Below are 60,948 nucleotides of genomic sequence, written 5' to 3'. Positions count from 1 at the left end.
CTATTGACTTACGTTACCAAGTCTGAAATCTTATAGTCCCCGTGTTTAATAAAATGATAGCTATGATTTTTTTTTTTTTTGCACAACTGATGCATTCTGGGAGATTATGCAATCATTTTAAAAATAGCCAAATTTGACAGAAATGATACAACTAACCACTCTCTCTCTCTCTTTACATGAAATAAAATAAATAAATCTAGTTACAGTTTTAAATATAGCATCAAAGAAAAACTTTTTCAGTTGAGACATCATTATAAAACAAAAGGCTGCTTTTATTTGAAATCCATTTTCATACTTCATCTTTCAATCTAAAAATACACTGATCATGCATTTTACAGAAAATAATTCAATAAAGACACCCATACAAAAATTAATGATAACAACACATTTTGATATTCCATTTATTCAAATAGTGCTCTCTTCATAATCATGATTCATACGTCATACTTCATTTAAAACGGTACAAAATTTAGCACATTAATCACTGAGAGCTGTGTAAGGGTTGACTAAAACAAACCAGAATTAATAGTAGCAGACAGCATCTGCAGTATCTACAAATACCTATTTACAATGCTTTACTTCGAGATCAGCTCTCGGGCTACGAGATTCCTTTGGTCATGCATGAAAATTAGCTTCACCAAACACTAGCGTTTTAGTGTACCTAAGGTGAACCCACCAGAACACTGATGTACCATATTGACAGGAACAGAAGAAAAGCACTGTTATTAATAGGGTAACTGAAATCTCAACAGGCCAACCTGGATGTAGAGCTTCACAAAGCAATCTTTCTGACATCACATCTGTTCACACAAGAGGACAAGTCGCTTGTAGTCAAAGCTCAAGAATCTGTAGTGAAGTCTGTTTAATAGCCATAAAAGTGCTTGCGACTGAAAAAAAAAGAGAGACTCAAGATAAAAGCAAAATGCCGCTCGTTCTGGTGACTGTGCAGACATGGAATGAACTGAAACTACACAGCTAAAGATGGCAAATTATGAAGCTTTCAAATGATTGGATGCGACATGAGAAATAAAAACCAGAATTGTTTCTGCCATTTCCAGCCATTATTCACGCAGGCACTGGTATGTGTTTCACATTTGTACAAAATATTGGTTTCGTACGTTTGTCAAATTCAGTCTCTTCTTCCACACCACACACACCCATACCTTGTCCAAGAACAGCTTCGGTCAAGCCAGAGGTTCCTTCAATTACATTTAGGTTTGGTACGAGTCTGTGGCACGTTCAGCAGGTTTCACAGAAGGTTGTGTTTATACAGCATTATCGATCATTGGTCTCTCACTGTCTCTGAGAAAATGTAGCAAGTCAGGAACGGCAGAGACGCACTCGATCTCGAGTTCACGTCAAGAGTCGGGTTCATCGGGTTGAGTGTCTGCCCGGTGAAAAGAGGCTGGTTCAGTCGAACTCCTCAGTGCTGGGTTTATCTGACCACCATCACAGGCCTGAGGACTGAGCCGAGTAATAGGGGCTGTTAACCTGGAAGAGCAGAGAGGATATTCCTGAGCACAGTCGAATTAAGATAAACAGTAGCAAAGGTTACGTTTGGTCAAGGACTAGCTGAGAGGCACTGATGCGCTCCAAAAAGCCAAAAGGCAAATCGGAGAGAGGTTTCTTATTAGCACAGCATAAGCTCAAGACACACCTACATCCTAGAGAGCCTGTTGGCACAAATATGATATTTAAATCTAGCTGCGCTATGAAACCCAAGAGGTTGCATTTATCATAGAAATACAAATATCCAGTGGGCAAATTTTTATGCAAGTATTTGGTAAGGGTTGTGGACATTCTGGAGAAGAGTGTATGTAAGGATTCCAATAGCCAAAAGAGCACATGGAATCACAGGAAAGTGATGTGCTGGGAATGAATAATTCTACTGTATGACTCACAGCACAGCAGATGATTCACAACATGAAGCTGTGAGGCCAATCTAGCAGAAGTGCTTAAGGCCTTTAGGTCAAATGAATGCAAAATGAGATTCTGCAAAGAGCACAGGAAATTAATCATAATTAAAAAAAGTGATTTTAGCTCAATTGAGGAGGTAGTTCTCTCACTTTTGAAATCTGATTTTGTACTTTTGTCAATTCACACAGATAAAATTAAGCAACTTAATGTTTCACATTATACTTTTTTTAGGTGATTAAATCAGATTTTTTTTTATTTATTCAAAATCACACATTTTAATTTGACAAATTGAACATATTCTATGACAAAGAGCCTCAAATTAATTAAAAATTAGAAAAGAATTTCTGAGTTTCATCAGAACATGCAAAAATTATATTCAAGTGCTTTATGTACCAATTTAAGTTGAAATTGCAGCTCCAATGAGTTTATTTGCCAACATTCTGACCAGTCTTCATTTTCACGTGCCTGAAGAAGATCTGACTGGTCGAAACGTTGCGCCTTTTAAACTCTTTGGAGCTGCAATTTCAGTGTGTGGACTGAATTTTCTTTCTTCATCTATTAAATAATATTAACAGACAAAATTTTTGATTTTCACAATGTATTAGTAAATGATGAAATTTGAAGGTATGGTTTGGAGTCATTTCATCCTAAGGTCCTTTGCACCATGACCTCGAGTCAAACACCCCCCCAGAAGCTTTTTTTCCCTTGGTCGAACATTATTGAAGTTAGAGCTTATTTAGAGATATCAGCTGAATGGCTTAGTGCAGACGCTAATGGATCCAAGGTTGTATCTCGTAAATTACCCCACTAAAAATGCCCAGAATGGTACCAAACTTCTACAGTAGTACAAATAGGTTCTGTACTCGTAAAACAAGGCATTGGAAAGTTTATAAGTACATCACTTGCCTGATGGCTTATTGTTGTTTGGCTCGAGGTCATGGTGCAATTACTCCGAACCATCCCTTTAACATGAACAATTTTAACAAGGAAAAATATTTCTAAAGAATTTATTAATCTTAGTTCATGTTAACAAACGGAAACCTACTGTTAAGTGTTACCAAACTATTTTATTGCTGGTGTCTGATTATAATCAATATACAATCATGCTATCCATAAAAATAACTGTGATACAATTATTTCATGCAATTACAAGACTTTTTGCAATTTGATTATGTAATCCAGATTACACAGCCCGCTACTACCCAACACAGTAAAGAGGTGAGAGTCCAAAATAAAAACCCTTCAGGAGCCTTTCAGTGCTTTATGGAAAGTTGCCTGGGTTATTTGAGGTGATTGTGGCTGGACTTTCCATGGCACTGCATCTATTCATATGGGCAGAGAGAGAAAGCGGAGTGAAATTGGCATTAAAAGCTTACTCATTCTGCCATTTCCCCTCCTGCCCATTTACTTCCTGGGTAATCAAAGAACGACAGGAAACACTTAAGCAAGCTAGTCCAGGAGTGAATCCAAGACTAAGGCATGGAGACTAAAAACACACGCTAGACTGGCATAAAATAAGACGCATTAAGAGAAAATGAGTTTATCCATTCTAATGACCCACATATTCATTCATAAAATGGCCATGAATTTTCCCTAAAGAAAATAACCACTAGAAAGTCTCCAAAGTCACAGTTTCCAGAAATAAGAAAAACCCCAGCATCCAAGTGAGTCTACAATTAAAACTGAAGGCTTTAAAGCTTTCCTCTGAAATACAGTTTCTTTCAACAGAAACATTATGTGGAATATTCCCTATTGGGCTACATATCTAAGGGATCCTGTGTTTGAGGATACAGATGATTTCTGTGGAATCATCTGAAGATCTAAACTTTGAATTGACATTCAAAAACCCGACATACTTATTAAAGCCCCCCACCCCCCCTTCGAGTCATCGAGGTTGTATTAACACACTGAAGCACAAGAACAAAATGTCTTTCTGACATGCAAAATGTGAATAATACACACACAGCCTGCAGGAAAACATTTTTTCCTAATCAAGTCTGTGCGCCTGCACTCTTGCTCAGCGAACGGATAAATACAGGGCGACACGCACCTGGCATGAGAAAGACCATCCATTTAACGCATTAGTGGCATGATCGATTCTTCACAGCTGCCTCACCTTTGTGTCTTCCTTCTCGCTTTCATTTACTTTTAATCCACTGCCCTTTAAACCCAGGAACAAAACAAACGGACAAAAAAACAACATCTAAAATATAGAATGGAAAAATCTTGTATGACCATACAGTGATATATAATTTCGTTTGTCAGATGGCATTTCTACTCTTAGGGTCACAGAGTTTTAAATGAGATATCTGTGTGGTAAAATCAAATATAAAAGAAAATGATGTGGAGTAGTTGAAACTGCAAAACTAAGAGCTAAGGAATGACTTGATGAAAAATCAACTAAATAATCCAGTCCAGTCCAGATGGATCGAATCAATGCATGCAAATAATTTTATTACATTAGTGTGAGCAATTTGCTTGGATTCAACTGAGGTAACAAAGGTAATGCAAAATTTAAAACGGACCACAATGTTTTCCACGTCGAGGGAAAAACATACTAAGTGACACGTAATAATAGTAATGAGATTTTGCAATGCCAGATGACTACTGACATAATTTGTCTTCTCAATATTCCAGTTAACTAACAGATTTTTTTGTTTCCACGTTTCCTTAAATATGCCACCCGATCCCACATAAGACGTTGAAGAGTAATCTTAAGAAATGAAATGTGATGTGTTCCTTTGAGTCGGAGCGAGCGGCAGCAAAGCACGCAGACGGCTGAGTTCCTCATGGCTGAGGCCTCTTTCAGTCTGAAGGGAAAGACTTTCCTCCACCCATACTTAGGGACTTATTTTAGCATCTCCTTTCCACAAGCCAAACGCAATCCATTTCAAAACAAAAAGGACCTCATTAAGGCCTTAAAAAAAGTAAATATTTTTATATAGCAGCTTGAGCAAAAATAAAACTGTGCTAAAGGCTGCATTTAAAGAACATGTCATACAGGGAAACTTGTTTAAAGAATTTGCGCAAAATTGCGCCTAAAATGGGTCACAAGTTGTGCATTTCAATTACCATGTTTAAGCTGAATAATTTTCCTAAAGATGTGTTTAAATGCATCAGAACCTTTTTGACTTTGGACTGACTTTTATTAGCTCACTGTATTTAGCAGTATTGGATATTGTATTTGATTTGTATATAGTCTGTGGAAAAGCATTCAAGCAAGAACTTCAATTCATTAATACATAATTCAGACTGGTTTCATGAACCAGATTAAACGATACTTTAAAAGATATGGTTGGTTGGTAAGTGTTTTAGCGCCATGCCAGCTTCATTGGCTATTTTTCCAGACTCTGGCATGAGGAACGTAGTGGTTGTGTGCGATTCTAGAATGTCCTATTTGGCTTAGTGTATGTATGCTGAAAAAAAATAAAAAAAATAACGTTTTTTGTTTTATAAGGGTTTTCATGTTTTTTTTTTTATGATTTCAATTTAAAATCGACAGTCACAATGCAGACTGCGCACAGATACGAAGTGTTTAGATTTGAACACATTAACAATAAATTTATAATTTTAGGGCTTTGGGTAATTTTGACCCGGCTGCAAGGGAAGGATTTGTTACAGTTACGGGAGGAGAGGACCCGGTTGCATGATACCTCTTAAGTATTCTGACTAAAATCCCTGAGGCAAGGGATTTCTTTAATAGCGTTGCAACAAACGTCTTATCCGTCACCCTTACCCAAGTGTTTATACCAAGTAATTTTGAATTTCTGGCAAAATGCGGCAATGGAGAAGGGGTTGATATAGTTATGAAACCTCCCACAATAAACAGAACTTAAATGGACAACTGACTTTAAAACCAGTTTAACATTTACTTAACTATACAGCTGTCCTACATTTCATACTGTCCAAATGCAAATCAATTTCTAACCTTTATATAATGTGTTTTTTCTGGATGTTTTGGCTGATATGTCTCTATCCATTAAAATAAACCTACCATAAAAATTATAGACCCTTCATTTCTTTGTAAGTGGGTGAACTTACAAAATCAGCACTGTAGGTACCATGAAAGTGGCTCGGCTTTTATCGGTGTTCATCACCATTGTAACTTAAAGTCCACGGCTAACCTGCTCCTGGCCAGGTTATGTTTTGGGTAAAAGATCTCAAACTGAAATTGGACAAATTAGCTGTGAACAAAGTTACACATCTCTGATGCAATAAAGTCACCTCTTCTCTTGCTGCGAATTAAAGGTCACTACATAGTTAAAGATTTTTAAATACAAAATTGTCTGACAGCTTTTAGCAATGATTATTTATTATAATTATTTTATTCATATAATTATTATACCCCTTATCCATTACACATTTAATAATTATTATCAAACATTTAGTTTAAATGAACAAAATTATATACAGATAATATGTAATATAAATAAGATTTGGAATCAGTAGATAAAGCTTTAAAAATGACTACACGTGAGCTTACATGTCCGAGTCTCTGCGTACCCAACCTAGGCTGTATATTATCAACTATGTAAACTAACTTCACAACTGCACTGATATAGCAAGATATTTTTTTCTTGCTGTGTAAATTCATTTGTGTACGTCATGTTCTTCAACCTCTTAATCTTCGGCAGAAGAGAGAAAATAATTTTGCAGATTCTCTTGCGAGAAGTGTATTGCAGTTTCTCTGTTTCAAGGCATGTGATTAGCTGTTCGCTACTGATGTCACACTTTCATGTGCATGCGCTCCATGAACTCAGTATCAAAGCTTGAGTTGACAGAGAAAGCTGATGACTTTTTGAGAAGCTGGTTCATACCTATACATGACAACTACTCTCTCTGGATCAGTGGCAGCGTTAACACAGATTTGAATGTTCCGCTGTGATCATACTGGCTTAGGTTTAAGGCTTAATAGAGCCAAATCATTTAGGATTAGGATCGCGTAGGTGTTTGAATTGAGATAACACTCTTAACGATTAATCATGCAGATCTAGTGCTGAGTGATCATTTGTTAGAGATTCAAAAACAGTAAGATGTCATTCTGTTATTGTTAGACTTGATTGACCTTTAGCCAACGCCTTCTGGGGATACCGATAAAAATAACTGATCTAATTACAATACCATGTATATACAACTGTTACCCTAGTATGTGACGCTTAAGGGTTAATCACTCTTGCCCAAGGAGTAGACCTTAGCACTATGGATGGAAGGAGTGTGCCACTGTTCGTTTCATAAGCTACCAACATGCAGATGGGTCTCAAACATAATTAAATTTCAGTCTGTTCCTCACACAAAGCTATTATATAGCTTCAGAAGACTTGGAACATAAACGCAGTTTAACATTGTTGTGAATAAATGTTGACAGAATTGAATACAGATTAAATAGAGAAAGTAAAGATCAGATAGATTATGTACACAAGTCTTTTTCTAAGTAACTGTTCATCCTCAATGGACAATTGTAGTGTGGTAAAGGTTTTTGAGGGTCAGACTGAGGTGTGTGTGAAAGAACTGAATACTCACCCGTGTGTCATACTCCATGACAAAAGGAGGGATGTCAATCTGCTCAGGAAGGATGCAGGTGAAGAGCTGCTGCAGGTTCTCTATGTGATGGACTTTCTCTTTAAGACCTGATACACTAAAAGTCGTGAAGAACCACGTAGAGACCTGATGGGAATCACAAAATAAAAGCCTTAGATGGACAGAGATGGAACTAAAGGGTACAAATAGGACACATTTTTTCCCCTTATTCTTTTGTAACAAATGGGCAATTAAAAGTGTTGCTTAACCTGCAAAAAAGGTTAATTGTTAGTCTCAGGAGGTCAAAATGATATGAACATAGTGTGTATAGAGAAAGTTTTGCTCACCAAGGCTGTAATAAAAAAATAAAAAAACAGTAAGAGTAAAATTGTAAAATAAAAAAATTACAATTTTTAATTCTTTAATTTCTGTATTCTTTGATTCACTGATGAACAGAAAGTTCAAAAGAACAGCATTTATTTGAAATGCAAATCTTTTGTAACAAACCTCATACATTTTTCCTCAAATGTAACTCTACAGGAAAATGACAGACAATACACCATTTTAAAATGGACAATTACAAAATTAGTGAAGTTGTTCAAAAAAAAATTACATTTAATTGCCAAGTGCAAAATCTGCAGCTCCTAAAGCTGTTGCTGTAGTCTGTTTTCAGCATTTATTCCAATGACTCATCCATAAGGCTTGAACACATTTCACACCTGGGATTGTTTCAAGGCTTTAGCATTCTCTGACTGAAATGGATGCATTTTAAATTAAACAATTATTTGACACTTAATTGCCGAGGTTCCTCTACATTTGGAGTGCACAAAGCATAATTGTTGAATAATTTCACAAATGAAAGCAAAGCCTGGCAGAATCAACGTGCATCATAAGCACTTCAATTACCTGAATAGGTTATGTGGAACACTATGGAACACTTAGTGCAGACACATCATGAATCTCAATGTGGTCTCAAAAACGCTTTTCAACAGATTCAGTTACACACAGGCACATACACAGTCTTTCTTAGTCAATGCAAAACATGTGGAGCTGACCGCTGTGAATCAGACCATAGGTCCGTACAAGCTTGGAAAGAAAAGCTCAAAATGAGATGAACATTTAGAGCTGCCTTTAATGGACATACATCCAAGTTGATGAATTGATTACAATTACCTTGGAGCGGAACGTCGGGTGAACGAAGTAGAAAGCCCTTAGGTTTTTCTTAAACCTGAAAACACAAAGGAAACCCTGGTTTTAGAAACATTATCAACACATCCAATCAATTACTTATTACTACACAAATAGTGAATTCCTCTGGCGCACTGGGCTTTGAAAGGATTTTTGCCTTAACAAAAACAATAAACCCATTAGAAAGAGAGCTAAAGTGCATTTTTTAGGAAGGAGCAAAAGTTGGTGAATCAAGTCCAGCGGGGCAGCCACGTCCAAGCCGCACGCCATTGTCCAAAACACACAGATGAATAGAGATATGGACAGCCAAAATCTGAGGGGTGTTCGAAAAGCGCGAGGGACGTGTCCGTCAACCTTTCCCCTTTCCCACGATGGACATGGCCCACCCAGTCTAAAACCCATGAGCAGGGGGTCACAGGGAGTATCACCGACTAGCTCAGCTATAAATATGGCCGTGATTGCTTACAGAACCTCATCACTCTTGCTCATGAATTGTGACTGTAAAACACTTTCTTAGACCAATATCTTGTAAATATAAATAATACAATGATGATCTGCTCTGCTCTGCTGATACCTCATTATAAATGACAAGTCAAACTGGCCTGGCTCTCAGAGTTATGAGTCACGCTGATCTCCACCATGTACGGAAAGTGTGAGGGACTGGAGTTGGAGAGCACTTCTGCTTTTTATTTCAAGACTGTGGTTTCCTCTGCCTGCATGCTGAGAGTGTCCCCCCAAATAAATGACGAATGCCTGACCTACCAATCACCTCCCACAGTTTTGACTTTCAACAAAGAATCAAACTCCTCTGCTAAGCCAGGAAAACCGCAATCATGAGGTCTGTTCGACTAAAAGAACAATCGCCATTCCGTGGTGCTACATCCATGCTCATTCGATGGGTGAGAGGAGAACATTGAGACCTCAGATTTACAAGGTGGTAAAGTCATTGCAATCGCTCTCAGTGTTCTAACCTTGATAACCAGAATCCCCCTCAAAATTTCCCAAAGTGCTCTGAGCAAAAGGAATATTAATTCACTTTCCTTAGTGAAACCAATCAACTTTTGAGCACCCAATTAGAGTGATAATTCAGAGAAACAGCAGATAAAACAGAGAAAACATGACTCAGCATTGTGTGGATTTACTTCGAACTTCTTTCCAAGCTGGTAATAACCAACGGTTGTAAAAAGGGTTGAGCATCTGTGTATAAATCGTCATGACATTCATCGAACAGGAAGCCCAAGATATAGACATTCCCTTATGATTACCACAACATATGTGATGTTTTGGGGTATGAGGAGACAGTACTGTCTGGCATAAAAGATGCTCATAAAAACAAAGTCACCAAGCCAGTGTTTATATGAAGCTGTGATTAGCTTTTCCATGGAAGTCTTTGAGTTATGGTTTGAAAGAATATCTCAGCCAAAAACTAGGTCAAGTCATCTAAAAAACTTTTTAGTTCATAGAGAGCAGGAAACGTGGGTGGTTTGTAGTATTTCAAATGGAACAGAAATAACTCTTACTTGGCATCCACAATGTCATAAAGCTTCTTGAGAAAGTCTGTGTCCAGGTGGTTGTGTTCACCGGTGAGTGTGTGGAAATACACCATCACATACTCCTTCACTGTGATATGGTCCATCACGTGGATGAAATACAGCAAAGCCTAACACAAATACACACGTTAACACCCTATGTAAATGGCGACGTTGCATAGACTTCCATTGTCTTTATATAGTTATAAATATTAAGCTATAACCTAACCCTAATCCACACCCTAATCTTAACCACAACAGAAATCTTTCTGCATTTTTCTTTTTCAAATTATATTCCATCTATTTTTAACACCGTTTTTACAAATGAGTAAATCCTTCAGGAAGTTCTTAGATTTAGCTAATTTCTGGCTTTTTGTCAGATTTAGCTCACTTTTGTCTGCAAAATATGGTTATGTATGAATGTCAAAGCCAAATGTGAAAAAACTGTTACAATAATTATGTCAGATTTGGCAACAAAAATTCCATGTTAACAAGATTTACTTTAAGTAATAGTTCACTCGAAAATGCAGTCAACATTAACTCAACTACATGACATTTCTCATTTTGTGTTCCACAGAAAAAGAAAAATAGAATCATACAGGTCTGATTTAAGTGTGAGTAAAAAAAATGACAGGATTTAAAAAAGATATTTTTGAACTAATCCTTTAAATAAACATTTTAAAATGTGCAGTCTAATTTTTCACATCTGCATTTATAGTGTAGTAAATATTTAATTAGACAATCTTAAAGCGGGAAAAAATAAGTCTTAAATTAAAATCAAAATATGATCATTTTCTCCTTTACCTTCTCCATATCAATAAGTGTAACTGGAATATTCCTGCCGACAATAACCATGACCGTTCTACCACACATATCAATACCTGAAAATGAGAAAAATGCATCATGATTCATGACAGAGCTATATTATAATAGGATGTTTCCTCACAGCCATTGTAAAATGTGTCTGAGTCCCTAACCCTAAATGAGCCTCAAAGGCTGGGCAGATGGTCAGGAGGGACACAGCTTCCTAGTTTGTTCCCTCTGCTGACAGCATTCTCATATGCAGCATATCTGAAGAAATGTGTTAGACATTTCAGCCTCACCCTGTTTAACGAACTCATCCTGCAGAACTGAAAGAGTTATGTATATATTGAAATCAATGTTTTGCATTTTATTATGAGAAACATCAGGATGTGTATAGCCAGATGTTTTATTATAGTCCATCCTCACATGACACAGTGAACATGCATGTTTAGGTGTACAGCTGGAGAAAGTCTGCCCCCCTTTGGGAAAGTAAGTCAGTGTGATTTAGATATTCAGTTCTATAAAAAGTATTGCTCTGCAGTTTAAAAGAAGAAATTTAAGATTTAATTTAACAAGACAAACAGAATGCGTACAGTCTGTGGTAAACTTCACGTGAAGTTCTGAACTCAGAAAGTCAGCTTTGACACTATCTGAGGTAAGCAACAAAAATAGATGATGATGAATATTTATCAACACAGAAACCGTTACTTTGGTGGTTGTTATTTTTTTTATCCTGAAATTGTGAAACGAGAGAAATGGATTACAGAACCCCTGATGTTGAGCTCAATGAGGCAGAACAAAGGTTTCCTGCCCAGAGTGCAAACACAGATGGAGAGAACACAAAGTCCACGTGCATAAAGATATACAGAGATACAGCAACACATAGAGAGCATGTGACCAAACAAAGACCATACTACTACAATAACACCGACATACATGAACTAGGCCTGTAAAACGATTAAATATTTTAATCAAATTAATTGATATGCCATTTAAAGCTGCAGTCCGTAACTTTTTTGGGTAAAAAATTATCCAAAATAAATTGAGCAAGTACATAACCAGCCAGTGTTTGAAACTATCTGTTTGCCTTAGCTCGTTTCAAAACGGTAAGCTTGTAACAGGGTTCCTGCAGGTTTCAGTTAGTCAAATTTAAGACCTTTTTAAGACATTTTAAGACCATAAAGATTGAAATTTAAGACCTACACAACGCATTGCCAAAAAAAATATTCAAATCAAAGGATTCATTTTATTTCAATGAATTCAGTAATTGAAAAAGCATTAACTTAATTTACAGATAAAGCAATCACATTAGTAACCTTCCAGACCCAACAACGCGTGTCAGAGAAAAGAACAGAATCAGATATAATTGTTTTATAGAAAATTGTACTTTGCATATTATAGGCCTACTTTAAAAAAAACACATAATTAGTTGATCATAGTTGATCATAACTAGAGATGAAATGGCATGAACATTTCATTTAATTATTATAGTGCCAAAAATGATCAGTTATCTCAGAATCCTGTTCAAAAAAGTACTAATACTACACAATGAAATCAATTCACCAAGTTTTGTCAAAAAAACAACAACAAATAACAAATAAAATTAGCATCAATACACACTAACATAATAAAATAATACGATTAAAAATGATAGCCAGATTTTAAAAGTGTCTTGCAACATGTTATATACTAACATGTACAAGTTCAAATAAAGTTGTCAAAAAAAGTTTTTTATAAAAAGATAAACCTCACATATTTCAGACTTTATCTTTTTTGACTCATTCTTTTTATAAAAAATGATTTACAGACATTTACAATACACTTTAGCTTATCTTTTATTATTAATAGTAAAATTCGGTCCGATTTTCCCGTGGCGTCTGTTGTTGCTATGCAACCATGCCCTGCGCTCTCCACAATGACAAAAAAGTTTTAGTGGCTAATGGATTTCCACCGGCGAAAAACGCCCGTAGTGTTTGGGTGCACCCGCATCCTTCATGTCTTTTTTCCTGTCGCTGTGCCTGGAAAAAAACGAGCGCGTCGCTTCAATTATAAGAGCGCTTACTGCGCGCCCACATTTGAATGAACTTGAGCGCGAAAAAGACGCGATATGTGAACTGCCTCTTGGCGAGCGACTTCGATACTTTTTTTGCTACTTTGTAATAACTTTCTGCGGCCAGAGTTTCTGGAGGGTAAAATCTTTTTTAAGACCTGACTAAATGAAATTTAAGACCGCGGATAAAAATCTGCCTGTTTTTAAGACATTTTAAGGCCTTAAATTTAAAGTTCAGAATTTAAGACTTTTTAAGACCCCGTGGGAACCTTGTTGTAATAATATTTTTAATTCCAGTGGTACTGGTGGATTTCCGCGGGAAATTCGAGCATGTCTTTGCGTCATTACATCACATCTGTTTACATAAAGAAGTTGTCTCGGCTAGTAGGCTATATTGCGTGTGAGGATGTTGGAGATGGAGATTTATAGCCTTTTCTCACAGCACTTGATATAATTAAACTTAGCAATTTGATGGCTGATCCAGAAACCAGTGACAACTGGAGATTCACCCATTGTAAAATGCAAAAGACTTTGGAGTGGCTACAGAAAAAAAAGAGACTGCAACGGGGCCCGTGCGAAAACAAGGATGAATATCGGAAGGCCATTAAATGTAGTCACGCAATGCTGATGTTGTTAACATTAACAAGCGCGATTTACTGCAATGCTTTTTTTTTCTTATTTGGTCAGAACAAAAGTGGATGTTACTTGGTGGATGTTCAGATGACATTTTCCGGTGAAAATTCTTATGTTGGTCATACTTCTAAAAAGTAGAATCTGTGATTGCGAATGACAGTATCCACACCGGCGCGGTGACTGACAGACTGACATTCTCCTCAAAACATTGGATTCATCAGCGCTGTGCCGTGTCGGGGCACAACCAACGTAAAGTTGATAATTCCGCGAATAACTGCAATTGCAGATTTCGACAGAGATGGCGACAGAGGAAAAACTATGGACTGCAGCTTTAACTAAATGTTTAATTTTAAGAAACTCAAAAATGCACCTTTTAAAACCTTGCATGAATTACAAAATAATAAAAAACATGCTTTGCTTTTGAGAAAATACCTTATTATGAAATGTATGTATGGGTCAGAGGGCATGATTAAATTAGTTGATTTATCAATGTTATTTATTCGTTTAATTGCGTGTACTTAAGTTACTGTGTTAAATTGGCAGCTTTACAATTAAAACACACATTATTAAAACACAAGACACTCAAAGAGAGAAAGACTGACCGGTCTGATATAGTGCCTTTAATGCTGCTATGTCTGAGAGGTCCTCTGCACGAGCTCTGCAAAGCCAGCGGTTATAGCTGTAAACACACCCAAAACTAAGACGTCACATCTAGGTAATTTGCAGTGATGTACAAATAACAAACATACGAGTATATAGTTCTCTAATATAAATATGTCTAATGAAACATAAATGCTTCCTTAGTTTGTATATATAGCTAAACATGGCTGACAGTTTTTAGGATGCTGTTGGTTCTGCCAATCTTTGAGTGTCTCAAACATTTGCCATGATAACCAAAGTTTCACCGTGGGTAGTACAGCAAAACTGTGGTGACTCATTAAAAAAGTAATTAAACATGATGACAGGAAGGCTTTTAAAAGCTTCTTACTAGGGGTGGGTAGTATGACCAATCACATTTTGAATAATTTTATATCAGGGTTATCAAGGTTTTTTGCATTCAAAAAAAAAATTATCTTAAATGTTTAACACGTCATACCACCCACTCCTACTTCTGTAAAAGTACTGTTAATAACTACAGTATTTTCATAGAACCTAATATATTTGTAAGGGGTTTTGTTAAATATGTTGTTGTAAAAGGCAACATTATGATGCGACAACAAGACATCTTACTTCCTTTGGTGCTGTTTCTGCTGAGCTGCTTCTGAAATTTGGCCCTGAAGGATGAGTTTACGCTGCTTATCCACATCCCCTTCCATACGAGCAAATGCATGACTTCCTACCAGCCCCAGGTCGGATTCTAGTGAATCATCCCCGGAGTCATCTGCAGAAATTAGATTAATATCAGTATTATGAACTTATTACCATGTATTCGTGCACAATGCAAATTTCTGGATATTCAAAGAAAAGCAAAACCAATGCGCCATAAAAGTGTGCTGAAGCACAAATGCATTTGCTGTGATACACACACACACACACACACACACACACACACACACACACACACACACACACACACACACACACACACACACACACACACACACACACACACACACACACACACAAAATTTCACACACTTGGAATGAACATTAACAGGTTCAATGAGCACTACAATGTGGAACATTGCAACAGAATGGCCTCCCACCCTCAATTAGAGCTGGGAAGGCCAGTGGTATGTGTGATGCACAGCCAGGCAAAACATAAAAATAATCCTCATCTGTTATTCTTGTTTACATGTGTATGCCAAATCTCCAATACGGGCCAACCTTAGACATATCTGAACAGACTTGAAAAGAAAATCCAGTCTGAACAACAAACTATACTTTTATTTCCTCAGCTCAACCACATGGTCACATGTCAGTCTTTATCTCTTTAGCCAGAAATGAAAGAAATATATTTGACAGAATGGTAGAGACACTAAAAAGTAAATAAGAGGATAACAGCCAAACAGTAAGCTGCTAGCAAACCTACAGTGAGATATTATCAGGACTTATTAGACACAGATGTCTGCTGAAGATTATCTTTGGCCAGAATCATTACAGTATGTTGAAGGAAAGAATAAGATTTTGATTTTGTAATACAGCATATGGTCCTTTTATCATCTGCCTCACTGAACCAGAGAGCACCAATGCTGGCTTCTAGCTGAAATTTATTAGGATTTCAGGAGCATGTCACTGCAATGTGACATTAAATTTTGTGACAGACAACGATCTAATCAAAAAAGGAAATTGTAAACAATTAAATAGAAATATATCCATAGCACAGCAAATGAAGGAAAGGAAGATGAAAGTTTTTTTCTAGAAAATTAGAAAATTGAACTATAGTGTAAACACCATGGTAAATGAAGAAAGCAATGAATATCATGGCATTACCATCTGAAACCATCACTGTTCCGTGGTATACAGCACAGCTTTTCGTTAGGGTAATAAGAACATGAATAACAGAAAGCATAAAGACGGAAAAAATTAAATAGGCATTAAGGGAATTGGGCAGAAAAAGAAAAACTGGAGAAGGCAGATTATGGAAGTGTGTGGTGGTTTGAGGCATGCTTTGAGACCTCTACATGGCTTCATAGACTAATCCATAAGAGCTGGGCTGCATTAGTGAAGGCCAAGTCACCTGCTGTCTTTAATATTACTCTAAGAATGACAAGCAGACCTGCATCACAATGATGAAAGGGCATGTATGAGGACAAGAGTTTGAAGAGATCAGCCAGATCAGTGAAAGGGTGCGGCAAAGCTGGGTTACAAACATTAAAGGGTTAGTTCAGGATTTTAGACATGAATCTCTATAGCTTCCCCATAATCAGTGTGGTGCATTGACCATGACTTACCCTCGACAGCGTCCTGTGAGCCGAGCTCCGGTCCAGTTTTGGTCAAGATGAAATTAGTCCGGCAAGTTTGCTGGGGTCACGGCAATAAAGCTTTTTTCTTCTCAAATCAATATGTGTTCAAAAGAGTGATATATTTGCGTCACTAAAACGTTGTCTATGGAGAGGTCAGACCTCGTAATGGCTTGGCACTATTTTCTCCCCTGTCATAACACTGCGCGCTGCCGCTATCTACAGCCAGTTGCGAGCTGCGCAGGCGCACACACCACTTTTTCAGTTCGTCAGTGTTTACAGCAGTGTTTACGTGCTCAGAACAGCTACACGAACGAGCTAACATAGCTACTCACCAAGAGCGATCAGTTTGTACAAGCTTTGTAGAAAATGGTGCGGACTTGTGACTATCCGGACTGTACAAACAAAGATGTGGCGCTTTCTCCTCACACATTTCAAAGATTTCTTGTGGCAGATGTTGCTCTGAGGCGACTTTGGCTCATTGCTCTGGGCTTCAATGTGAACTCCAAACTGGCCAAGATAAAGAAGCTATCCTTTTGATATCCCAAAAGATATCCTTTTGGCTGTGTGTCGAAGTCAATGTTGTCATCGTCGCTGCTGTAGTCAGACGTACATGTTATCGTTCTCTTTACGTGCTGTAAACAAAGTGACACGTGCGTGCGCGGCTCCCAGCTGGCTGTAGATAGCGGCAGCGCGCAGTGTTATGACAGGGGAGAAAATAGTGCCAAGCCATTACGAGGTCTGACCTCTCCATAGACAACGTTTTAGTGACGCAAATATATCACTCTTTTGAACACATATTGATTTGAGAAGAAAAAAGCTTTATTGCCGTGACCCCAGCAAACTTGCCGGACTAATTTCATCTTGACCAAAACTGGACCGGAGCTCGGCTCACAGGACGCTGTCGAGGGTAAGTCATGGTCAATGCACCACACTGATTATGGGGAAGCTATAGAGATTCATGTCTAAAATCCTGAACTAACCCTTTAAAAATGTGTCCTTTAATGTATTTCAGAAAGACTGTATAAGAACAAACACTTCTTATCCTCGTAAAAAAAAACCTTAGCAGAGTTTTGGCCCAACCCAAGATAGCAATAAGTAACAGGACATTTATAAAATAAATCATGATAAAACAATGTGACAAAGTTTAGTAGCACACTAAACTTTCTGTACTGCACATAATCTACCTTAGAAAGGGCCCAACACCGAACCTTGTGGTATTCCATTCCCAAGTATGTTGAGTAAGGGGCTTAATGTTTGGGTCAGGTTCCTGATCACCATGTGGGATTTATTTGTGCTATAATGACCAGCTAAGTAAGCATTATACCTCTTGTGTTATGTGCGAATAAGAGAAAACGGAGTGATGCAAGAGACATTAAACCAACAGAAGATAAATGAATCAGGTTTTTAAAATATAAAAACACTGTTCTGTTTCTGTTTGTTTGAGCAACCCAACAAGCCTGAAACAGTGGCTCAACCAATGGTGTGAGTTTAGTGTTGGACTTAATGTCTAGCTGAGCAATAGCACTTGTGATGGCACGGTGTCACAGTGGCACAGAAGGTACACAATTCACCCTAAACTTCATATTAACAAGGAAGTTTGGAAGCTGTTGTGCCACTTCAGTATGCAGAGGTAAGTTTGGTTAAGCGATCATGTTTGTTCAGATTAGAACTCGTCGCCATTCTGAGTAGCTCAAGCAAACATATAGTAGTGAGACTGATAAAGCAGAATATTAAATGAACTTAGAAAAAGCTAACAGACCTTGGGCTGCCTTTCCATGTCCTGGTTTAAAGCATTCTAAGACAGGCAGGAAAGTGCAGTGTTTATTGACATGGGACCTGGCTTATGTGGCCTGTTTGAGTTGGATCAACAGCTCTAGTGAGACTTGATCACCTTGACACAGCTGCCTCACAGTCCACATGATATAGGCTTGAAATAATGGCAAGTCAACAAATATACATGTTTAATCTCCCACTAACAAATAAATATACACTTGTGTTCGGAGTGCAATGGCAAGCAAGCCAAACATACACTCATTCTCATATAGGCATGTTAACATTGGTGCCTATACACGCACACACTTGACTGTAGCTGTATCCACACTGGGCCTGTCAGAAAGCAGAAGATTCTGCTATAGTCAGAGCACCTGTTGTGGGACAAAGAGGCTGTTCCAGCTGATCTGAACTCATGAAACACCCACAACAGAACAAGATGAATAGCCAGGAAGGAAAAAATGTCTCATTCAACAGCTTTATCTGCTGCATGCTGCCTATAATCATTAATCTATCACACTATTGGGAGACAATTGTTTTTCCATGCTGTAAATTAAATAAATTACTGCAGAATATATTCTGTGCAACAGCTAAAAAAACTCCTTTACATTACACAGTGTTTCTGAGAAATGCATGTCGTCCACATGAATGTTCTCCAAACTTTTTGGTAAAAATGTATTCCTACTGGTTATTTAGTAATCTGAAGAAACATGCACAACCATTTAAAAGTTTGGGTCAGTAAGATAATTTTTTTTTTTTAATTGGTTTATTTAAGAGGGGACAGTGCAATTTCATAAAACACATGAACAAACATGGTTAAAAAAAGCCAGAATTAGCCAAAAGGCTATATTTCATCTGTAGTCCCCTGGCCAAGATGTAAAAAAAAGCATTAAAGTTATTGCCGATTATATTTATTTATTAATAATAATAAATAATAACAAATAAATATTTTTATTAAGGGTGCAATATAATACTGGAAGTGGCAGTATTATAGATACATTTCCATTACAGACATTTAGAGTAAAGAAATGTATAATATTTCAAAATATTTCTAGTATTTCAAACAAATGCTGTTCTTTTAAACTTTAAAAATACTGAAAACATTTAACACCGTTTCCCCAAAATATTACATGTTAATATTAATGGTTTCAACATTGATAATAAGAAATGTTTCTTGAGCACCAAATCATCATATTAGAAGATCATGTTACACTGAAGACTCGAGTAAAGCCATGATCACATAAATTCAACATAACAAATAATAATAAATCAAAATAATTGAAATATACAATCTACTGTACTTTACTGCAAAAATGTGTTTTTTTTTTTTTTTTTAATTCAGCCGAGATGAGCCTTGGCTTAATCGATCTTTTATTGGTCGATTTCCATTCATGTGTATGTCGATGACCTTCGATTTCAGATCACGTGAAGACGTGATCTGAAATCGAAGGTCATTGACATACACATGAATGGAAGTCAATGGAATAGAAAGTCTAGTGTGACCACCCCTTAATGGCTGCTGAAAATTCTGATTTTCCATCAGAGGAATAAATAACATTTTAAAATATGTTAAAACAGAAAAGTTATTTTAAATTGTTATATTATGCAATATTACTTTTACTTTACTTTTGATCAAATGAATATAGTCTTGGTGAGCAGAAGAGACATCTTTCAAAAATGAAAAAGATTTTATCTGGAAGATATAAAAATATGTTACATCGAACAATTATTTGAGCTCACCCTCTAGATTTCCAGGCTTTTCAGCAATGCGGATCTGTCTCTCTAGGACCACGGGCTCCCCCTCAGAATTGCCAATGTCGGCAGGGAGGAGAGGCAGAACGATTCTCTCCTCTTTCTTTGAGCGTGGGTAATACAACGGCATTAACTTCCTGTACACTGGCTGGAAAACAGAATCAATTACAAACACATCCAGAGTCAATCAATCATACATGCACATACTAAACAAGCAGGAACTTTTTTTCATTTAGCAGCTGTTGAAAAAGGACATGAAACTCTACTGCATTATGCTGTAGTTCACACTCAGCTTACAGCAGTTTCACCCACAAACACAACATAAGGTGGTCTTGAAATAAAAATTTCATAATAATATGAAAGAGCACAGTTGAGAATTAAAGGATGGATTCTGTTGCGTAACAGTGAAAATGAAACGGCACACACCTCCTCAACATCCGAAACAGCAAACACCACTGTCTCAATGTTTTCACCATGGTTCTCTAGAAATCTACGAACAGTCCCTGGAAACAAAAAATGTTGGGAAAACACATTTTGATAAGATCCTTCTGAATTTCTTTAGGAAGGACTCACATGTGATGTACTTACTTTATATAATACAAGACAAGTAAAAGTAAATTACTTAAAGCTATATGTGTGGCGTCCTCCAATGGATAAGCCCTTTTGACTGTGCTGACCACACACAAACCCACAGACACCATGGCATGTTCCCTGCGACAGAAACACAATCAACATACACAAAAATATGTTCTATTGACTTCAATTATGCATGGTTTACATCAATCAGTTAGTTGGTTAAAAAAAAAAAGAAAAGGTTTTCCATATAGCAGCAGACAGCAGTGTCTTTGATGACATGTAGTTTGCATAATCAAGCATTACTGTCATCAACACCTTCTGTTAAACTTGACACACACATTCACTCCCAAACAATAAATGAATGGCGTCTATCTTTAGCTAAGGCCCAAGGGTGAGCTCAAAATCCCCAAATCTTACGTACTCAGAGATGGAATCTAAATCTTAGATCATTTCCTTTCCTTCTACAAGCACAGAAGGTTTATTCTTTTAATCATCAGGTATTGAATTTTCATAAACGCCTTATTGCCATGTGAACTTCTACACCAATCAAGATAAGCTTATCCTAAAATGACTGTATTTGAACTGTTTTAGTGTTTATCTTAGAGAGTGACTGACAGAAAACTAAACATACTTACTTATTATAATCAAGTCAGAATATCCAGTCTGTGTGAGCAGACTGACATTTGACTCAAAAAAGTCATTGTGTTGCAATGATCCAGCTTACTTGGCGAACTGCATGACGTTTCTGTAACAGCTGTATAGAGAACTCTCTGCAGCTGTCCGGTACTTGGCTTTATATTTGGGTCCAACTGTGTGAACGATAAAGCGTGCAGCCAAGTTGAAACCCTCTGTCATTTTTGCCTCACCGGTCCGACATCCTAGACAAATATTAGCACAGCCATATCATTTACACTCCAACAAAATCATTAGATATGATCTGTCCCAAAACTGTTTAACAAACAGCACTTAGTATTAAAAGTTTAAGATCATAGTTAGATTCAATTTAGATGCATGACATGTAACAGTTCTTCATCCGCTAGACAAGTAGCGCCCTCTACCTTTCAGTTTGAGTAGTTCATCTCGTAGTTCAGGTCCGGCATATCTGTGGATACTGTCTGATACAGGGTTCTTGTCCGTTAGGGTCTCATTGCTGGTATTGACGATTGCAGTGCAGTTTAAAAATGCCACATCTCCATTACTGTAAAATGAGGGGATGATATAACCCAACACACCCAATCACCCAATCACATACAGAAGAACATTCACATACAGAAGAAGAACATCCAGAAAATCATTTAAGGTGAGAAAAATCTATGAGTACAAATATAGCGTATATATGTATGTGTGTAATTCACAAAAATCTAACATTTCATTGAAGTAAAAGAATTGAAAGTGGGGGGTAAATCACATTATAAAATAAATGTTTTTCTCCAAAACACGCTGGCCATAATTGTTGGCACCCTGTTATTAAATACTTTTTGCAACCTCCCTTTGAGATAACTGCTCTGAGTTTTCTCCTATAATGCCTGATGAGTTTGGAGAATAACTGACTAGAGATCAGAGGCCATTCCTCCATACAGAATCTCTCTTCAGATTCACAAGTTCATGTTGGTGCTTCTCCTCTTCAGTTCAGCCCACTCATTTTCTATAGGGTTCAGTTTAGGGGACTGGGACGGTCATGGCAGAAGCTTAATTTTGTGCTCAGTTACCCATTTTTGTGTTGATTTTGATGTTTGTTTTGGACCGTTGTCCTGAAGGAAGATCCAACCACGGCCCATTATAAGATTTCTAGCAGAGGCCGTCAGGTTTTGATTTTTAGGGCCCAAGCCCTGAAAGGGCGAAGGCCCTATTGTTTCCGTAAGGATTTTTTTTTTTTTTTTTCTTCATTATTTTTTTTTTTTGCCTTTTTGCCACTTTTGGGGCCCTTAACATGCTCAAAAACTCTTGAAATTTTGCACACACGTCAGAACCTGCGGCCATCAGGGCCGGGCTGAAGCTGGTACTGGGGCGTGGCAGGGGGGCTCGACAGCGCCCCCTGGAATGGGGTCCGAAAACTTGGTCCATAAATCAAACACGCTTGCATGTAATAATATGAAACTCAGTACACATATAGATCTCATCGGGCCGAACAACTTTCGTGCTCTAAGTTTTACAAAAGCCCAACAGGAAGTCGGTTATTATACGTTGTTTGGAAAACGCATACAATGGAATGTGAAATACTCCTCCTAGGGATTTCATCCGATCGCCACCAAACTCGGTGAGAATAAAGTCAAGACATTGAGGATGAATTCTTGCGAACGGATTTTTGATATCTCGAACGGTTTGGCCGTGGCGAGGAAACAAATTTATGGCGAATAATGGGACACAGGAAGTGTGTTATAACTTCTGCATACATTAACTGATCTTGATGAAACTTCAGCAGTGTGTTCGTTGTAAGAGGCCGATCACATGGATGTGACTATTGTGAGTCAAAGTTATAGCGCCACCAACTGGCAGCAGGAAGTTTGTCACTTTCAAAATGCTTTGAAGTCACCCTCTTAATTTTACCCGATTTGCTTCAAACTTTGTGTATAATGTAAACACAGGGCAGATGTAGACCTGTGAAAGGATTATTGATATCTTAGATACTGTTGCCGTGGCAACGCATCAAGTTTTAATATTCTTTTCGGATGCGTTTGAGACTCTTAACATGCTTGAAATTGGATGAAACTCGACAGACACATAACACTTATTAGCCAGTAGACATGTGAAAAGTTTCAGAAACGGGCGTGGCAGGGGGGCTCAACAGCGCCCTCTTGAACAGGGTCTGAAAACTTGGTCCATATATCAAACACGCTTGCATGAATTAATATGAAACTCGGTACACATATAGATCTCGTCGGGCCGAACAACTTTCCCTTTGTCAAGTTTCACGCCAGCCCAACAGGAAGTCAGCTATTATGGGTTGTTTGGAAAACGCTTGCTGTGGAATGTGATGTACTCCTCCTAGAGAATTCATTCAATCACCTCCAAACTCAGTCAGCATGAAGTAAAGACATTGAGGATGCTAAATTGCGGACGGATTTTTGATATCTTGAACGGTTTGGCCGTGGTGAGGAAACGAATTTATGGCGAGAAAAGAGAGACACGAAGTGTTATAACTTCTGCATACATCAACTGATCTTGATGAAACTTCAGCAGTGTGTTCGTGGTAAGAGGCCGATCAGATGGATGTGACTATTGTGAGTCAAAGTTATAGCGCCACCAACTGGCAGCAGGAAGTGTGTCACTTTCAACATGCTTTTGACAAAAGTGGGGGGGTTAGTTTTAAATACAGTAAAAAAAAAAATGTTTTTATATTGTTCTCATCAAGCCGGACAACTTTCTAATTTACATTCATTAGCTCAGAGCAAAAGGAAGTCAGATATTTTGGTCTGAATGTGGATTTTTTTGCAAAATCAGCCTATGAATTTTTAGCCACTCCTCTTAAACTATTTATTTTATTCCCACCAAACTTTTTCAACATGATGAAAATACATTAAATCTCAAACGGTTTTGCTATGGCGAGGGATTAAATTAATGTCCAAAAAGGAAAAACTAAAAGCCTCAAATTTTCTAAAAATGTAATTATATACCATTTATTTCTATATAAAAGTATACAAACATCACAACTAAACATTTTATTCTTTTTTTTTCAATTTAAGAATGAATTTTAAGTTTAAAAACTGCCAGAATGGTTGTTTAGTCTAAACAATACATAAATAAGGTCAAACATAGTGCTATACTGCCCTCTTGTGTTCAAAATCAGGTAGGCCTATTATATCTATATAAAAATATACTAGGTATGTGACGGTGAGAATATTTTACCACCGGTTAACTGACATGTGACACCGCTGGGGGCTTTTTAATCGCTAACTTAAAAACGAAAGTAAAATATGTTCGTCCGCACTGACATTTATATTTGTTGAGCGAGCGTTTCAAATGAACTCCTATGGAAGTAGGAATTAACTGAAAAACGTTCACTCTGTTCTGCTCGTTCCTCGCCGTGGACGCGCACCGTTATGAATGCCGTGCAGCCATGAGCATTTTAGTTTCATTTTAAAATTAGCGCCTTTCGGGGGGTGGATTGCTTGAAATTATTTTACAAAAGCACAATTTTGTGTTTTATTGCAACTGTACACAAATATAAGTTAACACTTTGCAGTTTGAATGTCGTCCTGTATAATGACGGAGTATGTTTTTATGTGTCTACTGTTCAATCGCGCCCACGCCACACACACACACACACACACACACACACGGTTTACTATCTTTGTGGGTACTCTCCATGGACTTAATGGTTTTTATACTGTACAAACTGTATATTCTATCTCCTCACACTAACCCTACCCCTAAACCTACCTATCCCATAAAACTTTCTGCATTTTTTACATTTCCAAAAAAACTCATTCTGTATGATCTTTATAATGATCTTTATAATTTATAATCTTGTTTACCCATGGGGACCTCTATTTAGGTCCCCACTGTGACACGAGTCCCCATGAGTCTGTGTGCATTCAGGTTAAAGTCCCCACCGGGATAGAAAAACATGAACACACACACACACACACACACACACACACTCCAGCATTACAATCTTGACATCGCAGCCTGTTCATTATAGCCTTAATAAAATATAATAATAAAATAGTCAACCTAACGTATAAAAATTACACTGCTCTAAATAGTCAGTAGTACAATTCGTACATTCACAGTAAGCACCGCTCGCTCCACTGTGATGTTTCCAAGCAAATTTTTGCGCATGTGAAGAGGATGATTTTTTCCATCAATATTGGAACACGAGTGAAGAACAAAGCCTATAATAAAGAATAGTTTAGCATCCAAATACATCGCAAATGTTGAAACATTTTGATTCTGATGAGAGGGTTACGTGAGCCCAACACTGCTTACTTTCATTTTTACTTTTACATTAAATTTAAAGGATTTGTTGTGGAATATTTTGAGTGTATCATAAAATCTGAATAAAAAATAAATAAATAAATAAATAATAATAAAAAAAAATGAATGAATGAATGAATAAATAAATAAATATATATATGTATGTATATATATATATATATATATATATATATATATATATATATATATATATATATATATATAGCTGCGAGCAGCGATGAAGGGCCAAAGCCGGCGGCACCGCCACCCTAAAGGCACCGGGGTTGCGGTGCCACCGGCTTGGGCCCGTAATCGCTGCTCGCAGCTATATTTTATGTTTGTATTTGCTAGAATCCATAATACCATGTATCTGAACAAGATGTCCAGGACCTCCAGCAAATAAATAGGCCCACAACATATAAGATTCAGCAGTGTATTTAACCTTAGGCATGGGGTACTTTTTATCCCTGTTTGCACCAAACACATCTGCTAGGTTTGCTGCCAAAAAGCCCTTTCATCTGACCATAGAATCCGGTCCCTTTTGAAGATCCAGTCGTGTCTGACAACTGAATATGCTGGAGTTTGTTTTTGGTGGAGCGAGGAGGATTTTTCTTGAAACCCTCCCAAACAACATGTGGGATGTAGGGGTTGTTTGATCATTTTTTTTAGGCTTTCTGACCCCCAAGACTCAACTAATCTCTGCACTTCTCCATCTGTGATTCTTGGAGAGTCTTTGGCCACTCAAACTATCCTCCTCACCGTCCATTAATACAATATAGACACACGTCCACTTCCTGGCAGATTCGTAACATCTTTAGTTGATTATGACTTCTTAATTATTGCCCTGATGGTCAAAATGGGGATTTTCAATTCTTTAGATATATTCTTACAGCCACTTTCTATTTTGTGAAGCTCAACAATCTTTTGCTGCACATCAGAACTATATTCTTTGGTTTTCCTCATTGTGATGGATGATTAAGGGAATTTGGCCTTTGTGTTTCCTCATATTTAAACTCCTGTGAAACAAGAAGTCATAGCTGGACAATTTCATGTTCCTAGTCACCCTGGTGTGCTTAAAAATGTAAATATTAATGGGAAAATACTTCAGAGATATTTTTCTCATAAAAAATTCTAGGGGTGCCAACAATTATGGCCAGCGTGTTTTGGAGAAAAACATTTATTTTATAATGTGATTTACCCCCCAATTTCAATTCTTTTACTTAAATGAAAGGTTAGATTTTTGCGAATTTTTTGAAGGAAAGATCAAAAGGATAAATAATGCAGATTTATTTTTTACAGCCATTTTTTATCATATTTACCAGGGGTGCCATCAATTTTGACCATGACTGTATATACACATATATACACACACACACACACACACACACACACACACACACACACACACACACACACACACACACACACACACATATATATATACACACATACTTATATTTTATATATATATATATAATATATATATATATATATATATATATATATATATATATATATATATATATATATATATATATATATATATATATATATATATATATATATAAAAAAACAGTTTTGTTATATAATGTAAACTACCCTAAAACCATTACAAATAATTTTTAGTTACTGAAATAGAGCTGAAAATAAAATGAAAAATGTAGAGACTTTTGGAAAAAAATAAAAGAAAAAAAATTTCAATTTAAGGCCCGGTTTCACAAATAGAGCTTAGATTAAGCTGGGATTAGTCAGTTTAATTAGGACATTTAAGTAGCTTTTATAAACGTGCCTTAGGAAAAAAACATTACTGGTGTGCATCTTGAGACAAAAGAATGGTACTGACATATTTTAAGATATGTAGTGCAAGTTGCTTTCAAATAAAACAGCTCAAACATGCATTTTAGTCTGGGACTAGACTTAAGCCTTATCTGTGAAACCGGGGAAAGAAATTAGAAAGTAGAAATGTTACCCTGGAAACTAACTGAAACAAGTACTAAAGTTATTTAAAAAAAACTGAACAACTAAAAATGACAAATTATCATAAAATTACTAATACTTTAAAATTAAAAGTAAAAGCTCAAAAAGGGTATAAATAATACTAACAACACTGATAAATAACATTGTTTTTTATAACGTTACTAAGTGTTATTATTGTACCATTTTGTTTTCAATAGAAAAATGAACAAACAACAACAAAAATAATGCTTTGCAGTTGCATGGATTTCTTTTCCTGCCTGAACTTCCAGAAGGACTGGTTCATAGACTTCATAGAGAAGTTACATGCAAAAAATTTCCTCTTTCTTAAAAAAGAGAAACTTTTTGAATTTGATCCTGCCCTAACACAGCTACATCGGTCAGACAGCACAGCAAGAAGGACTTCTCAGATGGTCGCATGTGACTGAGCTATAAAGGGGATTTGTGCGCACGAGGGAATGACTAAAGCAGTAAAGATCTGGTGCAAATAACAAATGCAAAGAGCACAGTGGGTGGAGAAAAAAAGGGGTAGAAACTAAGATAACAAAAGAAAAGAGTTTGATGCTTTGCCTTTCAGGGCTAAGGCTGAAATTACAGCAAAAAAACAACAACTATTAAGCAATAACTGCAGAGGTTTGTGGAGAATCTGGGAAAAACACAAGGTGTGAGGAATATCAATAGCAGTGTAAAGTACACTCACAATAGTACAATCTTGCTGTTGATGTCTTGTCTGAAGGGGAAAGGGGACGTTAAGGAGTTGACATTATTTGTCAGCTTGTCTTCATCCCCCCTTAAGTGGTTTTCTCCATCCACCTCATCTTGGACTCCCTGAGACTGGTCCCATGTGTAGAGGCTCTGGACCTCCACAAACTGGGAACGAGCTCCCAAGGGATCCATGATGTTGCTTCACTGACAAATTTGGAAACTGAAAGACACAGAGAAGCATTTACACATTAAGAGACTGTAGTGTGACCTGGACCATTTTAATAATAATACATAAATACAGATGTCAGCATCAGTTTAAACATGGAAGTGGGTGGTTGCAATGACTGACTTCATTAAATTTCATGCACAGAAAAGCTGTGAAATCACATGTGGTCTAAAATTTACTTTAGGTTAAGTTAATAGCTCATTAAATGCTATCACATTTCGTTTTAGTTTGGCTATTTTAAAATAACCCATTTAAATAATTTTAAGTCATCTCAGAAGTTTGCTGAGGCCCCCTAGTGGGCCCTGGCCTCCTGAGAACCACTACAGTGAAAGTGTTGTGTTTTTCAAACCTAGATAAACATTCCAGGTTTTAACACTCAATGACTCAGCATTACAAAGAACTTAAGATATTGCAATTTTCTTCCAAATTACAGAGTCACAATGTTTAAAAGAAATGCCCTTTCAATCTTCCAAAATGTGACAAAAGTAGTCAGCAATCATTTCTGTGGCTGGTGTAGCAGCTGCAGTGAGACAAGTGCAGTGTTTATGAACGTTTCAAGCACAAAGAGAGGCTCTATCAGTGAAGACAGACAGGAATCCAGGAACAGATAAGACATTCAACAGAAATGAGCTGCATGTGTTAAGGTCGAGTCCCCAAATTAGATTCCATCGACAACAACAAAGCTAGGTGTTCAAATATATAAAAGTCTCATACAAACCACGCAGCACAATGTTGCTTTAAGGAGGATAAAAAGGGGGAACAAACACCTCATACTAATTCTAACCATATCGACTTGATGAAAATGCAAGAAATTACAACCACCATTATCAATCACAATGACAAGATACCTACCAGATGTCCACTGGTGAAGCTATTCAGTCCTGCCTACTGCAAAAAAAACAACACGTTAGCTCAAATTAATCCGTTAAAGACTGTGCTGGTGACCACTGTCATCCTTATGTGCTTCCGCTTTTAAATAGACCATTGTTAAAATGTGATTTTTGCTGCTTGTGGTTAACACATCGTGTTTGCAACATTCAGCGAGTTTCCTGATCAGCTGATTCACGAGGACAAAATTCATCACTTCCGGGATTGCAGCAGGGACAGTCGTCATGTTGTCGATCCGCCAAAAAAAAATGAAAACGCCAAGACCTGTCCAAGACTGTATCATAGATTTTAATATACTTTTAATCGACGTTCTACTGTCATCGCAAGATTGAAATAAGCATAATAAAGTATTATGAAAAAACTAATTCTTTTTTTATATATATATAATCACATTGGTACGCCTCATGGACTGCAACATGACTTCACAGACCGAAGTAATCGATAGTGTGCACATAATTCACAAGAAGAACATATAAATAAAACACATAAGGTGTGGAAATAATGATTATAACTTATTTAATTTATTAATATATTTTAGTATGACATAAATGTCCATAAAAACGTAAATTCCTGAAACATTTTGTGAAGTGACATCGTAGTTCTGCTAGGTAATCTACCACTTTTGTCTTTACTGGATGTCACACTTGCGACTGGAAGCATGTTCTCCACATCCACAGAAGTAATATTTTCATAAAGGACATCTAATTGATATAGCATGTAAGTACATTTTATATACACAGTGGCTTATTTTGTAACTTTCTAATATCTGCATATAATATCTGCATATATTGAACGAACTGCATGTGGTTCACGTTGTCGACTGTGTTCATCGTCGCATGGATCTGAAAACGTGGTGTTACAGTTATAGTTGCTCACTTTTTAGTTTAAGCGTTCTTCATTTTATAGATTATTGGTTTAATTAATCTACTTTATAACTGGCAATCCCATCTTTTTGAAGGCGCATGAGCCATTTGGTGCAGCCGAAGATCCAAACCACTGAACAAGCTCTGTTGATATAAGGTCAAACTAATGTATGCTGCCATCGAGATGAAAAATATGATTTAATTAAAGTAGTGAAGGGGCACTTTCCCCATGTTATGGGTAAGCCGTTTCATTGAACATTTCAATTTCATATAAATTTATAGGCTACTTATTTGTATGGCGCTTTTCACAATACGCGGGTTCATCAAAGCCGGTTTACAGAAAATACATGTTTTTACATTACAATTTAGGATGATTTGTTATCAAAGGTGACTGTCCAAGTAACGTCCGTATTTCAAACTGTTCAAAGATAATATAACTCATGCAGTCAGTTAATATGTATTCATTTTAGCCTAGGCATAAACAATGAGCTCATTTAGCAATTATTTGTGATCATAATGATTACAACATAGAAATCTAAATATTTATTTTGGCAAGTTCAATATAATAATACAATTGTTCAACAAGCTTAATATAATAGTATTTGGAGGAGAAGCATCTGATACACATACTACCATTTTGGGGGAAAATGCATGGCTTGGCTAATATTGAGACAAATAATGTATATATGTTACAGATTTATTACATTTATACATTACTGTTTCATCTCATACATTAGCAAACAATTATGAAATGTATTTGCTTTGATATAAAACTAATTTATCCAGCCATGTAGAATTTTTTATTTTGATATGCAGCTGCAATATGATGGACCTTTTCTAAATATGTGTTTCATGACAAATTGTGCACAGTTTGCTAGATTAAGGTAGTGACAAATCTCACCCGAATCCCCTACTGTTATTTTGTGTCTACAGCCTCTGGTTTGCCATGGGTTTAACTAAGCAGTACTTGCGCTATGTGGCGAGTGCTGTATTCGGGGTGATTGGCAGTCAGAAGGCCAACATCGTGTTTGTGACCCTCAAGGGGGGTGAGAAAGGTCGATATGTCGCTGTGGGAGCCTGTGAACATGTCTTCATATGGGATGTCCGCAAAGCTGAGAAGGTGTTTTTAAAAGATCACTTAGTACATTGACTTATCAGTTTATATAAACTTCTGAATGTTGTACTCACCCTCACTCCCTTTTAATTTCTCAGGTTCTTATACTTGAAGGTAAAAAGCATGAGGTGACGTACTTGTGTCCCTCTCCTGATGGTGTCCACATAGCGGTGGGTTATGAGGATGGTGGTGTGCGCATCTTTAGTCTGCTGAACGGTGAAAGCAACATCTCCTTCAGTGGACACAAATCAGCTGTCTCAGTCATTAAATATGATGCACTGGGTGCTCGTCTTGTCACCGGCTCAAGAGTAAGACTACAATTTTTGGTTGTTGACCATATACATTTTTGCATGAACTAAAGTCATTTTCTATGTTGTTGTGTTGCAGGACACAGATGTGATTGTGTGGGATATCATCAATGAGTGCGGTCTGTACAGACTCAAAGGACACAAAGATGCAGTCACACAAGTTTTGTTCTTGGAGAACAAAAATCTGCTGATTACAAGGTAAATCATAATCAGCCTTTACATTTCATTTAAATGAATTCAACACTTGAAAATACTTGCAACTTTATATTATTGTGTGATGGACATGAATGTTATATATATTATTATATCAATTAACCTTGACCTGCAAAACCAATGAATTTACCAATTCACACACACACCTGTAGTTTCAGATTTGCTTTAAGTAAATGTAATGATTTGCATTTATTATAAAAGTTGTTTATAATGAATATATACTTATCCAAAATTTTAAATTTAAAGGATTTGTTGTGGAGTGAGGGGAACTAAAAACATATATAGTGTTTATAATATTTGTGTTTTATTATAATAATAATGTTTTGTTTTATATACCAATATTTTACATTATTCTTAAATGTAATAACAAAATATGGCTTATAAAACGGTTAGTTCCAGTCCTTGATTCTGATTTGTCAATAGCTGTGTTTTATTCACGATAAAAGATGGCTATGACCGTTTCACCCAACGTTTCAATGTATGCTACACAACACCACTAGCAACCACTCTTAGCAACGTAAACATATGTTCTCATTGATATTGTTCATTGAAGCTTATCCACATTACTCCTATGCCCCATGCCACTTTGCGCGAATTATGGGTGTAACTTCCGTGACTAGCTCTATTGACGCAATAATATATATTTTTTAACTGTGTACAATGACATTACATTATTCTACTCATCCTTCAACCATTGAAAATTAAAAGGACATTTAAAAGTCTAAAAGCATCATTAAGGTACTTTCAACAGACCATGAATAACCCCGAAAGCATGAATTTTTCCACAGCAAAATCGGACGATTAAAGATCACTGTGGTAATCTGTATTATGTAACATACGTTGCCTTAATAAAAAATAAATATTTTTTTTTTAAACTACTTCAGCATTACGTGATAGTATTTCAAAGTGATTTCCGTCATTTTGACAGATAATAAATTGTATTTACCTGTGAAAACAAACCTGGAAAGAGACGTGAGGATTTGGGGAGAAAAAAGAGATTCTTTGTGCATTCCAGGCTTGTGCAAAATTCTGAATTTCCGAATTGGCCTCCATTCAATTCATGAATTGGAATTTGAATTGAATTTACTCCGCCCCACAAGACATTGAATTGAATTTGAATTGGAATGACAGGAAGTGGAATTAAATTCATGGCAATTCAAAGAAATTCCACACAGTCACACAACAGAAAGAATGTGTTTAGTCTCGCATGCATTCAGTGTTAGGAAGATTACTTTGTAAATGTTATTGCTTACTGTTATTAGTTACCCATTATAAATGTGGTTTGGATTACTTAATTTGGATAACTTTATCAATGCAAAGCATTTTCGTTTTAAGTTTATTAGTAACTTGTTGAATTAAACATTTTACCTCAGTAATACAACTAAATACAATTACTTTAATTTTGTAATTTAATAACAGAAATTTCATTTCACGTAACTATTTACTCCTCAACCCTGCGTACATTTTGTTCTAAAATATATATTGATCAAATTCTTGAAATAAATTACCCCCTCAGTGTTGTTTAATTAGTTTTGTTCCAATGCAATTTTTATTTCAAAGTAATCACACAAACACAAAGTTGTTTAATGCAGTTATCATTTATTCCAGTGCAAAAAATTACTGAGCAACACTGTTGCATCTAATTCTCAATAGCTCCTCAACTCCTTTTCATTGAGTCTGCACCGTTCTGGGTTGCGTTTCCGAAAGCATCGTTGGCCAACTATGGTCGCAAGTTCCGTCGTTACCAATAGAGTTCAATGGACATTGCGATGAACTTGCGACCATAGTTGGCCAACGATGCTTTCGGGAAACGCACCCCTGGTCTGAATATCTTTCCTGCAACACTAAAGATTCTCTCAACTGGTGCAGAGTGAAGTTGTAAGGGACTTCTGCAACTTAAAATGTCCAGTGTTGCCCATTAAATTGTGCTTTCAAACAAATGTCCACCTCAAATTGTTTAGCAACCATTTTAAATACTTGGTGAAAGTAAATCATTCTAGGAAATGGAGTCATGTTCCATCATGTTCCACAAAATTACAATTACAATAAATCAAACTTAAATAAACTTAATGTTCTGTGACTAAATGGTAAATAGACTGCATTTATATAGCGCTTTCACAGACCTATGGCCACCAAAGTGCTTTACATAGCCTCACATTCACCCATTCACACACCAACAGCAGTGTCAGCCATGCAAGGCGCCAACCAGCTTGTCAGGAGCAGCTGGGGTTACGTGTCTTGCTCATGGAAAACCTCGACACTTGGTCAAGTGGAATCGGGGATTGAACCACTAACCTTTTGGTTTGTAGACAACCTACATGAGCCACTGCCGCCCCGCATATTATAATGAAATCATATTTCATTGTTAAACACTTCACTTAAATATATGTATATGAATTTCTTTGAATTTGTATTGAATTGCAATTCTGCTTCCTTTAATTCAAATTCGAATTGTAATTCTAGATCCTGTTTTTGACATCAATTCAAATTCAATTCGAATTCAAGAATTTAATTGGAATTAAGGAGTCATTCTCAATTCAATTCTGAATTGTGCACAAGCCTGGTGCATTCCAGTGAATTATTAATGGGATATATCGTAAATTAAATTGGGAGAACAGACCACAAATGTGCAGTATATGTTGACCTTTTTCATACTATTACAGCAGAATGCAAAAGGAAAAAAGAAAATTATAATGAGGAAAAGAATGCAGTGACTGCAGAGCTCTTCTCTTGCCATAGATATTCTCGTTATAGCATGTCACGTTAAAATACAGAGTGTTACGTTATTCTCATGTTATTCTTAAATAAAACATGAAAGAAAACTGATAGCTCATTGAGTCAAACTGACGGATTAGTTTATTTATAGGTCAACCTTATGATTAGAAATGATTCGTTTCAGTGTTTTTGAATGGAAGTTCCCCAAACCGGAAGTATCACCAATAATTCAAAACACAGTAACCTCGTCAGGAATAAGGTGGATAGAGTGGGGTATTGTGAGAGATCGAGTAAACCAGTGTACCTGCGTTTACAGTAGACATAGCATTTTATCTACTGTACCTACCTTATCTAATAGTACCTTATTGCTTACATATATGTTGATTTAACTTATCTGTGTTTTTTTCTCCCTCAACAATTTTGACCCGGTGCAACTATTTTCTGGAAAATAAACATTTTAATAGCCTACTGCTTTGTTTTCTGAGACTACTACATTCTGAATGAATGAATGTTACTAAAGTGTCTGGATCGGTCTCAGGGCATAGACGCAGTAATGAGCTGGTCTAGCTCCTGATCTGATTATGTGTGTGTCATGTTTCCTCAGCTCCAAGGACAGTTTTGTAAAGTGGTGGGACTTGGACACACAGCATTGTTTCAAGACCATGGTGGGACATCGCAGTGAGGTAATTAAGATCACTGTACACTGTTGAGACTTTCTCAATATTTCTGAAATAATTAACACAACACACTAAATGAACTTTTTAGCCGCTTTGGAATCCTAGAGGGACATAAAGCCGGTGTAATTGCTCACAAGGTGTTTTCTTACTTCACTTTTGGAGAATAAATCTCCAACACTGTCTGTTAGTGCTGTAATACAGTGCAACCTTGTCTGATCTCTGTAGGTTTGGGGAATGGTCCTGTTGAATCAGGAGAATAGGTTGCTTACAGGGTCTGCTGACAGTGAGCTCAGAGCCTGGGACATTCAGTACATCGAGGAGGTAAAGAGATATCACTCATGCTGGGTTACAGTGTATGTAGGCTGAATTACAGTCTTGAATGTGATCTTTTGTCTTATGTATAGAATTGACTCTGATCTAATTTTAATGTGTTCTGAATAACATCAAAAGTGTCTTCACAGTGTAAAGAAGTGGGGGAACCACAGGAAAAGAAAGTCAGAACTCCACTTATGGATGAGGAGGAAGATGAGGAAGGACTTGATGAAGAGCCAGAAGAAGTAATATTTCTTCTATCCCGTTTCTTCTATTCAGTTAATGTATTCTGTGGATGACTTGACATGACATAGTTTAAAAGGGTTTCTTTCATATGTTTACCAAATATCTGCTTTCTGTCTACAGCGGATAGTCAGCTGTAAGAAAGTCGGTTCTATTCTGAGGGAAGCCAGAGACAGGGTTGTATCCTTGGTCACAGATGCCAAGGCTAATGTGCTAGCATGCCATGTAAGTATGTTTCATAGTAAATTTCACAGCTACGCAATAATTAGGCAAACATTTACATTCTATAGTTCTAGTTTATTCAAACTCTCACATGAATCAGTTTTTTTAAACAGAAGTTATTCACAGATTTATATGTAGTGCTGGGATGTCTTGATTATTTTAGTGAATATGCTTGTTTGGATTGTACGTAAATAAATCTATTCATAATATATTTCAATGACTCATTTGAGTCTTTTTTTGTGGAGAAATGTTTTAATTCTGCTGTAGATTAGGGTGTTTTTTAGTTTATATAGTTTATAGTGTAAATTCACCTATTTAAGTTGTTGCTATAACCCTAATTGAGTTGCTTGTTATTTATGTGCCAGATAATTACAGCTATTCGTAAAATTAAATTAACATCTTGTAGTGTTATGTTTATAGATGGAGATATTATCAAGATAGATATGAAGATCTATTTTGTTGTTTTGTTAGCAGCTTGCAATGCAGCTTAACTTCTTCTGAGTAAGAGTAGTTTATAGGTAGGAAAGCTTTACAGATATGAGATATTCAGCAATGAGGAATTGAGGCTACGTGTACATTAATCCGGATACATTTCTCTGTCCACACTTCACGCGTTTTCAAGCATTTTCCAAAAGTTTCTCATCCACACTGAAACATCGAAAAACGCTAATTTCACCTTATAGTTCATGTGTAAACCCTCATAAAAGCTCACTGAGATGATACAGACATAAACACGCTATTCTTCAGGATAATTTTATTTAGCAAATATCTCACCATTCACCAATATATGTTTGGTCTAAAACGCACTTGTTTAGGACAGCAATTGTGAGCAGTGGCATAGCCACGAGACTCAGATTTCTGATTGCTTAAAATAAAATAATAAAAATAAGAAATTGTTGATGTGTTAGTCTAATTGATAGATTGACCAATCAAAATACTGCGCGGTAAAATGCGTCTGTTTTCAAACTTGATTTGTCGTGTTGTGCGTAACCTACGCTGTCATCTTTGCGTGAGAGTTCATGCGGTGAATGGCAGCGTTGTGCAAAGTACAATATTGCCGTTTATATACTGTCTATGAATATTACACACGAAAAGATGAGCGAGAAGGAGAAAATAAGCCATCTACATCTGAGTTTGCTTCAGCTTACTACAAGACGACAGCGAGTGAAGCGGCTAGGAGACAGAAACGAACATATTTCATCACAGGAATAGCGGTGATACTTCGACTCAGATCGGCACAATGCGCAATGACTTGTTTGGAATTGATGAACCGCCTTCACAACCAGTGATGACCACATTTCCTGTATAGCCTATATCTGTTGTATATGAAGAGTTTGGTTTCAAAACGCGATAAATTCATTATGATTAATTTGAGTAATAATGTGTTTTCTTTACCAAGAGAGTGGAAAGATTAAAACCACTATTTTTTGTTTCAAACTTTCACATAGCATATTTAGTTTATAATAACACAAAAATTTCAAATCCTTATTTTGATTTTCAAATATTATAAAATATAATAAAGGATTAGTTTCCCCCCAAAATGTAATAAATTCATGACACTTTTTTTTTCCAAAATGCAATTAATCCATTGAATCAATATTAAAATTATTTTTCATATTTTAACTGTTGAAATACACAACAAAGTAAGTTGATCCACATATGACAGCCTCTGAACTTGGTCAATACTAATCTTAACTTACAGGCACTGGACTAAAAATAGCAGACATTAAATCACCATCGCTTTTTTTACGGCGATCAGCTGTAAAATGGCTTGGTCCTGCTCGGTTTTCATTGACTTTGAGTAAAACAATCGAAAGTTTTATATATATATTTAACGTTTAGCGCGTTTTGGAACCAAACTCTTCATATATTTGCTGAGTAAGATAACATGATTGACACTTTTTATAATCGCCCTTGTACTTCATGTAAAAGATCATAATCGCCGAGCTATGTCGTAGTCTGCTATAGCCTATAGGCTATATATATATATATATATATATATATATATATATATATATATATATATATATATATATATATATATATATATATATATATATATATATTAGGGTGCATCAAAAAACACAATTCTTGAATTTTGATATGGCTGGGTGCTAAAAATGTTCCAATATATGTAGAAACAACACATGCAAAATATTTGTCCAGTACATGATGATTTAGGGGTGCCACCGCACATCTGTTTTTGTTGGATAAAGTGCTTAACAGTGCTCAATGGTCACAATGGAGATTTGAGGTAAACAATACTACAGCTCAAGAAAACTGAGATGATCTTTCTGTTTGAGGTGATCTTTCTGTGTTGGGTATGTATTATTACATAATTACTGTCATATCTGTAATTGTGTCTTTGTATACTTATTTATTATAAGTCATTTAAGTCATATTTATAGGTATTTGGTGCTCATTACATCTAGCTAACGTTAGCTAGCAACAGTTTGCTAACCAGTCAGCTATCTATGTTAGCTAAGCTATTAAACTTAACATCAACAGTATTCTAGAGTGGACACTGTCATATTCAGAGTATACAGTGGGGAGAACAAGTATTTGATACACTGCCGATTTTGCAGGTTTTCCCACTTACAAAGCATGTAGAGGTCTGTATTTTTTTATCATAGGTACATTTTAACTGTGAGAGACGGAATCTAAAACAAAAATTCAGAACCTGTATCAAAGACACCCGTCCACACGCTCAATCAAACAGACTCCAACCTCTCCACAATGGCCAAGACCAGAGAGCTGTGTAAATACATAAGGGATAAAATTGTAGACCTGCACAAGGCTGGGATGGGCTACAGGACAATAGGCAAGCAGCTTGGTGAGAAGGCAACAACTGTTGGCGCAATTATTAGAAAATGGAAGAAGTTCTAGGTGACGGTCAATCTCCCTCGGTCTGGGGCACCACACAAGATCTCACCTCGTGGGGCATCAATGATGATGAGGAAGGTGAGGGATCAGCCCAGAACTACACGGCATGACCTGGTCAATGACCTGAAGAGAGCTGGGACCACAGTCTCAAAGAAAACCATTAGAAACACACTACGCCGTCATGGATTAAAATCCTGCAGCGCACGCAAGGTCCTCCTGCTCAAGCCAGCGCATGTCCAGGCCCGTCTGAAGTTTGCCAATGACCATCTGGATGATCCAGAAGAGGAATGGGAGAAGGTCATGTGGTCTGATGAGACAAAAATAGAGCTTTTTGCTCTAAACTCCACTCCACAAGAAGGATGAGTACAACTCCAAAAACACCATCCCAACCGTGAAGCATGGAGGTGGAAACATAATTTTTTGGGGATGCTTTTCTGCAAAGGGGACAGGACACCTGCACCGTATTGAGGGAGAATGGATGGGGCCATGTATCGCAAGATCTTGGCAAACAACCTCCTTCCCTCAGTAAGAGCATTGAAGATGGGTCGTGGCTGGGTCTTCCAGCATGACAACGACCTGAAACACACAGCCAGGGCAACTAAGGAGTGGCTCCGTAAGAAGCATCTCAAGATCCTGGAGTGGCCTAGCCAGTCTCCAGACCTGAACCCAATAGAAAATCTTCTGAGGGAGCTGAAAGTCCGTATTGCCCAGCGACAGCCCCGACATCTGCATGATCTGGAGAAGGTCTGTATGGAGGAGAGGGCCAGAATTCCTGCAGTGTGTGCAAACATGGTCAAGAACTACAGGAAACGTATGATCTCTGTAATTGCAAACAAAGGTTTCTGTACCAAAGTTCTGCTTTTCTGATGTATCAAATACTTATGTCATGCAATAAAATGCAAATTAATTACTTAAAAATCATACAATGTGATTTTCTGGATTTCTGTTTTAGATTCTGTCACTCACAGTTTGTAGAGTCAACTTTAGAGATCAAAATTACAGACTTCTACATGCTTTGTAAGTGGGAAAACCTGAAAAATCTGCAGTGTATCAAATACTTGTTCTCCCCACTGTAGATGTCTCATGTGTATTGAGAGTAGCATTGTAGTTGTTACAGTAAATTAACAGGGTAAGGCCACATGAACATGTCCCATTGACCTCCATTCATTTTGTCTATAGGACAAATGAATGGACAATCTTGAAAGTTGAATTCTGAGTTGCCCAAAGGGTTCAAACAAACAACTTTTACTTTGATAACCCTATAGAACATGTTACTGTATAAAAGTTCACTGTACTCAACATTTCCAGGTCAACCTTTTGGCAATTAGACTAAAAATTGCACATTTTTCGAAATTTCGCCAAAGTTCATGTGTTAGGTGGCACCCCTAAATCTCAATGGAATCCCTCAAAACTTTGCAAAAGTCATTTTTATGTTAATTGGAACAAAATGCAATGCCAGCCAAATTGATATTTTGAAATTAAAATTTCCCATTCAAATTTGATGCACCCTAATATATATATTAGTTGCCCCTTCATTTTAAGATGGGCCCCCCAAAAAATACAATTCTGGCTACGCCCCTGATTGTGAGTACATTTTCTGTCATCTTTGCAGGACTGTGATATGAAGAGTGTACAAAGTAACAACTTTAGCAACAGCGTGAAAGTGATTAGCACATAACAGGCACATCTATCGGTTCAATATGCGTCACATGACTAAACACGCGTCATTGTTTTCAAATACCTCCTAGTATTTTCACAGTCCACACTACAATAAGAAAACGGCATTTTCAAATTTATCCACTTGGGAAAGTGTTTTCAAAAGCTCTGTTTTTGCAGGAATAAAACGTCGTCTCTGTGGGCGGAAGGCCAAAACGGAGAGAAAAATATTTTTAAATTGAAAATGTATTATTGTGGACAAGGCCTGAGTCTGTATCATATGATAACTTTTTTTTTAAATCTCCACAGGGCCTGGATGCTACACTTGAAGTCTTTACTGTGCTAACAGAGGAGCAGGTCAAGAAAAAAATGGAGAGAAAACTAAAGAAAGCCAAGAAAAAAGCAAAGTATGTGAGACCTCTGTTTTGAAATGTGAAGCTGTCACTGAGTTCTTCTTCAGTTCTGCCTAATACATTACCAATAATTAAAGAATAGTATTTTGATTAACTGTTATGTTCTGCAGCTCTCAAGAAGAAGAAGAAGAGGATGCACCTAAGCCTGTAGTGGAGAGAAAGTTGAGTGATGAGATCCAAAAACTGGCAAACATAAAAGCGTCTTCCAAGATCAGGTCAGAGAGTACTCCTAGATGCAAGCATAGTTGCACTTTGTACGCGTTATAAAGTAATAATAGTAATGTTTTTTTCATCTGCAGATCAATGGACTGCCTTATGGTTCCTAATGGAGAGATGAAGGTTGCTCTTCTTCTGCAGAATAACACAGTGGAGACATATACGCTTAAGACCAAAGAGAAGAGTCCTACTGGCACAAAAACCTCTCGGCTCACACTGAGCGGTCATCGTACAGATGTCAGAACGCTGGCCTTCAGCTCAGATAACATAGCCGTCCTCTCCGCCTCTGGAGAGACCGTCAAAGTGTGGAACAGGTGATGAAGTCAAATATTTTACATTTTTGCATAGGTTTATAGATTTTGACAAAAATCTTAACCAGAAGTATCTTCTTCTGTCAGGTCCACCTTACAGGTCATTCGTACCATGGGATGTGAATATGCTCTCTGCTCGTTATTTGTTCCTGGAGACAGACAGATTATCTTAGGAACGAAGGTATTTAACTATTTACTTCTCTAACGCCAATCAATGAAAGTTTAAAGAGATCCAAATGTTACTATTCTGTCATTACATTAAAACTTCATTACAAACCTGCATGACAGAACTTCTGTGGAACACAAAAGGAGATGTTTTGCAGACTATCTGAGCTGCTCTTTTTCTTACAAAAAAGTAGACTGACTGTGCTGTCAAGTTCCAAAAAAAGCAAAAAAAACCCTGTAAAGTATTTCATACGACTAGTGCCCTACGTTACAAGTTTTCAGAAGCTGTATCCTAGCTTTGTTTTCTGAGGAAAACTGATATTAAACTAGTTTTTAACTGTATATCTTTACACACTTATTCAACAGTTATTTTGCCATTTTTTTTTATATATATTAATATTTTGTTTTATTTGTTTGTTTAATATTAGTTAATGTTTTTATTTTATTTTATTATTTTAATGTAGTTATTTTATCAGTAACAAACTTGGTATGTAAAAACATTGTGCCAGGTTGGAAGTCATTGTCACTGACAAGTGAACGCACACATGACAGTTGGTCGGAAGCAATGTTTTATAGTTTAAACGATTAGTTATTTTCTATTCCTTTAAGACAAGATCCTGCATTTTCTGCTGCAAAACATTTAGTCAGTATATACTGACCTTTATTACAAAAACTTGTTCTTTTGTAATTTTTTATTTTTCTTGTGTAGCTTATTCCTTATTTCGTTCCTTATTTGTCTTCTGTCAGAGCGGGAAGATTCAGATTTTTGACCTGGCTTCAGGAAGCCTTCTAGAGACGACTGACGCTCATGATGGAGCTCTTTGGTCCATGTGTCTCTCTCCAGACCAGGTATAATATCGATCTCTCAATGGACTAACTTCTCATCCCTATTAAACACCACAGTGACTTCCTGAGGATTTCAGCTTTATGTGAACATATTCTGCTTTTTTCAATTGATTTGTGTGTTTATACAGAGAGGGATTGTAACTGGGGGTGCTGACAAGACTGTGAAATTCTGGGACTTTGAGCTCATAAAGGATCAGGACTCAGGAATGAGCAAGTGAGTTTATAATCTGTGATCACAAATCACGGCTCTCGTCCAGGATTCTCTTCCTGGCTTTAATGTATTATTGCTTTGTGTAATCCACAGGAAACTGACGGTAAAGCATACGCGCACCCTGCAGTTAGATGAGGACGTGTTGTGTGTGCGCTACAGTCCTGACCAGAGACTGCTGGCTGTCTCTCTTCTCGACTGTACGGTCAAGATCTTTTACACGGACACACTAAAGGTAAACCACAAAAACACCGGTATAGCATTACAATAATTCACAGCAAAATGTGGCATCGCTTGTGTTAAATTCGTACGATTGAACGGTATCCAACAAAAGACTGCTGTTAAACTTGAATTACATTTACTGAGGGATTACATTTCGCCACCAGTAAAGATACTGACACTATATTAACATCCACCTCGGGGGATCTCACCACGTTAGCTGAGATAGACTGCCATTTCCACCTAGTAACAACATACTGTATGTCTCAAATGCATTTCCAGAGCTACTTGTGATTGGATTACATGGACGAAAGGGTCTCTAATTTGATGGCCTCTTACATCACCCACTATGGAAAAAAGTGGTGGGAAAAAAAAATCCTCCAAAATATAGTTAAATTTCAATCTCCTAAAAAATGAGAATAGGAGACGCTTCAAGCCAAATGCTTGGCATTTGATTGTAATTTTTTTAAGCACCTGCATTAACTGATCTCAGTTCATGTGTTTGTGCTCTCAATGATAGATCACTGAATGTTGATGGTTTTAAAACGTATTTTTAAAGCTTTTATAGGCCTGATGGATAAATGGATTGACGTATAGATGGAAGAATAGATAAATGAACAGATGGATAGATACAATTTTAATGAATTATTTTATATTTGAATTATTATTATAATTATAATTATATTACACTCTTCTATAAAATAGTTATTAATATAGCATTTCTTTTCTAAGAACCTTTCTGTATTGTTTTTTCAAAGTAAATGATTGCTTTATACCCACTACCTCATTCATCTATGCTCATACTCGTGGCAAAAGATGTTTAAAATGTCTTTTCATTTTAATTTATATCTCATAAATAAAATATTTAATAAAATTATTTTCATTTCAGAGTCAGGACATGTCATTGTCATTACCTGTGAAATTGCAATTTGGTAAATTCCACTTCCTGTCAATTCAATTCAACTTTTGTTTTGAGTAAAGGCAATTGAATTCCAATTCTACACTCATAATACCAACCGCTAAATGGGGCCACAGTGTCTTAGAAATGTCAGCACAATGTCAGGCCACTAATGTAATATGATGTCATTATGCATACTGTTCAGCAACTCTAACCGAAACAACGGGAACTGTGAACTGAACTTAATAAGATATTTGCCCTCTGTCTCAACCTCTTCTAGTTCTTCCTGTCGCTGTATGGACACAAGCTGCCCGTTCTGTGCCTGGACATTTCTCATGTGAGTGGACTGACTTAACACTACACATCCCGCAAGTCAATTTTGACGGATGGCGTAATTGTGCTCAAATGTTGTTTGTGGCTTGCTGTGCGTGTTTTGCAGGACAGCGCTTTAATAGCCACTGGCTCAGCAGACAGAAACGTGAAGATCTGGGGTTTGGATTTCGGAGACTGTCATCGCTCTATGTTTGCACATGACGACAGGTAATAAAAACTCTGCAGCTCGTATGGTGACACATTGCTGGCACAGTCTGTTCCCTGTCACATTACCTATACGGTTTTCAGTTATATTAGTGAAAGTTATGATACCGGTTGATGACAAGTACAGTGATTTCAGTGTTCGGTCAGGTGTCACCTACCTATGCTGTTGACGACTCTCCAGCGATTGTGAGCTGTAGTCTCAGGATGACATCAGCCCAGATGGTCATTATTTGTCATCCACTGTTTTTTCCCTGTTGTTTTTTTCTTCTATAGTGTCATGTTTCTTCAGTTTGTCCCTAAAACCCATCTGTTCTTCACCGCGGGAAAGGACAGAAGGATCAAGCAGTGGGACGCTGACAAGTTTGAGCACATCCAGACATTGGAGGTGACCTTCTCTGATAGTTGGACAGCGTTCAATAGGCATTTTTCCATAGCCGAAATGAGTTTTCCAAAGGTCGCTGAGGTGGAAGTAGCTGTTATATTGAAAGGATTAGAGTTATAATAAGAGTCCGCTCAATATGCAGCAGAGGCTGATTGCATTACGTAAGCCGCAGTCTGCTTTTGCTTAAGCCCTAATCAATGTAATCAAAGACAAAGATGTATTGGAACTGTTGTATTATTACGGAGCCTCTCATACCCGTGACCCCCTGTATATGTTTCTCAGGGTCATCATCGTGAGGTCTGGTGCTTGGCCATCAGCCCCAACGGAGACCACATCGTCTCCTCGTCTCATGATAAGTCCATCAGGCTGTGGGAGAGAACGAGGGAGCCCATCATCCTGGAGGAGGAGAAGGAAATGGTGAGTGCTTGGTTTTTCAGCACAATGTCACACTGAATTAAATAATGATCTTAAGATCTACCTTCACAGCTCTGGTAGACTTCTGTCAGCTTCAAGTGCATTAATATAGAATGCTTCTGATATGCAGTGGCTTTTTATAAGTGTGCAAAATATTTTCAGCTATTTTACAAAAAAAAAAAAAATGTTTTACTGATTTTAATCTTGTTAATAACTTTAGGGTTACATAATTTGATTCCAGATGTATTATTCATTTGTTAAGAATAATATTATCTTTTGACTTGGGTCCATCAAGACCTAAAAATCGAATTAGCTGAAGTCCCTTTTCATTTTTAAATGAGTCAGTAAGATTTTTCGTTTTTTTCAGATTCATTTTTTAAATCAGCAAGGACGCATTAAATTGCTCAAAAGATTACAGTAAAAATGTTCATAATGTTACAAAAGATTTCTATTTCAAATAAACTTTTGAAACTTCTTTTGAACTTTCTATTCATCAAAAATTTCAAAAATATTAAGCAATTGTTGTCAGCATAATAAAAAAGGACTCTTGAGCACCAAATCAGCATATTAGACTGGAGTAACGGCTACTGAAAATTCAGCTTTGCATCACAGGAATAAATTACATTTTAAAATATATTAAAATAGAAAGTTATAATATTTCATAATATTACTGTTTGCACTGTATTTTTCTATAATATTTTTGATTAAATAAATGCAGCTTTGGTGAGGCTAAGAGACTTGAGACCGATCACAAACTTGGTGTAGATTTTTAAAAATAGATATTGCTACATGCTAATTTATAGATATATGTAGTATTTAAAATATAATTTGGAGCTGCTTTCACAGAGGGGGTGCACCTATAATGCTGTAAAATGCTCACTGGTTCTTTTAAAACAATTGTATGGTTACTGCACAGCAGAAGAAACTTTATTGGTATTTTCATTCTCCCAAAAACCCAAGTATATCAGCATTTAAAAGTACATCTGTAAAAAAATCAACTCTGTACATAACATTAGAATATATTAGCTGACTTGTCTACTGTTTTTCTCCTCAGGAGAGGGAAGCAGAATATGAGGAGTCGTTGGCTAAAGGTGGTGAACCCGTGGTAAGTGGTTCTGGTCCTAGAGATCAGTTATGTCTCCTAAGTTTCTGCCGGTTCTCAGTGTTTTCTTGTGTATCTCGCAGGTTCCTGGAGAGACTAAAGGAGAAGCAGAGCCTGCTGGGAAGAAGACCATTGAGACAGTGAAAGCTGTGAGTCTGCAGAACTGTACAGATAAAGAGCTCCTCTCCTTTAAATACAGTAATGGAGAAATGACACTCGTGTTCTGTTTCTATAGGCTGAGCGAATAATGGAGGCCGTTGAGCTCTATAGAGAGGAAAGTAAAAAGCTGGAGGAGCACAGAGACGCTTGTGAAGCAGCAGGGAAGGAGGTATGATGTTTTCTAGAGAAAAGCACACTCCGATTCCATTAAGAGATTAAACTAAATATTGGATATAAGTTCTCTTTTATTCTGCACATAATTAAGACTGGAACTTGAAAGTATCATAAAATATGGATTTTAATCTAATGATGCACTTGTTTTATTTTTGCTTTTTTGCAGTTACCACCCCCTAAAATGAACCCCATCCTTGTGGCTTTTGGAAATATCTCTGTGAGTGTGTGTTTTGTTTGGTTGTCATATTTGGTTAATAATAAGAGGTGCACAATATATATGCATACATTTTGATAATAGTCGATATTATTGTTTTTAAAGGTATATATCGGATAACACTTGATAACACTGTTTGATGTTGTGATGTCTGAATTCACTTGCAGCAAATAAAATGAGATTTTTTACTTTTTTTTTTTATCTAAGAGAATTTTAATATTATAAATGTATCGGTTATTGACCATAACATTATTTTAACAACATGATTTTGATATCAGTGGATTCTTTTTAATAATACATCACAGTATGTATTTTTAAATTGAAAATGTTCTTAAAATGCGAGATTCATCACTCATATTTCATATTTTCCATGATTTCCGTTTATATCTGCAGCCCTCTCGATATGTTCTGGAAGTGTTGAAGAAGGTTCGGTCCAGGTAAGAGGTCTTCATCAGCCCAGTCAAAAGCACTCTAACACAAAACACATGCACTCTAACTCTAACACAAAACACATGCATTTTCCCATCTGTTATGTACCGTTATGTTTTATGGGTCAGTCTGTTATTCTCTCTCTCTCTCTCGGTGTTGATAGTGAGCTGGAGTTGTCTCTGCTGGTGCTGCCGTTTCCCTATGTCCCGGATCTGCTGCAGCTCTTCAACGGTTACGTACAGCAGGGCCTGGAGGTGGAGCTAGTGTGCCGCTGCCTCTTCTTCCTGCTCAGGTACTCATCTGTAGATATTGCATTAACACATTACTGTTTATTTAAATTTCGTTTACATTTATTCAAGTTGATTTGTCCTCTCAATTAGCGTTGTTTTTTTTCCTAAGCCCATGTGATTTTGTTCCTGACTAACAGTTCTCTTATTTACCATTTTCCTAGAGTCAATTTTGGTCAGATCACCAGTAATCAGATGCTGCTGTCAGTCATTGACGAGTTACGGGCCAACACGATCTCTAGAGTGCGAGAGATCAGGGTGAGTCCTGCTTTCAGTGCCAGTGAACAGTACCCTGACACACCTCTCAGATTGTGTAAGCATGTGTGTTCTTGCTTGTCCGTGTTTTCAGGATGTCCTGGGTTTCAACAGCGCAGGTCTTCAGTTCCTGCAGCGTGAGATGGAGAGCAAAGAGGACGTGATGTTCTTTGCTGATGCCACAGAGCGTTTTATAGAGAAGAGGAGAAAGAGGAGGAAACGTGAAAGAGCTGTCCTTACAATCACATGAAACAGACAAAACTGACGTTTTTCAACTGTTATAACAGACTCTTGCTTTGTGCTTTTACAATCCTAAAGAAACATCATGCTAATGTTTTTATAAGTCCATGTGTCATTTGTACCTGCCTAACTAAAGTCCATAAAGTTGAATTTCTCCGCAAATTAATTCACAGAGGCTGTTGTGTTCTTTAAAAAATCCAAGTTAAAAAAATGTATTTTTGTTAAATTAGCTATGAAATGCTTAAAACAAGAAAAACATACAACACATTCTATGAAAACATGTTTGTAAATGTAACAACAACATTGTAAATGTAACCTGGTTTAAGGATTTTAGATGTTTTTACAGGATAATAACAAAAAAACAAGATTAAATTAAAACCTGTAACAGTTATTTTACAGTGTCCCTATTGCACATTATATGTAGTTACTATAGTAAGTACTATAAAATAAGCATAGTTAAATGCAACTAACTCTAAACCACACCTTAACCCTATAGTAAGTACATGTAGTTAATTATTGTTATTGCTTTACTTAAATATATGATTACACTGTAACATGGACACTTTAAATAAAGTGTAACCAAAAAAGCTAAAAAAAAAAAAAAAAAAAATTCAATGTAAGGACTAAAGTGAGGTTTCTTACTGGCAGGCCAGCAAGGAGAAGCTACAGAACAATAGGAGGTGTTTCACTGCTGTTTTATTGTGAAATCTTTCATGCACATGATATAATGCACTGGCATTCAGTTCATTTCATAAAGGACGTGTTTCAAAGGCAAGGACCGCATATGAATCATGATAGTTCCTTATATGAATGCAATTGTTGAGGTCAAGATTAAATTAGGGTATTCTGGGACATTTTTGGTAAACTTTTTGTATCGTGATGGGTATATAGTCTTAGGTGCTCCACATTACCCAGATTAACCTGATTCACCCAACATTAATGGCCATATGTTTTCTGTTATGCTTAATATGGTGGAAAAGATAAGGAAGTGAGTCATCAAGATAGATTCTCACTCACTGATCACTGCAAGCCTATAAAAACACAAGAGCTGTCAATAGTGAAGAAATAATTAAATTAGTTCAATCTTTCTGTATTGGCTAGGCTGTGGGTTTTTTTTTTTTTTTTTTTTTTTTTTTTTTAGCTGGTGGGAGATCCACTCTGACTTTACTGAGCTCATAACCTGGCCTGAATTTACAGTTACAAGCTCATACGTATGTGGGATTCATAATTCACCACCTGGAAACTGATGGCGCTGGTTTCAGCAACAAATTTCACTCTTATTTAGTGCTCCTCGGTCTTAACAGCGATTTTCACCCACCTCTCACACCTCGCGTTCCTGCTGTGTGTTAACATCCTAATCATCAGTGTCTTGGAAATAATGAAACAAATCCCTCAAGACGCCATTTTTTCAGACTTGGTCAATCTAACAGTAATGAAAAAAGCAAATGAAGTGTATATTTATAAAGCCGTAAAAAGGCTTGCAGCATTTTATGGGACCGGTCTGGGTCTCAAAGCTATAAATGTCACACCTACCAATATTAAAAATTCCTCAGAAAAAGTTTAAAGTTAAACGCCTGAGAACACGTTCTGTGTTAATCCTCATCGAAGAGGACATACTAATCAAACACAGCCGTGTTTTTATGGAAAAGCAAATTAATTTAAACATGGCCATCACTGATAATGACTCAATATTTAGCATGTTGGAGACATCAGGCCCTCTCTCAGATGTCTGAACTCATAACTTTTTAACCTCCTGCTTTAGTTGTAAGCACAACAGAATAATAGTGGTCTAGGCCTGAACCAATTTCTACAGTTGAGTCCAGAAATCATTTTATTTTATATTGTGGTTGATATTTTTCATAGCAATAACAGAGCGCTCATAACATCCACAGCATGGAAAGAGTGTGTATGAAATGTTCCTGACATCTCCACAATTCCCCAATCCTTGAGTCATCTGGCTGATTTAAAGCATCTACTGCCCCCTTTTCAACATATTTTTCCTCTTTATTACTTTGACTGGAGATCAGTGATTGTATCACTCCTTAATAAAAAATAATGACTGTAATTGTAACTCAAGGTTGTTTTTTTTTGTTTTTTTTTTTTGTTTTAAATGAGTGGGTGACTGTTTTGAGTCATTCTGATGTACAGGTTGGCTATATCTCTTGATTTACAGTATATCTCTTTATATGTAAACATTACAAACAGTACAACATAAACAATAACAGTGTAAATGTACAAAAACATTAGAGATAACCATGACATTTGATATTGGACAAAAGAGCTGGGCAACATAGTAGTGGGATTTATGGTTTAGGGAAAAAACATCCACAGTATGATCAGTAATTGCTGAGTGGGAAGAGAGGAGGAAAGAAGGAAAATAAGTATGAGACGTGTACGTGTGTTTGGCTGGTAACTTTCCAGTAATCAGTGCTTCAAGATTTGGGAGCCACTGGGCTAATGCTAGCATTAAAATGTTTTGTGTTTTATTAATTACTATAACTTGAATGACCACTGGGTGGCAGCATTGCTTTTCCAAAAACGTTTTTCTGACAAAAAAAAAAAAAAAAAGAAAAAAAAAGTGACGTCCATCTCATGTTTTCTCACAAATCTCAAGATAAGAGATATTGTTTTACTGAGTGGGTAGATGGAAGTGTTTTTGTTTTTTACATCAACATAAAAATTGTGTTAGGCTACATCACTGCTCATTGAGCAATATCCTACTTGGCGTTATAATGTGTGTGTGTGCTCAATTCTGTTTGGCTTCTTAGAAACGTGTTAAATAGTTAGCAAAATTAACTGGTTTATCACTTGTAATTAATTGCAAACATGCAAAAATATGTAGATAGATCACCATAAATCTGATTATCAACCTCCATTTTGCTAGAGCAAACTGGTGCAAACAGAACATTTCAGTGAATTGCATACACATATTTCTCTGTTTGTTTACCTTGCTCATATTTTATTCATTCTCTCACATTTTTCTTCTATCAATCCCAGCTGGCATGCACATCTCAAAGTTGAAAGTCAATTCAAACAGTCACCACTGAATTCACTCCTGTGAAAATGATTTCAAGCAACAACAGTTGACCTGTGGTCCAGTGTATTTAATTGAGATAAAACAACCAAGATCCAGTTTCAGAATGGTTTGTGTCAGATGGTCCTGTTTGTTCTCCTTTCTGAGCCACTACACACTGATTCGCCAAAGGTGTGGAGACCGATTGAGCTTTTGAAAGCGCCCCATTGCTACGCTATGTGAACCCCATTACAACCATGAACCCACAGAGCGAGAGACAGTTTTAAGAGCTCTCCCCAGAAATCCACACAGCTGATGTAATTAGTCATTTCAGAGTCATGCACTTCATAATACTCCCTACAAACAGACATTCAATCCTTTCCTCAGTGTTCACTGTTTATCCTAGTCTTTTACAATCCGTTCTGGACCACCGTCTGTTTATCCTGCCCCAACAATAATGCTCCTATACTGTGGCAGAGGAATGCAGTTAATTTGTCCAATTAAACAAGGAAAATAAATACAAATCAATTATGGACACAATGTCAAGATTTGTTCCCAAAACACTTTTAATGGCACACATCTTTCAGATTTACGATGCATATAGGGGTGATGAATGAAAAACGTCCTTGACATGTTTGTCAAAGGTTTGATCTAGCCTACATTATTATCTAAATATATCCAGCCATAAATCTGCATTACACAAGCAAAGTGACCTTCCGTTTGACGGTAAAAGTTTTCCGTCCCATACATATTGACAATGATCACTGCTTTGCTAGAAAAATTGATTGGTTCATAGTGATTATGTGCTTTCAAAAGAAAAATATACAGATAGTAACTTTGAAAGGCACAGTAGTGGTCTTACTCATGGTAATAGCTTATTTTATCTCTTCAAGTCAGGTACACACACTATGAATGTCAATCTTATCCAAATATTCAGGAGTAGCTGGAGCTAGAGGAAGCTGAAGTGATCTGGACGTGAGTAAATGTTGTTTCAGATGTCAATGTAACTTCAGTCATAGATGCACACACAGCGGACGCGCAAACCGACACATGGTGAAAAGGGACCCGACTTTCTTCCCACGTTCCAACTAATATAAAATGGTTGAATGCAACAGAGGCTGTCACACCCATGTGTTATTCACCCGTTGTGCTTGCTTTGGTTTTTAAGACATGTCTACAGAAAATTTATAGTCTACATACTGCATTTTTGAAGTGTAACAAAAAGGAGATTGGGGCTAGTTGTCACACATTTTTTATTTATTTTAGCAGTGAGATTTATATGGTGGTTTCTATTTCAAAACCATTTTGATAAAATTTGTTTTAATATTATTAATTGGCCAAAATTGATTTCCCTTCTATTTGTTGTTTCATGAATAGCCTACAGAGGTTCTCAACCAGGGGGCCTCAGCAAACTTCCAAGGGGTCCTCATTATGACTTAAAAGTGGTTAAAATAAGACAAACTAAACTAGACAACTAAAAATCAAGATATTTATCCTTTTTTGGAATTTTTGCTGTTATCGAAATAGGCATGCTGTAAAAAGTGAGGAAACCCATTGCCTTAAAATTATAAATAAACTTCATGTCCAGTAAATCAAGAAGAACTGGAAAAGTCATGGGTCCTTCGAATATTGTTGTGGACAATGTGGGGCCTTGGAGTCAAAAAGGTTGAGAACCTCTAGGTTATTAGGTTGACAATTATGACAACTTTCTTAGTATTCAAAAGGTGAATCTTAAAAGCCAAGCCTTTAAGTTTTGTGTCTATACAATACCACTACAATACCACTTACCACTTCCTGCTTTGCTACTGTTCGGACGCTTTTGCCTACTGCTCCGCACTTTGCTCTATCGCTTTCGTTATTATTACATTTTATCTCCTAATTTTAACTTCAGTGAATCAGCACAGTGCTCAGGACGCTTGGATTACTATAAAAAAGCAGAATTAGTTTCATTCCTTCAGAATTTACTGAAGCTTACATTCCGAGGAAGAGAAAACTGAACTGCTTACATTCTGGCGGAAGAGAAAACATTCACAAGGATAAGAGAAAATGCGTCCTTTTGATTCTACTTGCTGTACTAACTGCCAAAAACTTTTACAAAGGATTACAGTTCTTGAAACAAAGCTAATGGTAGGATCAAACCAGACGGAACCCACAACAGAGTTTCATCAAGGACAAATACAGCGCACAGCCGGTGAGTGTCATGAATTTAATGCTCCTCAACAGAACAGACCTAGTGCAGAGAAACAAGCCGATCGACCTACAAACCGTTGGTACAAAGAGGGGGCAAAACCCAAAAATAGAGGCATTAGACTCTCTCAGGCAAAAATAGTTTCATCTACACCATACACAGCTACAAGGATTACAAACACTGGTCGTCTTCCACAACCTATTCATCTTAAGAACAGATTTGAAGTATTATTGAATGAGGAATGCTCAAATTTGTTAAATGTGGATGAACACAGACAGCCAGGAGCTCACTCTGATACTAACAGGCGCTCAAGGTCAAGCAGACAGCGGCACTCAGCTCAGAGCGCAGCCGAGGTCAAAACATTGATAGTTGGGGACTCTACGATCAGAGATATCAGCTCGAAAGATACAACTACATGCTGCCTTCCACAAGCAACAACCTCTGACGTAAACAGAGAAATTCAAAATATTTTGATGAAACATAAGACTGCAAATCGACTCATCATTCATGTGGGGAAGAATGATATCCATAAAGAGCAGTCAGAACAGCTTAAGAAGGATTTCAATGAACTTTTTGAAACACTCAAAAGACTGAAAGTACAAACATTCATCAGTGGACCACTCCCAGCAAGAGGAAGTAACAGGTTCTCACGGTTGCTTGGGCTTAATTCATGGCTGCAAAAAACCTGTAATATAAAAGGAGTGAACTTCATAGACAACTTTAATCTTTTCTGGAATCAGAGGCCACTGTTTCAACAAAATGGCCATCTTCCAAACAAACTGGGTTCAAGAGTGCTAAAGGACAATATCCTTTTCTCCCTTCACCATCCTTCTGCCAATCCAATCAACCAGAATGGCACACACTCACCTGGACACAGTTTGAATGACCACAGGACTTCACTTCAGGACTTGAATGGACATGCGGCTGACACATCTCACAAAGACAATGATAACACCATGCAGCCAAAACAACTTCTGCTCACGGACACAACTTCAGCCGAGCCCTGCCCACTGAGCTCACCAGAGTCAGACTGTGACATATTAGAAATGTCACAAGATTCAGCTCCCAAGGACAGCATATTACAGCCTCCAATAACAACAGATTCAGCACCCAAGAATGACCAGGGAAGCCAGGACAGCATATTACAGCCTCCAATAACAACAGATTCAGCACCCAAGAATGACCAGGGAAACCAGGACAGCATATTACAGCCTCCAATAACAACAGATTCAGCACCCAAGAATGACCAGGGAAGCCAGGACACCATATTACAGCCTCCAATAACAACAGATTCAGCACCCAAGAATGACCAGGGAAGCCAGGACACCATATTACAGCCTCCAATAACAACAGATTCAGCACCCAAGAATGACCAGGGAAGCCAGGACAGTACATTACAGCCACCAGTAACAACAGATTCAGCACCCAAACACGACCAGGAAAGCCAAGACAGCATATTACAGCCTCCATTAACACCACAGCCACTCTCACCGCTATCACTATCTCCTACATCCCCATTGATGTGTTTCTCAGAGAAAATGGAAAAACTAGTGTATGCTGGAACCCAATTCGCTGGAAGCCCCCAGATATCAACCAGAAAAACATCACTACCACCAAAGTCTATGGGCGCAGCTCGCCCTCTCCCCCCTCCCCCTCCTCCCCGAGCATTAAGGCCCCTTCCACAACGCCAGGGCCCACAACTTCCACCGTCTGCTCGAGGTGTTACAAAATCAACTGATACCAGCTCCAAGTGATTTGTGCCGGGTCCCCGCTGTGATAACAGTAACTTTCTCAAATGTTTACAGAACAAGCGGGAACCCAGTGTTCCTGTATCATCTGTTCATTCACATGTTAGAAAGTCTAAGGCCTTTAAAAGCCGTACAGCAAACCCATCTAATCTGGTGCCTATCACACGACAAACTAAGATTGTGGACACAAAAAGCAAGACTGTTAAGTTAGCACTTTTAAACATCCGCTCACTTAAAAATAAATCACTTCTAGTCAATGACTTTATAAGCACATACAACCTGGACTTTATATTTCTAAATGAAACTTGGCTAGAAGCCAGCTGCAGTGCAACAATCCTCAATGAAACATCTCCTCCGAACTTTACCTTTATGAGTGTCTCCAGAGCTGGAAGGAGAGGTGGGGGTGTAGCTGCTCTTTTTAAAGATGTCTATCAATGTAAGCAAATATCATTTGGTAATTACCCGTCTTTTGAATATCTGGGTATTGTGTTAAAAGGTGCTCCACGGATTTTACTTATCACTATTTACAGGCCTCCAAAATACTCTTCAGCCTTTGCTGAAGACTTTACAGAACTGTTATCAATAATTTCCTCAGAGTTTGACAGTTTCACTATTGCTGGAGATTTTAACATTCACATAGATAATTCAGAAAATAATATGGCAAAAGAAATCAATACTGTTTTAAAAACTTTTGATCTGATTCAACATGTACATGGGCCCACACACAATCGTGGACACACTCTAGATTTACTTATCAGTAAGGGTCTAAACATTTCATTGAATGATATTAAGGATGTCGCACTCTCTGATCATTACTGTATTTTCTTTGATTTATTGATCTCTCCTGCCATTGAAGTTAGATCTGTGTCTGTCAAGAAGAGATGCCTAAATGAGAACACTAGTGTACTATTTATGAAGGCCATATCCCTAAGACCGAGCATATCTGCTGACTCGGTTGATTCTCTCCTTGTTTCTTTTAACTCGAAGGTTAAAAATGTAATTGATGATATTGCTCCTGTGAAAGTCAGGAAGAATGGTAAACAAAAAGCACCTTGGAGAAACTCAACAGCAGTGCAAATTATGAAAAGACAATGCAGAAAATCAGAGCGCATGTGGCGAAAGACAAAACTTGTAATCCACTATAACATCTATAGAGACACCATTCGTGCTTTCAATATGGAACTAGGCAAAGCTAGACAGACTTTCTTCTCCAATATCATAAACAGAAACCTAAATAATACTCGAAATCTCTTCGCTACTGTCGACAGACTAACAAATCCCCCAAGCCAGATTCCCAGTGAAATGCTCTCCGACAGCAAGTGTAGTGAGTTTGCTACCTTTTTCTCTGAGAAAATCAATAATATTAGAAAGGTGATCAGCACATCCTTGAGTTGCACTGAGGTCAGACAGATCAGACTACAACCTGAGAAAGTAGTTACTATGTCTGATTTTGAAGAAATTGATGGCAAAATTCTGAAAGAAACCGTTCAGCACCTTAAAACATCAACCTGCGCCCTTGACACACTTCCCACATCTTTTTTTTAAAAGTGTGTTAGACTGTTTAGAAGCAGATCTCCTAGAAGTGGTAAATGCCTCACTTTTCTATGGAAGTTTTCCAAACTCCCTTAAAACTGCTGTTGTCAAACCCCTCCTGAAAAAGAGCAATCTGGATAAGACTATATTAAGCAACTATAGACCGATCTCAAATCTTCCTTTCACAGGCAAAATCATTGAAAAAGTTGTCTTCAACCAGCTGAACAAATTCTTAAACTCAAATGGATACTTTGATAATTTTCAATCTGGTTTCCGACCGCACCACAGCACAGAGACGGCGCTCATTAAGATAATAAACGATATTCGCTTAAATACGGATTCAGGCAAATTATCAGTGCTGGTTCTACTCGACCTCAGTGCTGCATTTGACACTGTCGATCATAACATACTTCTTGACAGGCTGGAAAACTGGGTGGGGATTTCTGGGATAGTCCTAAAATGGTTCAGGTCATACTTAGATGGGAGAGGTTATTATGTGAGTATAGGAGATCATAAGTCTGAGTGGACGCCCATGACATGCGGAGTCCCTCAAGGCTCAATTCTTGCGCCACTCCTGTTCAACCTGTACATGCTCCCAATGAGCCAAATAATGAGAAAGAACCAAATCGCTTACCACAGCTATGCAGACGACACACAGATCTACTTAGCCCTATCGCCTAATGATTACAGCCCCATTGACTCTCTGCTTCAATGCATTGACGAAGTCAACAGCTGGATGTGCCAAAACTTTCTACAGTTAAACAAAGACAAAACTGAAATCATTGTGTTTGGAAACAAAGATGAAGTTCTCAAGGTGAACGCATACCTTCACTCTAAAGGTCAAACAACTAAAAATCAAGTCAGGAATCTTGGTGTGTCTTTAGAGTCAGACCTTAGTTTCAATAGTCATGTCAAAGCAATAACTAAATCAGCATACTATCATCTGAAAAATATTGCAAGAATTAGATGCTTTGTTTCCAGTCAAGACTTAGAGAAACTAGTGCATGCTTTCATCACCAGCAGGGTGGATTATTGTAATGGACTCCTCACTGGCCTTCCCAAAAAGACCATAAAACATTTGCAGCTCATACAGAACGCTGCAGCCAGGATTCTTAGCAGAACCAGAAAATATGAACATATCACACCAGTACTCAGGTCATTACACTGGCTCCCAGTTACTTATAGGATTGATTTTAAAGTATTATTACTAGTATATAAATCATTTAATGGCCTAGGACCTCAATACATTGCAGATATGCTCACGGAATACAAACCCAACAGATTACTCAGATCATTAGGATCATATCAGCTAGAAGTTCCAAGAGTTCACTCTAAGCATGGAGAGTCTGCTTTTAGCTATTATGCCAGCCGCAGCTGGAACCAGCTTCCAGAGGAGATCAGATGTGCTCCTACATTAGTCACATTCAAATCCAGACTCAAAACACATCTGTTTAACTTTGCATTTAATGAATGAGCACTGTGTCACTGTTTGTCCGACTGTTTATACTGTGTCTTATTTTAGTCTTTATTCTAAACTGTTTTAATTATTTTTAGTTCTTTCTCGTTTCTTTATTTTAAACGGTTCTTTATTCTAAACTGTTTTAATTATTTTTAGTTCTTTCTTGTTTCTTTATTCTAAACTGTTTTGTATATTCTTATTTCTTCTGTTTATTTTTAATAGTATGTAAAGCACTTTGAATTACCATTGTGTATGAAATGTGCTATATAAATAAACTTGCCTTGCCTTGCCTTGCCTATACAGAAACTGCCCCTCAGAAACAAACCATGAGAAACTCTCACTGGAGTACAGAGTGTGACAACTAGCCCCGGCCTTCCCTGCATATCATTGGGTTCAGCTGTCTGGCAACAGGTGTGGGTAGAAAAATCCAACATCCGTGATTTCGAGCAGAGGATCAGTGGGGATGATGGGATCTCCTGTCCTAGGGATCTCTTTGTTTTGTCCACTGCTCTGCTTAGATTTTGTATGCTGTTTCTCTCTTTTGGAAACAGATGTGATTATCTCCAATTAATGGATGTTTGTAAAGGTCACCAGGGTCTGGTATGTAAACATCCCTGCGCGATGGACGTCTAAGACCACCAGATGGTGTGTGTGCGAGGACAACAGCGATCACAGCTAAGAATCTGTATTTAGATTGTTGTATTTGTGAGGCTCACATCAGTTGGACTTTGAGAGCCTTTTAAAGTACGTCTGTGAAGTTCCTCTGGCATCGAGACTTGATATATTTCTGCAGTCTGTGAAGAATTGAAAGTAAACCAAGTCAAAAATGAGCCGTAAAAAGAGAATTATACACAAAAAAAGTCAGTGAAAGGTTGTATTCATTAGAGACTATATGGTTTTTTCTTTTTACTGGGAACATGTGGACTCGGAGCCCCACATGTCAGAAATGCCTTCGGGGATGCGATATTCATGCCTGACATGGGTATGGTCAATCCCTTTTTAAGTTTTTCTTTTTTAAAGGAGGACAAAATAAAAATGTCTTGAAGGCATGCAAGCTGTCATAACCATCCCTCCCCCCACGCTAGCTCCGCAAAGACCACCCATACCGCAGAGTGACCTGTCAATCATCAAACATATGCCTTCATTTTTATAGACTAAGCAATAAAACGTTCTCAAATTAGCACTAAAGATCCCACATTTCTGATGTGAAGGTATAACAAGAGATATAAACACATCGGCTCGCCTAAAATGTTTAATTTTTCTCATATTTCTTTCACCACAGCACAAAAAATAAGTCAAGGAGCGTTGCCACCATCCTATACCAGAGAGCCTTCAAGGTTCCGCACCGCTTCCCTTCCATCTGTCAGCACAACAGGATTGAGACGTAGATCTCGCTCTAATCTTTTGGCCAGTGATCACACCTCAACCGGTCCCACATCACAGGACCCCCTCCACCACCATCTCCCTTCTGAGAGCCTGGGGGTTTGGTGTAATCCTGCACTAATAACATCTCAGCAGCTTCAGCACACACTAAGAGGCCCAGATCCGTCCCAACACCCCCGTACAACAAAGGCAGACGCACTGACTGCTTCATATTAGCGTTTAATTAAGTTAAAGAGTGGCCCCCACTCTCCGTGTGCGGAGCAACAAGCCATTCCGATGGGCTGCCATCACCGAGACGGGCAGGACGCCGGGCCTCCTGCAGCCTCTGGCCAAGCTTGGTCTCCCACTCATGTGATTAATTCAATAAAACCATTAAGAGTGATCCCCATCTGAAGTTCTGCACAAACAAGCGGAACGCACACACATACAGACGCTCCCCGAGGCGCGATCGCACTGAAAGATCTCTGCTTAGCACCTTCGTACGCTACAGATAACCTTTTTAGCGAGAGCTAAACAGAGCCAGACCTGATCTCCAGAGATCTTCTCCAGAATTGGTTGAGAAGAAGAAAATCTTTTAGGTTCGACAAAAGCGAGCGAAGTCAGAAAAAGGTTTTTTTTTGGTGTCTTGAGTTACATTTTATCTGGCCAAAGTGCCACAGGGCCATAAATCTCTCTAGGCAATAAAATATTATGTGCGCTTCAGTTACATCACCATGGCCGTTATTACAATGCCCCACAAAACAGAAAATGGTTTAAATCTATCATTGAACATTTTACAGTATGGAGTCTTATATTTATTGTGGCACCAGTATTTAATTTCAAACGCATTTCGAATCGTATTAGCGTACCAGCATACAGTTTAATATTTATACATCCACGCTGAAGGGGCTCACACTCTCTTATGAAGCTTCATGCTCATAGGGATGTAAGATCACACTTCGCTGAGGTCCTGATAGCTGATAGGGAGGAAGCCATGGCTTTGTTTTCCTTGAGTCCCTTACACAGTACCAGTATAGAATTTATACAGTTGTTAGTTCCAGTCCTCCTCTGACTGGCCGAACAGCATCCTGAGAGTGTTGATATTTATTATAACAGCTCTTCTTCTTTGTGTTCATGGTGATGCAGACCGGAGTACACCACTGTTCAACAGTTCGGGGTCCGTAAGATTTGTTATTATTTTTGAAAGAAATTAATATTTTTATATTTAGCAAAGACACATTAAATTAATCAAAAGTCTCAATAAAGGCATTATAATGTTGAAAAGGTTTCCGTTTCAAATAAATGCTGATATTTTGAACTTCATATTCATCAAAGAATTCTGAAAAAAAAGATGTTTCCACAAAAGTATTAAAGGCACAATATGTAACTTTTTTGCTTTAAAAATTGCAAAAATCACTATATCTATGTTATATATTTTGTTGTTTTTGTGTACTTACATTATCCCGACTGCTTCCAACAACTTTCAAATCAGGAGAAATTTGTAATTTAATTTGAAGACACGTTCTGTTTCTTTATTTCCATTTTGTCGCCGTCAATGGCGTCATATCCGCATTGTCCCTGGTTTCCGCTTGTACTGCCATAGCAACCACAGCCCTCT

At 37.3% G+C, this 60,948-nt stretch overlaps 2 protein-coding genes across 4 annotated transcripts; one reads left to right on the top strand and one right to left on the bottom strand.

The window, feature by feature from the left end:
- Positions 1–251: 251 nt before the first annotated feature.
- gdap2 (ganglioside induced differentiation associated protein 2) lies at positions 252–29,554 on the bottom strand. Of its 2 annotated transcripts, XR_014030392.1 has the most exons (15): positions 29,317–29,554; positions 28,234–28,458; positions 21,701–21,840; positions 21,367–21,520; positions 20,689–20,777; positions 20,493–20,569; positions 20,055–20,214; positions 14,869–15,019; positions 14,241–14,317; positions 10,956–11,032; positions 10,143–10,282; positions 8,608–8,662; positions 7,438–7,581; positions 1,164–1,491; positions 252–887 (listed from the first exon to the last, which is right to left on the bottom strand). XR_014030392.1 is itself a non-coding variant. In XM_081369669.1 (14 exons), exons 2-14 carry the CDS (start codon positions 28,428–28,430, stop codon positions 1,450–1,452), a joined length of 1,503 nt encoding a protein of 500 aa, XP_081225795.1. In that variant the 5' UTR covers positions 28,431–28,458; positions 29,317–29,554; the 3' UTR covers positions 252–1,449. The 2 variants fall into 2 exon arrangements, 1 of the variants encoding a protein (XP_081225795.1); XM_081369669.1 differs by having other exon boundaries at positions 252–1,491.
- Positions 29,555–29,967: 413 nt separating this feature from the next.
- On the top strand, positions 29,968–48,613 carry wdr3 (WD repeat domain 3). Of its 2 annotated transcripts, none has more exons than XM_081369667.1 (27): positions 29,968–30,069; positions 31,149–31,335; positions 31,428–31,637; positions 31,717–31,835; positions 35,170–35,248; positions 35,468–35,563; positions 35,704–35,799; positions 35,921–36,022; positions 40,868–40,965; positions 41,082–41,186; positions 41,271–41,501; positions 41,586–41,679; positions 42,411–42,512; positions 42,638–42,723; positions 42,814–42,952; positions 44,115–44,171; positions 44,274–44,374; positions 44,645–44,756; positions 45,036–45,170; positions 46,222–46,272; positions 46,353–46,418; positions 46,505–46,597; positions 46,769–46,819; positions 47,210–47,253; positions 47,409–47,537; positions 47,697–47,790; positions 47,882–48,613. In XM_081369667.1, the coding sequence occupies exons 2-27, from the start codon at positions 31,162–31,164 to the stop codon at positions 48,035–48,037; spliced, it is 2,820 nt and encodes a 939-aa protein (XP_081225793.1). In that variant the 5' UTR covers positions 29,968–30,069; positions 31,149–31,161; the 3' UTR covers positions 48,038–48,613. The 2 variants fall into 2 exon arrangements, with proteins under 2 accessions (XP_081225793.1, XP_081225794.1); XM_081369668.1 differs by lacking the exon at positions 29,968–30,069 and adding an exon at positions 30,311–30,453.
- The last annotated feature ends 12,335 nt before the right edge of the window (positions 48,614–60,948 follow it).

This window comes from Scardinius erythrophthalmus (genome assembly GCF_964197995.2).
Source record: "Scardinius erythrophthalmus genome assembly, chromosome: 6".
Taxonomy (NCBI): domain Eukaryota; kingdom Metazoa; phylum Chordata; class Actinopteri; order Cypriniformes; family Leuciscidae; genus Scardinius; species Scardinius erythrophthalmus.
This window is presented reverse-complemented; position numbering and strand designations above follow the sequence as displayed.

Coding starts and splice junctions, on each gene's coding strand:
- gdap2 (XM_081369669.1), bottom strand. CDS start 28,430: ATGGATCCCTTGGGAGCTCGTTCCCAGTTTGTGGAGGTCCAGAGCCTC. Junction 21,521..21,700: donor TGAACTACTCAAACTGAAAG/GTAGAGGGCGCT, acceptor ATATTTGTCTAG/GATGTCGGACCGGTGAGGCA. Junction 7,582..8,607: donor ACCCGACGTTCCGCTCCAAG/GTAATTGTAATC, acceptor GATTCCCATCAG/GTCTCTACGTGGTTCTTCAC.
- wdr3 (XM_081369667.1), top strand. CDS start 31,162: ATGGGTTTAACTAAGCAGTACTTGCGCTATGTGGCGAGTGCTGTATTC. Junction 36,023..40,867: donor CTAATGTGCTAGCATGCCAT/GTAAGTATGTTT, acceptor AAATCTCCACAG/GGCCTGGATGCTACACTTGA. Junction 40,966..41,081: donor AAAGCCAAGAAAAAAGCAAA/GTATGTGAGACC, acceptor TATGTTCTGCAG/CTCTCAAGAAGAAGAAGAAG.